Source organism: Myodes glareolus, chromosome 2 (genome assembly GCF_982192425.1).
Source record: "Myodes glareolus chromosome 2, mMyoGla1.1, whole genome shotgun sequence".
Taxonomy (NCBI): Eukaryota; Metazoa; Chordata; class Mammalia; order Rodentia; family Cricetidae; genus Myodes; species Myodes glareolus.
The window spans coordinates 107601489-107663729 of NC_142027.1; the positions used below are offsets into that span (position 1 = coordinate 107601489).

General features: G+C 40.0%; 1 protein-coding gene and 1 long non-coding RNA gene across 2 annotated transcripts; one reads left to right on the plus strand and one right to left on the minus strand.

The window, feature by feature from the left end:
• Positions 1-14706: 14706 nt before the first annotated feature.
• On the minus strand, positions 14707-43020 carry LOC125398812 (cytochrome P450 3A9-like). Its single transcript, XM_087903412.1, has 13 exons — positions 42824-43020; positions 40608-40701; positions 38595-38647; positions 37927-38026; positions 32981-33094; positions 32667-32755; positions 30095-30243; positions 27089-27216; positions 25013-25079; positions 21329-21489; positions 18255-18481; positions 15409-15571; positions 14707-14995 (listed from the first exon to the last, which is right to left on the minus strand). Exons 1-13 carry the CDS (start codon positions 42892-42894, stop codon positions 14900-14902), a joined length of 1512 nt encoding a protein of 503 aa, XP_087759538.1. The 5' UTR covers positions 42895-43020; the 3' UTR covers positions 14707-14899.
• A 2864-nt stretch (positions 43021-45884) lies between these two features.
• Positions 45885-51594, plus strand: LOC148123120 (uncharacterized). The gene is made up of 3 exons (XR_015737276.1): positions 45885-46012; positions 47390-47479; positions 51409-51594. It is a non-coding gene; the product is annotated as an uncharacterized LOC148123120 (long non-coding RNA).
• Positions 51595-62241: the final 10647 nt, after the last annotated feature.

Sequence of the window (62241 nt, forward strand, 5' to 3'; positions counted from 1 at the left end):
TTACTTCTTTTTGACAATAACCATGGTTGCCACTAGATGATTCTGATATACAGTTCTAGACTCAAATGAAAGTTCCAACAAGAAAAGGAATTTACAGTCAGCCCCATCCTTAGTTGCTGAACCAGAGTTTTTGTTGCTTCAGGACTTGTTGTCTGATGCTATTCCTGGGAATGTGAAGAATGTCTACTGACCCCAAATAAAGAATATATGGCAGACCATATGTGGCATGGATACCACCAAAGCACAAATTAATGAACCAGTTTTATTGGGGTTCCTTATAGGATAAGCATGAGGGGTTACTTATAGGAGCAGAAATGAGTCATGAACAGCTTCATGATCAAAAATGCACACAAGCACAGGTGATGACATCTGGGAACCTGGAGTGTCCTGGGTAGGAAATATCATTTCCAGGAAGTTCAGATCTGAGCCTCTTCCCAGTACTTGTCTGATCTCAGCATCTTCCAGGCAGTTTATCTCATTTGAGAGCATATATCAGTGGTCTATACTGCTTATATATATTCTTGGGAAAAGAGGAGTCTCATGAATCTGATCAGTTTCAGGGACTTCCTGAAGCTTTACTTTCTGAATGTCCTGCGTTAATGTGTCAGATTTTGTTGACTCCCCAGGGGATTCCCTTACCCATGGGGAGGAGCAAGAGAACTGATGTATTCTCTTTCTCTCTGTCTCTGTCTCTCTCTCTCTTTCACACACACACACACACACACACACACACACACACACACACACACACACACACGTGTTACCTCTCTGGAGTGAAAGTATCCTAGCTGTCAGAAGCTTCTGGCTGTCAGAAACCAAACTGCCTGTAAGTGTTATAGCTCTGAAGTGAAAGGTAGCCTGGCTGTCAGATGCCAGGCAATACCTACAGTTCTGAAGAGAACTGGCTGTAGGAATTCAGGATATACCTACAGCTCTGTTCTGGTGGGGGATGTTTTCCCTGCAGGAATGTATCAATTCTAATCCTTTTCAAGAGAGCAGTTATAGTTCAGCTCTGCTCCACTCTCCTAAGGGTTTTCCCCACAGAGAGGTAGCAGTTCTGCTACAGAGAAATTGTTACATCTCTTCTTCTCTCCACTATGGTGAAATAAGGTCTTCGTCCAAAACTCATTCAAGATGTTTATTAAAAGGGAGAAATCCTGTCTACCTCTCTCTTATGTCGTATGGTCACTTTTATCAAGATGGGAGTGAGGTCACATGACGAAGTCCATCCTTTCTAACCCTAGCAAAGGTCAGCCACTTGGCTACCTTCATCCCTGTGGGGGGGGGCAGCAGTTAAGGTGGCAGCCAGTCACGTGTTCCCTTTAAGATTACCTATGTATAGATTTTTAACTATCAATATGTATTTCAAATTAATCTTTTTGTTAGAGATTTTATAGGGTTTTATTCATACCCAATATACTAACAAATCTTGAGGTATGGGAAGTTTATACAAGAGTTTTATAATACTCTTGAGATAAGGTTACACCTTAGCAACATTTTTAGAGAGTTAAACCAAAACCCAAAAAACTTGAGATGAGTACCAATTGTAACTATTGGGAACAATCTATTCCTTTATTTTGTTTTGCTCTCCTTTCTCTGTCACATAGCAGATGACTGGCCTGATAGGGGACAGATATTTTGGAAGGAACCTTTAAACAAGCATTCTTGGGTCTGGAAGAGGGAGAGCCATACCCTAACTCTAGAGTCAGATTTTAATCCAAGTGGTACATCATAAAACAACAGTCTAATGCCTCTCATACCTAAAAGACACCTTAATCCTTATAGAACATAATTTAGTAAACTGAGAACAAAGAAAGTATACAGATAGGAAATATTTGAGTGGTGATATTTTATTTGTATTTTAATGAATAAAGTTTGACTGAAGATCAGGATGCAAAGCTAAGCCACTAAAGGCCAGGGAGTAGTGGCACACACCTTTAACGCCAGGACTTTGGAGACAGGCAGACCTAACTCTGTGAGTTCAAGGCTACCTTGGGCAACACAAGATTGATCCAGAAACAGATCCAGGTGGTGGTGGTTCACACCTTTAAGCCTAGTGTTTGGGAGTCACACACATTTAATCCCAGCACTAGAGTGGTAGAGACAGAAGTGATATGTCTGGGAGGAGAGAGGAATATAAAGAAAAGGGGAAAGAAAGGGGAGTCCTAGCCATACACAGAGGATGCTGCAGGAGGGAGCTGAGAAATGCACCAGGCCGTGAAGGGTGTGTGTGTGTTGTGACTGGACTACCCCTTAATTTTCTCCTCTTCTCCTAGGTCTCCCTCCTAGCTCCCAAGTTGCAACAAACTTACAGATCCATCTATAGCAACTTAAAAGACTGGATATTGACACAGTGCATTAGTGTGTGTGTGTGTGTGTGTGTGTGTGTGTGTGTGTGAGAGAGAGAGAGAGAGAGAGAGAGAGAGAGAGAGAGAGAGAGAGAGAGAGAGAGAGACTAGACAAAAACAAGCAGAACTTAAAGCAGAGAAGTAGGGAATGGGGAATCTCTGTTTTCCTGATTGCACACAGTATTTGTAAAGGTACCAAATAGGCTTAGGTTATAAAGGGCCATTATGTGATCCTTTGAATAGATTATCTAAGGGGTACTGAAGCTAAATTTGATTGCAAAAGCAAATAAATTTAGGGCTCTTCATATAGGGTGTCTGGTGGCAAAGTTGGAGGTTTTTTATGTTTTTTCCCCTCTGTTTTATTTATTTATTTATTAAAAATTTCCACCTCCTCCCTGCCTCCCTTTTCCTTCCCTCTCCACACCTCCCCCTCCCTCCCTAGTCCTAAGAGCAGTCAAGGTTCCCTGCCCCGAGGGAAGTCCAAGGTCCTCCCCCCCACCATCCAAGTCTATAAAGGTGAGCATCCAAACAAACCAGGCTCCCACAAAGTCAGTCTATGCAGCAGAATAAAAACCCATTGCCATTGTCCTTGGCTTCTCAGTCAGCCTTCACTGCCAGCCACATTCAGAGTGTCCAATTTGATCACATGCTCCACCACTCCCAGTCCAGCTGGCCTTGGTGAGCTCCCATTAGATCAGTCCCACCGTCTCAGTGGGTGGATGCACCCCTTGTGGTCCTGACTTCCTTGCTCATGTTCTCCCTCCTTCTGTTCCTCATTTGGACCTTGGGAGCTAAGTCCAGTGCTCCAGTATGGGTCTCTGTCTCTATCTCCATCCATCGCCTGATGAAGGTTCTATGATGATATGCAAGATATTCATCAGTGTGGCTATGGGACAAGGCCAGTTCAGGCACCCTCTCCTCTGTTGCCCAAGGAACAATCTGGGGACCTCCCCTTGGACCTGGGAACCCCTCTAGAGTCAAGTCTCTTGCAAATCCTAAAATGACTCCCTTAATTAAGATATTTACTTCCCTGTTCCCATATCCACCCTTCCTCCATTCCACCCATCCCATTACCCAAGCTCTCCCAAATCTTCCCCTTCTCCCTTCTCTCTACCCATCTCCCCTTACATCCACCCCTACACCCCGTCCACCCATGTTTTGCCTGGAAACAATCTAGGTGCCCCTCAATAGAAGAATGGTTAAAGAAGGTATGGAACATATACACATTGAAGTTTTACTCTGTGGTAAAAAACAATGACATCTTGAATTTTGCATGCAAATGTATGGAAATAGAAAACGCTTTACTGAGTGAGGTAACCCAGACCCAAAAAGAGGAATATGGTATGTACTCACTCATAAGTGGATTCTAGCTATAATTAAAGGACATTGAGCCTAAAATTCGTGATCCTAGAGAAGCTAAATAAGTTGGAGATTTTCTAAGAGGCATCACATGGGGGAATGAAAGAGTGTGGAAGACATGTTCTCATGGATGAGAGAAAAGGAAAAAGTCACTGCAACCTGTACTCATGGGTGCCCCCAGGATTCAGGGAGGACTGAATGAGGACCAAGCCACTCAGTGGATTGTCACCACATTCAATGAAGGTCAGGAGCTTAGGCTGGCTAAGTCAGCTGAAAGACTTGGTAACAAGAACCTTAAAAGTTTTAGCCTCTGGGACTCCTTTTCACAGTTCAATTAAAGGTGCCAGGATGAGCTAAAGAGTGTTAGAAATCTGAGGGTTAAAATTTTAAGGGTAAAGAAGTCTACTCATGGGAATTGTTTGTCCACGTCTCTTATTCTTCTCTCTTCAGTCCATCATTCCTCATTGTTCCGCATGTTACTTGTTCTCCTTGTTCTACATTGTGCTCAGTTCTACTTAGTATTTTTTGTTCTACCCATTAAAAACGTTCCCAGTCACACACACACACACACACACACACACACACACACACACATATATATATATATATATATATATATATATACATACACACACAATATTTACCCACTTGGTTCTGTAAGCAGAAAGGGAATTTTAAATGTCAGAAGATGCTAGCTATGAAGTCAGAAGAAATCCAGAATGTCATGTTTGGCTCACTTTTCAGATTAAGACTGCATGAAGCCTAGCAACACATACATGTACACAAAGCCATCCACATGCCAATTATGGAAGTTTCCAGGAGGGAAACTGAGCTCTCATTCCAACAGCTTCTGGTATTTGTTATTTCTGATAACAGCTTCTGAACTCACACTCTGGCTGAGATAGCTGCTTGGTCTTTCAGATAACCATCTGATCCTTCAGGTGACATGAAGGAGCTTACTCAAGGAGCTGCTCTCAATTCTTTCTTCATGCTGTCTTAATATTCTCTTTGTCTGTCTCTGTCTTCTCCCTTTGGTGTGTGTGCCCAATCATGTAGGGAGGCCAGAGTGTCACGTACCATTGTCTCTGTTTCATTCCCTTGAGACAGGGTGCAGTGAAGCTGATGACTATCAAGCCTCAGCCATCCTCCTTTTCTTCTCCTTACAGTGCCAAGGTTTCAGTCACACACCACAATATCCAGGTCTTTACCTAGGTTCAGGGATTCAAACTCAAGTACTCATGTTTGTGCCACTGAGCCCTCCCTGTAGCCCCCTCTTATCTTACTTCTTGTTCAGGGGGCACACATTATCTCTTCACATTTCTAGATCATTGCTAGTTTTGTTTGCACATCTTGAAATACTGTGCCATCAAAGGACATTACCCAGTCTTCAGTGGTACCTGAATATCCAAACCTGCCTCCCTGACCTGCATCCACCCTTTGTTGGACACAAGGCAGCATGAAGGCAAACTGAGTTGTGCAGTTTGTAGACTTGATGCTCACCCACACAACACTACACTCTTCAGGCCAGATTTAATGGACACTACCCTTGTGGAATGTGCCAAATAAAAGGTAAGAGCAATGGCGAAACAATCCCACACCAGTTAGGTTTTAAAGGGGTATTTGTTTTGTGGGGGGGTAAAACTTACGTAACACAAACCATCAGGAAAGGAGCCTAGTCACAGGAGCAGTCACTTGGCCGGAACCAAGCGCCGGAACCAAGAGAGAGAGCCCAGGCTTGCCGCTCTTTTTTAAAGAGAAATATACCATGCCCCAGTGGGCTGGTATTTCAGCGACTATTGGCTGAAGGAGCAGAAGGTACTCCCGCAGCATAAAAGGGTTAGAATTGTTTGAGTAGGGTCTTATTATGTATCCCAGACAAATCTTGAACTCATATCATGGATCCTGCCTCAGCCTCTCAAATACAGGGATTGCAGGCATGTTCCACCATAGATGAACTAGGAAGCTTGGAATTGGAAAGATTCTTTGTTCATCTAAAACCTGGGGAAAATGGTGGTATCAGTAAAATATTTTTTCCACATGTACAAATCAAAGTAATTTGATTGTGTTTGTCTTTCCAACACCATCTTTCCTCTTTTGTCTCTCTCACTGGTCCTCTTATTTTCTCTCAGCGGTCCTCTTTTGTTTTCATGTCTTTCATGTGTACATATGTATGTATATACAGATAGATGATAGATACATAAACAATCCACAGGAGTGAAAGCATGCAGTATGTATGTATGTGTATCTATATATCTATATCTATCTTTCTTCTCCTTTCTCTTCCCTTGTTCCCCCACACCCCTACATCTTAGACCCTTACCATTTCTCATGGTCTCCTTCTACTTTCATATCCCTTATATAAATGTAGATTCTTTTGCCTGAGAGTAGGGAAGATTTATCTTTTTGAGTTAGACTGTTTCACTTAATGTGTTAATTTCTAGTTACTTCTATTTTCTTATATATTTTTATTTTGAAATATTGAAAGAAAGTAGTATTTTTTATCTCAGTAATAAGTATATATGTGTATATATTGAGTTGGGGTTTCACTGGGCAGTCTGAATACCATTCATCTTCAAAAATAAACAAATCTATGCTCTCTACATATTACAGAAGAAATCATTATTGCTTCACTATTTAAATAAATCCATGGAGGTAACACTATGCCCTGAATATGTATTTAAAAACTTTAATTTTTATGGACCTTGTAGTTTTGTTACTTTGATCATGAGGCAAATAAAAAAGTGAACAATCTTTTAAAAAAATAAACGTGAAAATTAAATGTTCATACCTCATCACAATTATCAAAATCAGAACAGCCTCATAGACACCTCATCATTATATTTTTTCTGCATCTCTGAAGTGACTTTCCTTAATGTTGTTTACCATGTCCTCTAAAAATCTGCAACCTCTTCTGACAACTTAGGAGTATTCAATGCCTCTGAAATTGAAGTAAGGAGCACAAAGTACACTACAATAGAGAAGGGAAAGTATGGCAAATAAGGCAAAATCCCACAAGTAGTTCACACTTTTCCTTCACCCAGGAAGAGTAGGAAGTGAATGTGATCAGAAAGCATTATGTAGAACACCCAAATAATAATAATAATAAAAACATTATGTTGGAAAATATCAACAATTAAAACAAAAGTCTGAAGAAAGTCCCTAAGACCTCCACCAGGATTGGTCCTGAATCTTTGCTCAAGTTCCAGACCACCACACAGCTAAATATGTGGATGCTTCTGCATCTTTAAAGCAATGAAAGGAACAGAATTTAATCCCTGACTTCTCACCCTATTGTGTTGTCTGATGGTCTTTCTTTGCATAAAGACCTTAGTCTGGTGTTGTAATTAACCATGCTTTTCAAGGAACAGTGATCAAGACAGAAACAGCACAGACTTACTTCCTCAACTCTTGTGGGTGAAATCAGGAATAATTAAAGAGAGAGCATTAAGAAATTCATAAGTGTTTGGAAATTAATATAATCAAAATGTAATTTTCAGTTGGTCAAAAAGCCATCAATTAACCATCTAAGTGAATTCTATAGTTTATGCTTTATAACTCATTAAAGCCATAGCTTAAAAAGAAATATCCTGACCAACAGGAAAAATGGATGTAAGATTTGACATTAAGATCTTTGTGATTCACAAACTCATGATAAGGCACCAATTGCCTTATATATCTCATTGAACATGGAGAAGCCAAGCTCGTGCCTGACTGGAGCCTTTACTCCTACTAACCAGTGTTCAAGGTACTGGAAGATACCCTGCATGCTACCAGAGAAGAAAGGTAAACATCAGCCCAGCTACAAACCCTTTGAACTACAGTATTGGCTTGTCTGCAGCATATGATGTTGTAATAGTGACACAAACATTGTGGGAGTAACCAAGCACTGTCTGATTGGCTTTGAAGCCCATTCCATGAGACGGAACCCATGACACTGCTTGTCTGGCCAAGAATGAGACGAGACAGACGATAGACCTAGGGGCAAACCAAATACTATTGTTCTATTGAAGGATCATAGAAGTAAAACATCTCCTGACCACATTCTGTTATACTCATAGATCAATGTCTCACTCAGCCATCATCAGAGAAGCTTTCTCCTGCAGCAGATGGGAGCCAATAGAGAGTTCTACAACTGGACAATGCACAGAATGTGAGAGATCTTGGAGTACTCAGATTTAAATGAAATGTCTTTATCAAATCCTACTCCTCAGGACGCAGAGAATTATGTGGAACAGGAGGCTAAACTTGTGAGAGCCAGTGAGGATGAATGACAAAAAGGAAACACTGTCTTCCATATATAACAGGACTGATGTATAAATTAATTCACAGAGACCGTGTCAGTATGCACAGGGACTGAATGGGTATAAGCCAAATGGAGTACCAAGGCTAAGATAGGGAAGTATGCACAAACTTATATCCTTAACTAAAAATCTTAGCTCTCGTTGTCAACCACTCACAAAGTAAGAAATCGGTTCCTTCAAGGAGCCTCATTGGGTATGCAAATTACTCTTCAGGGCAGTTTCCACGCCCTGCAGTAAGCAGTCAATCCAAAATGACCTCAAAGATAGTTTTAGAGCTTTTTTTCCATATATCTTTATCTTGGCATTTTTTAACATTACTGGTCTTTTGCTTGTATATTATAGCTTCTGATATTGAGTATTTATGGACTTTTTGTGTGTGTATATGTTTGTATAGTCTGAGATCATATAAGAATGTAAAACCCACAAATACTCCATACTCCTGGAAACAAGCATGAGGAATCTCTCCAAAGTGGACTTGGGAGAAGTCCCACAGCTAAAGTGATTGCTTGTTCCGAGAGTGCCCAGTACTTGTTCCCTTTACACATGTGGTGCCTCCATAATTAAAAATTGTTATCATTTATGCCACAAATGGTATTGATTCTCTGTTTCTATGAATTTAATCATTTAGAACACTTTGATACTTTGTCAGAGAAGGTCCCCCACCCCCAATGAGTAGAAAGATGAAGAACTGGTCAAAGTGCTGAGAAATAGAGAACACGTGTTCATCCCTAAATGAGACATCTATGTTATCATCATTCCTTGGTTCTGTGAAAAGGGAGTCTGAAATAGTGTCAGAGCCAGGGATAGGGAGGCGTGCTGAGAAACACTGTTTTCTGGACATGACAGGGCAGTCACAGTAATGAGTTCTCAGCTATGTTTGCCAAAGATCAAGTCACTCAAAATTTTGACATAGATGCGGTAGTTAACCTCCAGACCTCCTTTCATACCAAAGAGTGCTGGTAGTTGATGTTTTCAATGGTACTTCTTTTGAAGATGTGGTCACTGTTAGGATTCACTAAATGGCTCCACACATATTCAATTATAGGTAGCACTAAATGGAGTTAGTGGGCATTAAAAAAATAAGACATGAAGTTGGCTGGAAGACATTTGGGAAGGTATAGAGGATTTGGAAGGGAGAAAGGGGTTATATACATTTGAATTTCACTATATGTATGTTTTAATTTCCCCAGACCTAAAAATATGTGACAAAAATTTTGTCTGTGATGATTTATTTCATTTCTGTGGGTATATGGCAAGTCTGAATGTAACATCATTGCAAGGAATACATGGAAGGGAAGAACCATTTAGGAAGGAGATGAGAGAAGCCTCCTGGGGAAAACTGAGGAATTTAGAGTTTTCTGATAAGAGAAAACACATTCTTTAAAGTCAGGACCCCAACTGTAAAATCTAGCAAAATTTTCTAAATCTGCTCCCCGAGACTGCTCTGTGCTCATGGTGTAATCACACATCCATTACAAAGCATGAGGATCATTTTTTTGACAATCCTTTCCCCAAGACTAGAGCTGGAATAATTTATATTGCATTTTATTTTGGATGTCCTTTTTGTTGTCTGTTCTAACATGTCATAGAATATTGGTCAAAGTGTCTGTGGTCCACCTGTCCTTTCAGAATACGGTTCTCTTCAGTCATTTCATGTGCATTGATCTTGGACATGAAGTCTTTTTATAGACAAGGATATCCTTTACTTAGGAATTTGGCTAATTTGGGAACTAGGAAGATGGCTCAGTATATAGTGTTTGCAGAGCAAGCATGAGGGCTGGCATTCGGATCCACTGAACACATAGCAAGCCTATATACTTGCCATTTTTTCAATTAAAGTTATAATTTCAATTTGTCTACCTTTTTCTTCCCGGGGACTCTCACATTGGATGCATCCTAAGGAACATAAATGGATATTGGTTGGTGTAGTCATCAGCTCACTGCAGATCAGCTTGAATGTGTTAAGAAGGTGATTGAGGTCTAATTAAACCTTCTTGTACTAATAACTCAGGGTCATAAAGTGATCACCAAAGGTTCACAGGAAAAGAACAAGCAGATGACCAATCCCAACCAAAGTTTTAGATCACCAACTCTTCCAAAGAACCTCACAGAGTAACATAGATATAGCTGTAAATAATATCCAAACTTATAATCTCACCATGAAAACAAGCATGAAAATTAATAATGCTCTTTGAAAGCATAAAATGGGTAATATTTAAGAATGTAGAGAGAAAAATAGAATTTTGCACTGGGCATAATAAAAGTTGTTCAGGGACTAAAGCGGTTCTATTTGATAAGATTGCTGAGGAAGGACTCTTCCAGATAGTTTTGGCTGAGGTGTGGTTTGTTATTTCTGTTTTATCTTTTTTCAACTCTCTTTTTATCTCTTACTCCTCCTCCCTCCAAATTCAAGGCCCCACCTTCTTTAGTCATTGTTGCTACAAATGTGTATACATGTAATGATTTAACATGTAACTACAATCACTGACTCCCTTCAGTGTTGCCTGCATTGTTATGTTTCTATGAACTGCTGGTGAGTGAGATTATGGGCTGTCTGTTGTTCTAGGTCTGGGTTACCTCACTCAACTTAATATTTTCTGGTTCCATGCATTTACTTGCAAATTTCATTTTCTTTATACCTAAATAGTATTCCATGGTATATATGTACCACATTTCTATTATCCACATATATGGAATTCTCAAAGTATAATCAAAAGATATATTTTAAAATTAGAATTGTTGTGGTAGATTAACACTCAGAATATCACATTTCCTCACTAGCATTAATGTAGGAAACTGAGTATCAAGATCACAACGGCAAATTTGGTTGAGATTCAGATTCTATGATTCCTTCCCCAGCAGTTTCCTCATTGTTACTTCTAGAATTAATACTTGGTCTCATCTCATCAGGGACAAACTAGCAATCAAGTCATGCCAATGTAAAGAGTTCTGTGTGGAAATCCCAACTAAAGTACACAAAATACTTGAAAACAAGGAGAGGTCACTGTGTTCTAACTGTTGATGACTAATGAGTTTCCCCAAGTTCAAAGATCTGTTATACTTTTCTTCTGCTTCATCTGTCTGTGCCTCAGGGATCTTTGATGTTACAGGGATTGGCTGGTAGGGGAGTGGGTGGTGGGGTGTTGGTGGTGGTGAAGGGGTCAGTCCACAGGATCCTTTATACTTTTAAAGAATAAAATCAAGACAAAGGAAAAGTTTTGTTCACATAACTCTTTGGACCTGGGTTGGAACTTCCAGAATTCAAGTCAGAAAGTCATATATGTGACCCCAGTGATGAGAAGACAGAGACAGGAGGATCCCTGGGGCTTGCTGGCAGGGCTTGCTTACTAGTTAGTGTAGAAAAATCATCAAGCTCCAGATTTAGTGGAGCGGTTCTGTGTCAGAAAGTGAGGTGGGGAGTGATTGAGTGAGACAACTGATGCACACACACACACACACACACACACACACACGCACACGCACACACACCCCACATGCACACACACACATGCACACCAGGCGTACAAACATACACATAAAATATAAAACTCTTCTCCTCCAAAAAATGAACTATGAATATTTTCCTTTGTTAAAAAAAAAGGGGGGAAATGGTGCAGGAGAATTGTCTGTATTCTTTAATCGTATTTTAAATAAATGCTGATTGGCCAGGCAGGAAGTATAGATGGGAAAACCAGGCAGGAAGTAGAGGTGGAGCAAAGAGAACGGGAGTATTCTGGGAAGCAGGAAGCTTCCTCTGCCATTCCTGCCCAGACCACAGAGAAGCAAGATGTAACCTACCCCGCTGGAAAAGGTACTGAGCCACATGGCTAACACAGGCAAGAATTATGGGTTACCGTTCAGATGTAAGAATTAGTTAATAAGAAGACTGAGCTAGTGGGCCAATCAGTTTATAACCTAATGTAGACTCTGTGTAACTTTCTTTGGGACTTGTCAGCTGTGGGATACTGGGTGGGACAGAAACCCCAGCCGGCCCTTCATGTTACAGGTCTAGGTTCTTTGTTTGTCTGTTTGATGTTTATTCTTTCAGTATCTTTTCTGTTTATGACCAGCTTTCTTCCTCCTCTATGTGTAGGGTTCGTCTAAGTACTATCTGAATTCTGAATTAGTGTTTGTTAATAATTACTTTAGTTAGTGCATATCTTTGGAAGTTTTCATTTCTCCTTTTTAAAATTTTTAATACTATTTAAATAAAAAAATACCAATCTAAAAAAAATATAAAACTCTTTTGGGACTAACACAGTTCCCTCTGAAAACTTAATTTGCTTAGGAGGATTTTGCAATAGGGCAATATGATCTTTGTCTGGGTCCTACCCACCTACAGTCTAACTGGGTAGGATAGCTTAGTCGTTTCTTGAGACTAAAACCCAGCCAGCACTATGGACAATTCAGTGAAAAGTCTTGACCTTCAAAGGGCCGTAAAGGGAAGCACACTTTTTTTTCTGAACTATGTTCTATTTTAAATGATAGCTTTAAACATGAAGGGATGTGTATAGTGAGAAAGGAGCTGCAGATATGAAGGCTGACGTTATGCCTGGAACTATGTCCTGATAACCTCAGCACTGTCATCCGCATACACATTTATTGAATCATTTACTGCATGTCAACAGCTTTCTTTGAATACACAGACTACATAGATGACTCACAGTCAGATAGGGATAGAAGTGAGTTACAGCTGCTAGTTCTTCTGGTTTCAGTCTAAGACGAGGTGATGTTTACATCACATTTAAGTAAAATTAATCATACAGGGGTCTGAAACACTATGATTCATCATTCATTATTGATGGACTTAACCATTTTCTGTGTCCCAAGTTAGTCAAAGTTCAATTGTAGATAACAGTGATGACAGCATTAGACTTAGAAATAAATATAGTCTTGCTATTGATCTGGTAAAAGTGTTAGTGCAGAAGTCTAGGCTCCGAGAATCCCAACAGCATAGGTTGAACCACCCAGTTGTATGTGCTAATTAAAGAGATGAATAGAGGCAAAGGACAAAGAGAGGAGATTTGATCAATGAAGCTGTGATGAGAAGAACAAAGTTGTTCATGGACAAGTCTGCTAACACTACCTTTGGTATTGTGTGGGTGTTTTGTCTACATGTTTGTGTGGGTGCTCATACCTTTCCTAATGCATGTAGGTTACAGTCAACATGAAATGTCTCTGACTATTGCTCTCCACCTTAGTTTTTGAGGAAGGGTCTTTCACCAAATGGCTATGTTGGCTAAATAGCAAACCCAAGGATCTTTCTGTCTCTTTTTACATGGGTACTGGGGAAAATGTTCATGTCTTTATCCTTGTACAGCAAGCACTTACTCAGGGACTCATCTCCTCAACTTCTGGACTTTGAGATTTTATGAAAAGAAAATCAAAGGATTGCTGTGGGAACTCCTTCAGTCGATAGCTTTTAAGACACTAGCCCACTTGGGTGTGATCTCTTATACAATAAATGCAGCCATAACGCTTGCATGCACTCTCTCTCCTCTTTCACCTTGCTTATGGATTCAGTTTCTATTTTCTGCTCTTGCAGAGGACTGTGCTCTGTGAATCCCCTCTAAATAATGACCCATTCATTATATCCAATTTTGAGCCAGTGTTCGTCTATTTTATTTGTATTATCTTACATCTGGCACCACCATGAGTCTCATAGTAAAATATGATATAATGGAAATGGGTTAATTTAAGATGTAAGAGATAGCTAGAAATATGCTTAAGCTATTAGCCAAATGGTATTGCAATTAATATAGTTTCTGTGTGCTTATTTCTGGTCTTGGCAGTTTTAAAAATGAATGAACAACTTCTGTCTACCTGTCTACAAATGATAATGGATTTGGATTCTTGTGCTGGCTAGTTTTTCATGTCAACTTGACACAAGCTAGGGTCATCTGGGAAGAAGGAAAGAATCTTAATTTAGAAAACTGCTATGAAGAATTGGCCTTTAGGCAAGTCTGTAGTGCATTTTCTTAATGAGCAGTGTGGGAGGGCCCAGCCCACAGTGAGTTTTGCTACCTCGGGGAAGGTGGTCTTGCATTATTTAAGAAAGCAGTCTGAGCAAGCAATGAGGAGCAAGAAAGTAAGCAGTGTTCCTCCATGGCCTCTGCTTGATTTCCTGCCTCCAGATTCCTTCCTTGTATTCCTATTCTGACATCTCTGGATGATGGACTGAAAGCTGTGAGATAAATAAATTACTTCCTCCCCCAAGTTGCAGTTGGTCATGGTGCTTTGTTACAGCAATAGAAACCCTAAGTAAGACAGATAAGCCAAACTAGTGATGTTAATAATTCTATTTCAGTTCAACTTTTGCAGGGGGCTCTAGAAATAGTGTTGCTGATGTTATTGCTTGAACATTTGAGGGCTTTGTCCACACAGCCATGTCCTCACTCCATATACCTCGACTGTGTGAAAATTTCAAAATAAATCAGTATTGGTATCTAATGAATAGAACTGTCCATTCTTCTGTGAGGTGACAGTTTAGCTGGGCATGGTAGTGTAGGACAATAACTCAGTACTTGGCAGGTGATTCTCAGATATCCATTGCTATATAGGGAGTTTGATTCCAGCCTGGGGTACATATGACACTGTTTTTTTTTTTTTATATGACACTGTTTTAAAGACAACGAACTGGCAAATCCAATCCAAAAATGAAACAAACAAAAATAACCACACTCTCACACACATACAAATGTTCTTGCTTTTCTCTATTTTGAGAAGCAAGTGATTTTTGAACTTGAGTGGCTAGAGGAGATGAGCAATTTGATGAATGCCTCTAGTCCCCCATACATGAAGACAACCAGTGTCATCTTGATTTCTGCATTTTCCTCACAGAATCAGCTGGCATCTGTAGTTATGAGATGCAGTCTCATAATGGACTTTCTGTCAAGCTCCACTTAGAGTTTCATCTCTTGATATAGCTCTTAGAATAATGGGTTTTTCTGGTTGAAAAAATCCTCCTTTTCTTAGTTTTAAAGGGATCTGCAAGAATTAAAGAAACACAGTAAGAGCCAAGCAATGAAGGTTCATCAAGCACAGAAACAAGGAAGAGATTCATCAAGCAGAAATATTCTTTACGTGCACATGAAAGCTATTTTTCCTTTCATTAGTTATCATTTCTTAGAAGCCAATTTTTTTAAATATATGGGTTCTGCAGATAAATATCAAGCTTTCATGCTTATAATTCAGACATTCTCCTGAATGAACCGCTCCTCAGCCTCTGCATAAGATACAGTCCCCCAGCCCCTGCATCCAGAAGCCCCAAACCTCAACAGATATCACAAAAGAAGTTACTTGGCTCATAGAGCAAAAAACGAGCATACTCTTCTCTGCATATAGATGGTCCAAATTAAGAAAACCAAACTGTATGTAATTTATTTGGAAAGCACACTGACCTGAGTTTCCTCACAAGGCTGGAAGGAGAAGTTCTGCAGGACTCTGACAAGAGCGACTTTGATGCTCATGAGAGCAAACCTCATGCCAATGCAGTTCCTGGGTCCACTCCCAAAGGGCTGGTATGTGTAAGGATCGATGCTGTCCTGGTTCTTCTTGCTGAACCTGGTCCCGCAGGAGTAAATGAAGACAAGTAAACAAAGCATAAAATTCATAGCAGTTCCTTGCTTGATATCTCTTACATATACACAGCAGTAGTAGGCAGGATGCTACTTGCCTAGACTGCTTGTGAAAATTCTGCTGGGCCTTTTAAAAGTTATTTTTTGACAGTTTCTTAGCTGTATACAATACATTGTGATCCCATTTCTTTCATTCCATTCTTCCCTACTAGTCACCGCCTTCTTTCATGCCTCTTTGTGTGTCTCTGTGTGTGCGCATGTGAGTGTGTGTCTCTGCGTGTGAGTGTGTGTGTGCCTGTGTGTGTGTGTGTGTGTGGTGTGTAGTATTCAAATACACACACCTCTTATTTTTTTTACAGGAAGTCACAGATGCTGTGTGCATACAATGGCAATGACCATGTCTTGTCCAAGAGACAGTCTATTGCATACCTCCCCACCTTCCAGCCCCTACAGTCTGTCCTCCCTGTCTTTCATGATGTTTCCTAGGTGTTGGAGTATGTGATATACTGCAGAAATTTTAGGCTACAGGCTTCTCCCTCTCTCTTTACCATGGAGAAGTTTATAGCCATTCTGAGATGACATCAAAGATGTTCAAAAGAACATTTATTATTTATTTTTGAGATAAGGTCTCATTATGTAGTCTTGGCTGGTTTGAAACTCTCTATATAGACCAGGCTGGCCTCACACCCAGAGATCTATCTGCTTCTGCCTCACATGTGCCAGGATTGAAGGTATGTGCCACCACACCCAGTTTAAGAAGATTTATCCTTAAACAAGTAAAGTGCATTTAGCTCACTGACATGTTCATATTCTGACACACAAAAATGAGGCCAATAGAAGGAAAGCATGTTCTTGCCTCAAGTCACACTTCTGCTGGTCACACACTCATCAGGCTCAGAGGATATCACACTGGAAGTATGTTATTGGAGGTTTGTTTTCCTTTTGCCTTGTATAAATCTCTCCTTTCTTCTCAATTCTTTCTTTGACTATTTTCCAGTCTTTTTTCTTCTTGCTAGCTCCCTTCTTTCTTTCTTGACTCTCCCTCCCTTCATTCATTTCCTTCTGTGTTTCTTCCATCCTTTCCCCTACTTCCTCGTTTATCTTTTCCTTCCTTTCTTCCTTCCTTCCTTCCTTCCTTCCTTTCTTTCTTTCTTTCTTTCTTTCTTTCTTTCTTTCTTTCTTTTCTATCCCTCTCTTCCTCCCATCCCTTCTTTTTTTCTTCTTTTTCTGTTCTTCCCCATTATTTTGCTTCTTCCTACGTCCCTTCCTTCTTTATTGAGTATTTATGTGAGATATCTTAGAAAATATACAAAGCCACTCCAGTGCAATACCATCAATGTTTTTCTTTATATGTGTCCTTGGGCATTATATTGTCCTTGAGAAAATACATTTTATTTAAATTTGTTATTTTTTAAATATTTAAGAGAAGAATAATGATTTTAGAAGGGTGATAGTTGTTATGTGCTTATGTATTTCAAACTGTAACATATATTTCAAAGGAGATTCTCAAGTATTTATGGATTGTATGTTATACATCCTTACATACACACACATTTTATGTGACAGCTGAGAGAGAGTTGTGGATGATGTGTATGGAACAGCTTACATGGGTGAATGGTTGCTGGACACATAGAGATCCCTTTAGAATGTGGTACATATATTTTCTACCTATTACTCTTGGGCACTTGTCAACTATTCTCTCTAGCAGACTTACATTAATATTTCGATTTTTATCAGTGTTTGGAGTATTCCATATACGAAGTAGGCATGTGTTATTTGTTTCACTGTTAAAAATTCATCATAAATATAATTAATGATTCTTGTTTTTATAGTCCCATTACTACAGGTGGTAGAATTGCTGAGACTGAGGGAACATATAAGTCATCTGGAATGCATCAATCCCTCTTGAAACCCTCAGTAAATATTATGGTGGCAGCAAGCATGCCACAATCACTATGACATGTATTCTGACAGTAGAAAATCCTTATCAGAACATATCTGGATCATAACTCCTTTGATTTTTAGCCTCAGTGCTAAAACTTCTATTCTCTGCTATGGTTACCAAGCAAGAGATCAAGAAAATAGTAATTTTAGATTTAAAATGTGACTGAAGGCTGACTTTGACTCCAAAATTTTCAGAAGAATTTACTTGAAACATCTCCCATGAAGAAGGTTTCTAGATGAGCAGGTGACTTTGCCTTAGAAGAGTCACTAAGTATAAGGACGTTGGCTAGGATGACAGCTAGAGACAGGAGTGTGAGAGCCCATGGGCTCCACTGTCTTCTGAAGGGCTGCTGTAAGCATAATGGAGGAGGGACTCCAGATCCACAGAGACACCATTGCAGCCATAATAGAAGATCCAGGAGGCAATGTCTGGTCAAGTGGAAGATGCAGATGTTCTCTAAAGGTGATGGGAGAGCTAATGGGAATGGCAAGAAAAGCCCGACTTGAATGAAAAGTACATTATAAAACATAAGATGGTGCTGAGAAAATAATGGCAGATGATATACTTGAAAGTTTACATAGACAGAAAAACAGGCAAGTAGAGATACAGAGATACAGACAGACAGATTGTTGTTTCTAAAAGCATATCTTTAACACCAAGAGACAACAAATCATGCTTCAGTTAGTCCAGTCTTGGATAGTTTCTCTTTCCAGGGTCTCTGTACCTTTCAGGGCGGAACTCCTCAGGCTCAGGCCAGCACTTTGGGTCTTTGTGAAGAGCAAAGGTTGGTACTATCACCACAGTCCCTTTGGGAATGAGCACCCCATTGATTTCAACATCTGTCTTACAGATCCTCTCAAGTCTCCCACCAACTGGATACAATCTGAGTGTTTCATTCACGACCATGTCCAAATACTCCATCTGGATCAGGGCATCATATGTAGCAGGTGCCTGGATGAAAGGAAAGGGAGAGTGAGGGGAAGAGGAGGAGGGAGGGAGAGAGATTAATGAATTAATATTTTGAATTAATTTTCATTTATGGAGTATTGCAGAAGTGTTTGGAGTTCCACAGAATAACTGCTATTGATAAAAACTTTACCATTAACAAAGAATTTCGTTTTCGAGATAGGATTTCTCTGTGTAACTGTCATGGAACTATCTCTGTAGACTAGGCTGGGCTCAGACTCATAGAAATCCCTCTTCCTTTGCCTCCTGAGTGCCAGGATTACAGGTGTGCACCATCACCACCTGGCATTTTATTAACTCACATTCTTCAACCTGTTCAATAATCCATTGAGAAGCAATCCTTTAGGATAATCCCAAACACAGGGTCTTCAATCCTCCACATTACCATTACTAGTAGATTATGACAATTACACTCAACAACAACATGGCACAGTTAGTGTTATCTTTCTGCAGAGAGGTCACATATATATGTGAAATTCTATAAAATACAGATGAGAGTCAATCAATGACCTGGATATTAATCCACACAACTTCGAACACCTATTCTTTGACAAAGAAACAAAGAAACATCAAATTGCAAAAAGAAAGCATACTTAACAAATGGTGCTGGCATAACTGGATATCAACATATAGAAGAATGAAAATAGACCCATATCTATCACCATGCACAAAAGTCAAGTCCAAATGGATCAAAAGCCTCAACATAAAGCTAGCCACATTGAACCTTATAGAAGAGAGAGTGGGAAGTACACTTGAATGCATTGGCACAGGAGACCACTTTCTAAATATAACCCTAGTAGCACAGACACTGAGAGCAATAATAAATAAATGGGACTTCCTGAAACTGAAAAGCTTCTGTAAAGCAAAGAAAATGGTCAACAAGACAAAATGTTAGCCTACAGAATGGGAAAAGATCTTCATTAACTCCACATCAGACAGATGTCTGATCTCCAAAATATACAAAGAAGTCAAGAAATTGGTCATCGAAAGAACAAATAATCCAATAAAAAAATGGAGTACAGACCTAAACAGAGAATTCTCAACAGAGAAATCTAAAATGGCTGAAAGATAAACTTTCATAGCTACTACAGCTCATCAAAGAAACTCCTCTTTACATCAAATGGAGATCATTGTAGGAAACTGGACACAATACAGGGATCAATGGATCATAGATACATCTACACTACAGCTCCTGCACTTACAGCTCAGAGAACATGGAGAAGATGAGGTTGGTAGAAAGATGATAAGAGGAAGTTTGCTATGAAACAGTCTTTCTTAGAAATGGATGCATAAACAAGACCAGAACAGTGGCACTGAAAATGGACTTGTGAACTGATGGAGATAATTTCACATGGTTCCACTCCTAGGCTAATAACTTCAGGAACTAATGACTTTTGGAGGAGGGAGAATTGGCCTTTCTCAAGGATGAACTCTCTTATTGGTTGTCAAATGCAGAGTATTTACATATATAACATATATACACAAGCAACAAAAATGAGTTCAGCAGATTGTGTGTATGTGTACATACATAAAAACATGTGTATATATTTATGCAACAATAGTAATACAAACGGGTTATCAACTTGAAAATTGGCACATGGGAGAGGCATGGGAGAGGCTTGAGGAAGAAAAGGGCAGGAAGAAAAGTGATGCAATTCTTTTCAATTAAACCGGATTCTCTGAATGTGGTTGACATGGGGGCTGACTGAGCCCCCAAGGTCCAAATGAAGACTGAGAAGCCATTGTCAGTGGCACTGGGTCTTGTTTCGTCTTCATGGACTGGCTTTTTGGGATCCTGGCCTGTTTGAATGCTCACCTTTCTGGACCTGGAGGGAGGGGGAAGGAACTTGGATTTCCCACAGGGCAGGAAACCCTGACTGCTCTTGGGAATGATGAGGGAGGAGGAGAGGGAGTGGGGGGAGTGGGGGGAGCGGGAGGGTATTGGGAGGAGGGGAGGAAGTGGAAAGAGTGTTTTCCGATACTTGAATAAACAAGTCTAATGGAAAAAAATAGTCTAAAATTAAATAAAAACATGCAACATGGTTGTACAGCAAAAAGCAAAAACAAAACCAGGTGATCTAAGGAGGTATAACAGTCTCTTCTATACTAAAGACAACAAAAGACAGAAAAAGTCATTGCTATCAAAATGCTCAATTCTGACCATGGTAAAAATCACAATGAGAACAGGATCTATCACTCAGCCCTATTCTCTGTTGCTGGTCCAGCCTTCTGGCTGTTCCTTCAGAGCTTCCTGTGAGCTCTGAAGAGAGTGACAAACCAGACAGCCTATTCCTCAGACTACATAACCTCACACCCCACAGCCTCTCAATTTAGGTAGAGTTGTAAAGACCAATGTGGGTAACATGTGACTATTACTTTATGGGACTTTTGAAAAGATTATAATATAGGGTCAAGAGTTTGACTCATGTCAGCTACGAGTGGAGAGAGATGTGTGGGGCAGAGCTAAATCGGTCTGCCCAGCTCAGCCCAACCAAGGCCAGTCACACTCAGACAACAGTGTGAGCAGGCAACAGCACATTGCACACATCAGCAGAGCTGACAACCCTGACACTTGAGTAACCAATGCTCACACTTCCATGCCACTGTGATTTTGTGATGGTCTCCTGGTAGCTTTTAATGACAGATAATGAATGCAGATATACCAACATTCATCTATAAAGCAATAGCTGATGCTTGCTTCTCACTCATTTATCTCTTCAGATCTTTCTTAAATAGAACTGGAAAAAGAATCAATGCTTATTGCCCTGTGCAAAGTTTCTCACCTAATGGGAAAAAGAGCCAGATTTCCCATTCCAGGTCCCATATCCTCACCTTATTGGGTAGAGCAACGTCAATTTTGTCCTGCAGTTTCTTCTGGACATCAGGGTGAGTGGCAAGCAAATACATAGCAAAGGAAAGAGCACCGCTAGTGGTGTCGTAGCCAGCAAAAATAAAGAAAACAGACTGGGCCACAATCTCCAGATCAGATAAACCTGGAGGGAAAGGGAACACATTTTATTTTTACATTGTTTGATTGATGTATATGCAGAGTTCAGCAGGTCAAAATATGTGTTTAGAAGTTAGAGGAGAACTTGCAAGAATGAATTCTCTTTTTGTACCGTTTGTGTCTTGAGGTTTGAACTCAGGTCTTTGGGCTTGACAGAAAGTGCCTTTACCTGATGAGTCATCTCATTTGTCCAGGACATATATTTTAGGCGAAGAAGGTGAGTATAAATCATGGTTTAGATGAGGAGCAACCCAAAGAAAGATTACAAATCTCTACAGAGAACATGAAAAACAATTCAGGGTCATATCAGGTTTTTTCTTTTTTCATTCTCTGACAAGGGGATAAAATGAAAAAGTAATTTTAACACAGTTTCCCTAAGGTTTATGTTCCTCTTGTCCATCTGCTGCTCATCTCAACACCCTTAACGGCACCATACTTTTGCAATCTATAGAGAAAGCATGTCTACCTAGTCTGGCAGTGTCTTTAGCACACCTCTGGATGACTGGGCATGATTATAGAAAACATCTACATCTACATGTTTTCTTCAATTTTTAGTTCCTCTCTTTGCAAGAATAAAAAATTTCTTGTACTCCTTTCCAGACAGATAAGTATGGTACCTTTACACTTTAGTTCTGCTTAATTAAAAATTATTGTGTGTGCATAAATGAATGATACATGAGGTATGCTTGTGTTGTGAGTGTGCATCTGAGAGTACATTAGTAGTATGTATATGACTGTATGTGAGTGTGTATGAGTCGTGTGTATGTGTGTGTAAGTATATATGAGTGTGGTATGTGTGCATGTATATGAGTGTGGTTTGTGTATGTGTTGTATTTGTATAAGTACTTGATGGTGTTGGGGGCAAGAGCAGGACGTCTCACAGACGTCAGCAGAACTGACTATCTAGACACTTGACTAGTCATTGTTCACATTTTTATGCCACTGTGATTTTATGGATGTCTTCTTCTGTTATTTTCTTTGTTATTTCCTTGTAATAGGGTCTTTTACTGACATGGAAGCTTTCACTGGCAATTGTACTGGCTAGTCAGAGAACTTTAATATTCCCTCTGTCTCTTCCTTCAGATGCATGGGGACACATGTCCAATCATGCCTGACTTTTTATGGTGTTGCTGGGGATTAAAATTCAAGGTCTTGTGCCTGTGTAGCAAGTGTTTTTAACTATTGATCCATCTAAGTCAGCACCAAGAAATCTATTTTTATAAATAAAATAGGGAATAGCATTCTTCCTTAGGAAAAATGAAATTATTCTTGGTAAAATATAGCTTGAAACACTTTGAATGAACACCAATACAAAGGCTTGAGTGTATGGAACATTAATAGATCTGTGAACTAAATACACTTTAGGTAATCCAAGTCAATGGTATTAAAAATACTCAAAGTGGACTCACAGCAGTCAGTGAAAATGAAATACAAAGTCTCAAAGCAAGCTTACATTTCTCACACCAAAATAACAACTTTGATGTTAGTGATGTTTTCGTGAACAATCTTACTTGATAAGCTAGAATTTCTAGTCTTCCCAAAAGGTTGATAACAGAAGTTATGCAAATTAAAAAAGCTACAGGGGTGGTGACTGACCTGATTCTAAACAATGAACTAGTGTAACTGGAGAAAAAAATGCCAGAAGAAGGAGCATTGATCATGGACCACACAAAACACGTGTCCATAGAATAAAGTTAGCAATGTTTATTCAGTCGTGGCTGAATATCATCTGCTTTGTATCCCTCTTCCCCGCTCTGCTCTATGCTTCAGTTCAGGACCACACAGCTCCTGAAAACAGTTTCTCTCCCTCTTGGGTTTTAGTCTGCACAATAGCTCAGCTCAGTTAAGCACTAAACAGTTAGGCACTGAGCTAGAGGTGGAGTGGGTCCTTTAGAAACAAACAACCTGTTCTGACATTGCAAATTCAAAACTGAAAAATAAACAGTGGAAAATGAATGTTTGCAGAGTTTATAGAGCTCTTGTTTGCTAACTATGATGTCTGTGGTATTCTCAGTGGGAAGATGGCCAGTCAGATTCTTTGTCCTAGTGAACATGAAACTAATGTTATTGTTTTGGTTTGAATGTCAAGTGCCCTCTCAATCTCATTTGTCTGCTCAATCTCATTTGTCTGAATACTTGGTCTTCAGATGGTGATGATGCTTGTGAAGAAGACGGCAGCTTCCTCACAGGAACTGGGTTGCTGGGATGGGACCTTGAGGTTTGATAGCCTGACTACACTTTCTGGTCACTCTATGCTCTTCCTGTGACCATGCCTAGTCCCATGTGTTGTAAGTCTCCAAAAATGAATGAACTATCAGCTTGAACAACAAGTCAAACTATACTCTCTCTCCTTTAGATTTATGATTCTCACAGCAACAAGAAAATAACTAGTGCATAAAGGTAGAGATACAAAAACTCGTAACTCTGCTCTCTCCTTTAGTAGCCAAGCAGAAATACAAAGCTGTTTAATTTTAATGGATAAATATTTAATTAGTTTAAAAAGGAATTAGGAGTTCATAAGCATGGGCGTATACACTGGAAAAATGTCTTTTATTTTATGTTTCAATGTAAATTATGATGTGAAGGGAACAGGATTGATGTATGGTTATGGTAATGTTGGAGAGAGAGGGGGAGAGAGAGAGAGAGAAGAAGGAGGAGGAGAAGGAGAAGGAGGAGAAGGAGAAGGAGGAGAAGGAGAAGGAGAAGGAGAAGGAGAAGAAGAAGAAGAAGAAGAAGAAGAAGAAGAAGAAGAAGAAGAAGAAGAAGAAGAAGTTGAAGAAGAAGAAGAAGTTGAAGAAGAAGTTAAGAAAAAGTTGGAAGATAAGAGAAGGAAGAGTGGGAAAAGAAAAAACAAAAGAAGGAAAGTGGGAAGAAAGAGAGAAAAGAGAAAACAATGAAACAAAATGACAGTTAGTTGTCTCTCCTTTACAACGGGACTCCTAGCTGCATAAGATAGGATGGAATTAGAAAGCCATCATTTTCCAACTATCACTGCAGTGGTTTCCTTAACAGCCATCCATGATGAGAAAATGAGTAGGTGAAAAACTAGTAAGAGTAGCAGCATATGTGCCTAGTCCCAAGGCTTTCTCAACCTGTTCCTTATCAACTACACAGGAAAGCAAAGCTTGGCTATAAATCAAGGTTTCTAATGACCATCACCACTGTGGGGCTGTTCCTCTTGCTGAATATCTGGATACAAGTCTCCAGGCAGAACATTTGACTCAGTGGGTCTAGACAAGGTCCAGATGGTATTTTTTTCTGTGGTGTGAGATGCAGTGACCACTGATGATCTCTAGTTCTAAATTGCATGTGCATGGCTGCCCTTCAGACTTTGAACACAGTATAACCCTGTACTTTAAGAAAATTCCTCTGGTTGAGTATATAATATCTACAAACATATTATTCTGTAATTTGCAGACATATTCATCTGCCTAGGTAACCCCTTGCCTATTTCCAAAACAAATCTCTGTCTTTGTGGTTCCATATCAGTAGATACCATCTTTGCTTACCGTGATGAGACTCTTTGTCTTTGGAATTCTGGGAGTTGATCATCAGCTGAAGAAAATCCAATCTTTGCTGAAAGAAAATAATTTTGGAAGTTGCAAAGTCAGTTGTGTGGTCAGAGAGGGTCACAAGTGCAGAACTAGCCATACTTCTGATAATAATATTTATTTAAGACCAGAAATCTCATTAGAGTACAAGATCCAGTGGTAAGCACATATGTCCACATATCAGCTTTAGAGAGCAGAATGCTTTTTTTTTTTTTTTGTCTGAACTCTGGCTATGTGTTCAGCAGCTCTGGTCTTTGATATCCTTGACCATTTAGGTCCTCAACATTCCTGATAGTCACCTTCCACTCACATGTGTGCTCACATAGAAAGAAGTTCTGGACTTCAGTCCACACCATTCTATCAGAGTACTGAATCATTTCTGTATAGAGAAAACTTGTGCCACTTCCAAATTTCATCAGTAGTTTTTGGGTTGAGCATCTTGAAATGTTCCAACAAGTAGTATCTGGGGGTTTATTCAGTCTCACCCTTATGATGGATGGATGCCTTTATTCTGGAACCCAGGCTGTATGTAACAAAGCCTGGGTCACGGGATAAGCCTGGTGCCCACTTCAAACCAGAAGAAGCTCAAGTTTAGTTGAGACTAGCCAGGCAGGTTGACACATACTTGTATTCCTAGCTTTTGGGTCAGGATGACTGAGAAGAGGCAAAACTGCACAGTCATACCGTGTCTCCAGAAATTAAAAGCTAAAAATAAAGCAGACCGAATGGCACCAGATAACTTAAAACGGACTTTCTGGGGGAGCATTTATAAAATAATAGGTTTGGAACTGAAGTTTTACCAACTGGTAAATTAAAGTTCCTGGAAGTAGTGTTTAAATAGAAAAGTTTTTCCTTTTAGAAAGGATATGGTAACTTTTGTCCCACATTTTAAAAAAGATTCATTCTTATTTCTGTTTTTATGCATGTCTCTGTGTGCGTGTGTGCATCTGTGAGTGCAGATGCCCATAAATGCCAGAACTGGGGACTGGAGTCCATGAAGCTAATGTACAGGATGAGCTGAACCCCAAACCTCACCAAAATGTGGGCACTGGAAACTAAATTCTGGTCCTTTGCAAGAGCGGGCCAACTGCTAACTGCTGAGTCATTTCTTTCCCTGTCTCATCCCATTAATTTAAAAAATTATGTTAAGGCATACTTAAAAAATAAAAAGTATACATATCAATGGGCACAGTGGGGTTTAATACATGCATACATATATATTTACACACTAACATTTAATATATGCTGTTCAAATTAGGTTAAACATATTTTCAGACTTTTACTCTTTATTCTATGATAGAACACTCAAGTCCATTCCTCTAATAGCCTTTGGAATTTCTAAGATAGCTCCAATAAACATGGGAGTACATCTGTCTCCTACACAAGCTTATGCCATTATACGACCAGCAGGAAGGTGGCTGGAACATATGTGAGTTCTAATTTTTAGATGTTTGCTCATCTTTCCCTCCTGGTGTAAACTAAGATCACAGAAGACCTTAAATTTTGGAGAAATGAGTCACTAGTAATGGCTGATACACTGGGATCTCCTGATTCAACACCAAAGTGACAAACTCTGTTCCAAACATGTAGCTCTACTGTAGGGTTTAATTGGATACCCAGGACAGCTTGGGCCATTGCTCAAGGACGATGTGTTTGCCAACTCTGCATATGGTCCTGAGTTTTATCCTCAGCACCAAGGAAATTACAAACTTTAATTTTTTCAAGTTATATCCATAAAGTTTTCCATAATCCTCTTAACTAATTTACAACCTTATAAATGCAAGAAGTTTTTTCTGGCATGTGAATTTTTCATCTCAAAAATATTAATTTGATGGCAGATCAGTTATTTGATTCTAAATGCTTTCTTCTTGACTTATTTTAAATCTCTATTCCCAATGCTTTGTTTTTTTAAATGTAAAAATTCCTCTGTTCTTAACCTAGTCTAACTTTTAAAATTATGTGGAACATATGTGTACAAACAAATGCCTTAACATTTTATCAATAAATGAACAGCCTCATGTTACCAGTTATTACCTTTTCTTTATCTCGCATGCGATTCTCTTTCATTTGTTCTACAGAAGTTTTAAAAAAGCTCATGACATCATTTGGAAACACGGTCATTTTGAGTGCATTGTATACTGGGATAAGGAATGGAAAGAGTACTAGAGGGGAGAGAAAGGAGAAACCATGGTGAAATACAAAGTCTACCAGGAAAGATTATGTTTATTCTGACACTCAGTACATCAAAAGTTAGTAGGACCTCAATCAAGCCTTCCCCTTTTCTTGGGTTCCAGACCACCGGCTGGGAAAGGGCACTGACATAGGGGTGATAGCAATGGTGCCTGCTGGAAGGTTTCAGGGTTAAATTCCTTGACCTCTCACCCTTGACCTGTTGGGTCAATGTCTTTTTGGATAGATCGGGCTTCAGTCCAGTTCTCCAGAAAGAACTTTCAAGACCTGAGAGATGGCTCAGTGGATAAAGTGCTTGCTTTGCAAATGTGAGGATCTGTGTTCACTTCCCAGAACCTATATTAAAAGCCAAGTGCAGTGGCTCAACAATGGCAGCATGAGAGGTGGAGACAATGAATTCCTGGAAGCTCAATAGCCAGTTAGCCCAGCCTATTTGGTGAAGTTCCAAGTCAGTGAGTACCTGTTTTCAACAAGGTGGAAAGAATAAGAAATGACATACAAGTGTTTTCTTTTTTATGACTTACCTTTATGTAAGTGTGTGGGTGTGGTGTGTACATGTAGACACAGAGAGACAGGCAGGTAGGCAGATAAAGGCAGGCAGACATAGGCACACACAGAGAGAATGTGTTTTCAAGTTAGAAATATCATAGCCTGCATTCTTCACTTTTCAGGGAATACAATCAGGAATCGACAGCAGAAGAAAAGTCGGGAACGTACTATATAAATTGATCATCACCACACTCTTCCAGAACCAAGAGGTCAGAACTATGGGGCAATCTCAAATTGTGTTGAAATGAAGTGAGAAAAAAGGCATGGTATAAACAACTATAGGGCTTGTAAGATGACTCAGCAGGATAATCCTTTACTGTAGAACCTAAGTTGTTTCCTAGAACCCATGGTAAATGGAGATATCTGAGTCCCACATCTTGCCCACAAATGTTCACAATGCACCTCCACTTATAAAGGTACACAAATAATAACAACATGAACACTAATAATATTACTACCAATAAAGAAAACCCTTATGAAGATGGAGACAAAAGAGCATCCATAAGAAAATTTGAGTGTTGAAAAAACCTGATCTTAAATGGCAACACTTAATGAAGAGTACCATTAAGAGAGAACAAACACACTTTGGACAGAGTAGGAGTGGATGTTAAGACCAAAGTGGGAACTAATAAATTTTAAAAAAGACATAGAGGAAATCAGCAAAAGCAAAAGTTGCTACTTCAAAAGTATCCTTAGAAATAGTTAAATGCTAGCTGGCATTGTCTTAGAAATAGAGTGATCACTCAGATTACTAGTGTGCATAGTGGAAGTTTTAGGGAAATTAAAAACACAAGAGCATATTAAGTCATTCTATTAGTAATTGGAAGATTATAAGAATTGCTTCAACTACAAAGTTAAGCTAGGATGTACAAATTCCTAGAAATACACAAACTATAGATATTGACTAAAAATAGATGCATAACATATGTAATAGACCTGTGACATATGAGAACGAATTAATAATAGAAGGCCCTTGACATGGAAAACCTAATACCAAAAAATTTCAGTGGTGAATTCTTCCAATTTACAGAAGATCCAATGCCAATTTCCCCCAAACACTTCCAAAACACAGAGAAGTAAAAGATCTTCAAAATTCTCTATAGGGTCACAGTGCTCTTAAACCCATGACCAAATTGACATCAAACAAACACAGCAGACGGTCTTCTGTAAAATAGAGCCATGTCAATACAAATGAAAATGAGTGAAACAGGTTCATAGATGCAAAACATTTTTTAGAAAAACCAATATTTAAAGGTGTTTAAAGGATTTTCCAGAATTATATAATACATTATATTTTTCAATATCTATCTTTATCTGTCTGTCTGTCTGTCTGTCTACATATCTATCTCTTTATTTATTTAGAGACAGCATTTCTCTGTGTGGCCTTGGCAGCACTGGAACACACTTTGTAGACCAGGCTGGCTTCGAACTAACAGTGATCCATCTGTGTCTGCCTCTCAAGTGCTAGTATTAAAGGTTTGCACCACCCCTGCCCATAACACTTGGCATAATTTATCATTATTGTTATTGTTATTATTTTATTATCTTTAATTACATGTAAGTGTGTGCATCTGTGTACGGGTTTGTGCATCTGAGTGAAGGTGCTCTTGCATAAATTAGAGATGATTGTGATTCCCCTGACATGAATACCGGGGACTATTTTGGGTGCTCTGGAAGAGCAACAAGTGCTCTTAACCTCTGAACCATCTCTCCAGTGTAAGTACATATATTACATTAAACATTAATATAAAATTCATCACTTCCATTTGAGCATATGTCCAAAAGAAATGAAAATTATTGTTTAAACTTGAATAAGACTATTCAGAACAACACCATTAATAACAGCCATAAATTTGAAAAAATTCCAAATGTCCATCAATAATAAATTCAACCATGAAAGGAAAGGACATACTGAAACATCCTTCAAGATATAGGTGCTTTTGAAAACATATAGAAAACCAGAAACAAAAAATGGTAAATTACACAATTCCATTTCCAAGAAATGTCACTTATACCAGAGGAAGGCAGGGAGCCAATGGCTAAACATGCAGTGTTTCTGAGTTGTCAAAAATATTCCATAGCTGACCATAGTGATGACTGTGAATATCTTCATGAATCAGCCTACTTAAGTGGGCTATGTACAATGCATGTGAGATAAAGTTCACAAAACCAGTAGTAGAGAGAGAGGAGGGGAGAGAGGAACAGGGGAATGAAAATGACTGATAACCATTATAAAATGTATGAAACCATCAAACAATGAACATGGGAAAAACAGAAATAATGAAATGGTAGTTCACGTACTCACTGAGAGGAAGAATGGATCCAAGAAATTAAATTTTATGAGCTTTTTCACTTTCTGTACAAAAGGATTTTGTGGGTTGTTGAGGGAATCAACATTTACGCCAAATGATGTGCCAGTAATCACATCCATGCTGTAGGCCCCGAAGATGCTGAATCAAGAGAAACATGGAAATTAACATCTATGCCTCCTCTTATTGTATAACATGGGAGTAAATTCAGAAGCCAAGGCATGGCAGACACTGCCAGGACCCCTTCTGCGATGAATCTTGGCCTCCATCATGCTCTCTGGTGAGAAGTTGATCAGAAGACGGTGTTAACATTATTTTTGCGATGTGAATGTGGTGAGGGTTAGCTTTAGTTGCCAACATGACAACATCTAGATTTATCTGGGAAGAGATTCACAGTATGAAGTTGTCTGCCTCAAGTTGGCATTTGGATGTCTGTGAGGAATTGCTTTGACTACACTAATGAATGTGGAAAGAGACAGTCTCTTTGGGCAGAACCTTTCCCAGGGCTTGAGTCCCTGACTGCACAAGGATAGAAAAGGTAAACTGAGCACAGATGTGGATGTATTTCTCCATGTTCTTCACAGGGGATGTAACTAGGGACTTTAAGTTCCTGCCTTGACTTCTCTGAAATGACATTGACTGGAACACGGAACTGTGAGATTTTGTGAACTATTTTCCTTATAACTTGCATTCTTTATAAACTCGGGAATTTTACCATAGAAGTAGATATGATTAGAAAAGACATCGGGAAACATGGAGTCATAGGAAAAGAGGGATCTAGAATCAGACAAACTGCACCAGTGTTGGTGAAGTGTGGGTGATAATGAATGTGGAAGTATGAAGTCCCACCAGGACAATGCCCAGGGGACTAAAAAAGTGAACACTGTATCAGGAATCTGTGCATCACTGGTATCTGTGCCCAGAACCAAATCATCTTCATTAAAGCACATAACAACTGTTATTAATTCCATAGAGCATGGCCCATGCTCCAGGTACTGACAGATTAGCCTTTTCCAGTACTGGGGAGCTGACAGTGCCCTGAGGGCAGAAGTGCTGCTGTATGTTGTGAAAATCAGCAATATTCCAATAGACACCAGGGAAAACCTCCACTTACGTGCCCACATGTTTCTCATTCACCAGGAGGGCTGTAAGTTTTTATCAGTTTTTTTGTTTTTGTTTTTGTTTTTTTTTTTTTTTTTGAGACAGGTTTTATTCTGTAGCTTTTGGAGCCTGTCCTGTAACTAGCTCTTGTAGACCAGGCTGTCCTCAAACTCACAGAGATCCACCTTCTTCTGCCTCCTGAGTGCTGGGATTAAAGGTGTGCTCCACTACAGTCTGGCTTTTATCAGTGTTTCTCGAATAACTCAAAAGGCCTTGGTTTATTCAAGAAAATGATCCAATGGCAATGCTTACTTCCTTACTGGGACTTCACTCTTTGGAAATGGGTTAAAAAAGAAATAGTGGGTTGGTTATATTTTCATTTATTGACTCTGGGTGAAACCAGCATGTGCACCTGCTCCTGTGTGGTGTCTGCATATGTGTGTGTGTGCATTTATGTGAGCACACTTGTACCATGGCATACATTCAGAGGACAACTTGTGGGAGTCAATTCTCTCTTTCCTCTGTGTGGGTCCTGGAGATCAAATTCAGGTCCTCCGTCTTGGTGGCAAGCTCCTTTGTCCTCTGAGTCATCTCGCTGATCCGAGGAAGCATTTACTGCTTCACTGATATTCTTCTTAAGCCCAGATGAGATATAAATTGATCTAAATTCTATGTTTAACTTTCCCGGTGCACATACAGTGTTCTTATAGGAGTTAAAAGCTCTCTCTGCTGTCTATTTTCCTTGGAGTATACACTAACAGAAGTGTTTTAAGTCATAGTCCTTTCTAAACTATCTATTTTGCTTTCTACAATTTTCAAATTAACACTTGATAGAGAGATTAATCAAGGCTTCCTTAAAAGGAAGTGGCATCCTTTCATCTATGGCTACCCTATCTTCTCCTGGGAGATACCCCTTTTCTCAGATGGCATAAGGCTGTTACAAGGAGGTCTCCATTTTCCACTGGTCTCAACCTCAGCAGAAGACTGAGTTGTTGTAATCAGTTGTATCACCAACATCTCACTCCTGTCTATCTTAACTACATCCTGAGGCATCTTAACAGCAGGAGCTTCAGCACCCCAGAAGGCAGTTATAGCGTCTACAAACAACTACTGTGATTTGAATGTGAAATGTCCCCCATAGGTTCATATGCTTGAACACTTGGATCTGAGCCTATAGTACTGTTTGGGAAAGCTCCCAATTTTAGGAGGTGGAGATTCATTGGAGTAAGTAGGTTGCTACAGCCAGATCTTGAGTCTACATAGGTTGGGCTTCCTGTTTCTTGAATCGTAAATGCAGTGTGGCCTGTTGGACTACAGCTCCTGATACCACATCTTCCTGCCACAATAGACCCATGGAACTGTAAGCTGAAATGAAGCCTCTCTCTTTCTGGTCACTTTTGTTGCAGTAACAGAAAAGCTTCTAACACAACAACCCAGCCCCCAACGACTCTACTAGTACTTACTCTTTCATGTTAATGGAATCCCCATTCTCCACTCCATGCCTCAAGTTTCTCACCAACAAATCTGCATACTGGTTAATGAGGGGGAACATCTACACACAAAACAAAATTCCATCCATAGTGAGATGAGGGAGCTCAGTTCCCAGTGGACACAACTTTCCCAAAGACAAAGCAAGAGGTCCCATTAACACAAAATGACATTCTTAGGAAGTTTTATCCCAGAGGACACTGATTGGAAAAGAGCTATGATCTTTCACTCCACCTACCCCCAGGATCTGCTCTTCATGTTTCCAGTGAAGAACTTACTACTTCTTTACCTCCTTGAGCTTTCCACTGGTGAAGGTTGGAGACAGCAATGTTCTTAATCTCTTCCAGTCTTCATTCTCAGATAAGGTGATTGCTTTTTTCAAAAACCCCACTGGACCGAAAACCTAAAAACCAAAACAAAAATAGTGTTGCCATATATAAGCTTGAAAAATTCTACAGTTGTAAAAAAATAAAGCAGGTATCATTTATTTGAAAATATTTATGATTGTACAGTTGGTTAATGTAACATGTTCAGTGAATATTTGTCTTAAACGATCCCACCCCCTGGGAGGGTTGAGGAGTCATTCAGCCAAAACATGTGGCTCTACAACTTTATAATTTAGATCCTTACTTCCATAGAAGTTTCACATAGCTGTTTCAGAGGAATTAGATAGCAACAAGACCTGGCCCATTTTTCCAGTGTATGCCAAGTAGAAAGGAACTGATGACAACTGGTGGCCTTGTAAAGACAGACCTGTGATAAACTGCAAATATTCATAGTAGAAACTTCGTGGTAAAAGGGTGATTAACGTGATTTGAGAAAGCAATAACAGTGCATGAAAGAATTTAGGTATTATTTGGAAGAAATAATGTAATTCTATGTGAAATATTTTTTTCTTGCTGATTTTCTTAGGTGTAGATGATTGTACCTCTCTTCCCACCTTCTGCTAGACTTGGCACTATCTCCTTGAATCTTATGCTCATGAAAACATGCATTCAGTACAAAGTGGATATTTTTGTCATTCTGTATTTTAAAATGAGCCCATTTGGTATTTGATGTCTATACATGAAAGAATTTACCTTTTTTTACTTGCTGTATTAAAATTGAATTCAACATATAATAAACTTAGAGAAAAACCAATGTTTTTAGAGTTTTTCATTGAGTGCATGCACATGTATGTTCATGTGTGCATGTGCAGAGGCAAGAGGAGGACATCAAGTGTGCTGCTCTGTCATGCTGCCTTCCTCCCTTGAGACTGGCTCTCTCACAGAACCTGAAGCTCACTGTTTCGTGTAGGCTGGCTGTGAGTTCCTGGAATCCACATGTCTGTCTCCTGTGCTGAAGTCATTATACCTGTGGCCATGATTAACTTTTTTTGTGAGTCCAAACACCTTTGTACAATACAAGATAAATAAACATTCTGATGAATTTCTAAGGTGAGCGTAGTTAAGACCACATGAAACACACAATCATTTTCACAATAATTCCAAAGAAATGAAATACCAGGGGCTAGAGAGATGGCTCAATAGCTAAGAGTACTAACTGCTCTTTCAGAGGACCAGGATTGAATTTCTAGAAACCTTATGGCAACTAATAATCATCTGTAACTAGTTTTAGGGGTTTTGTTGATCTCATCTAGCTCCATAGGCACTCAACATAAACATGCTGCGTAGACATACATGAAGGCAAAACACCCATATTTACATCACAATAAAATAAATTAAAAAGAAGATGAAATATTTTAGGTTTGAATTTAACAAAAATTTATAGTACTCTAGAAGATGTAAAAATGATGTTGAAAGGAATCAAGCAAAATTGGAAAGAATGGAGAAACATATAATATTTTGAGACCAGACAGCTCTTCCAAAGAAGATGGCTTATCAATAAGAGAACTTTTTCTCAAACATGAAGACCCAAGTTTGAATCCCCAGCACCCACATTAGAGAAAGTTTGACATGGCTACATGTGCCATAACTACAGTGTTGAGAACAAAGACTGTTGGATCACAAAAGCTCATTGGTAATCCGGCCAAGATGAAGCAATGAGCTTTGGGTTCAGTGGGAGACTCTATCTCAAGAGAATAAGACAGAATAATAGAACTGGACACCTAATGTTTCTACACATGTACACATGGACACATGTGTATGTATGTAGACAGTACACATACAACTCAAAGTTCTAAGAATATTGATTTTATCCAAATTTATGAAAAGGTTTAGTTCATTTCTGATAGCATATGTAAATGGCTTTTTCATGTCTAGGCATCAGTAAGCTTATTATAAATTTGCATAAAAAGACAATGAAAGAAGAAGAGATAGAAGGGATTCTGAAAATGAAGAGAAACTGATTATTCTGCCTCATGTGGAGTCACGGTAAGACCCCAACTCAAAAAGCCTGCTTGCAACTGCTTTAAGCATATGCCCTAGGTGAATGACAATCAGCAGTGGAAAAGTACAAAACTTGCAAAATTTGCAAAACTTGCAAAACAGCCCTGACTGATGCTTGCACCCTGATCACAGTACCCTGCACCACCAGTCTGCCAGGAAACACCTAGCACCCATGATACGGCTTGGGGACTTTCCACGACAGGGTTTTGGGTTTTTATGGCATTTCTGGGAAATAGAAGGAACAAACAGCTATGGCCTAAAATTGACCCAAAATGCAAAATGTTGTATCCAATCATTCTGCACCTTATACCCATTATTTTAACATTGTAGTTTTTACCTATAAAATGTTTCTGGAATTGCTGTTCGGGGTGTGTTCAGCCTCCTTGGAGACTAGAGACACCCGGTTGCATGATCTTTAATAAACCCTGTTGCTTCTTGCATCTGCTCGACTGGTTAATCCCTCTTGGGCCTCCACCCAGTGGGTGAGGGTCTTTCGGTCACAATGCAGTTACAACAATCAAGAGTATGTGCTGTTATAGGAGGGACAGACCCAGGGCTATGGTACTTAACTGGGAATGAATAGTTCATCTGCAGATACAGCCCCAAATGATTTTCATTCTTTCTTGGTCCTCAATATAATCATTTAATCATTGGTTTAATGAATTGACTCTTTGTAGTCTAATCTGATATGATTCCACACCAGAATGTGGTTGTCCCCACTGATCTCTCTCTCTCTCTCTCTCTCTCTCTCTCTCTCTCTCTCTCTCTCTCTCTCTCTGTCTCTCTCTCTGTACCATCTTTCATATGAGTGCAGGCATATGCATGTCATAAAGTGTGTAGAGATCAGAAGACAACCTTTGAATGTTGGTATTTAATTTTCCACCTTGTTTGAGACAAGTTCTGCTTTTTCCCAGTGCATAGACCAGGACAGCTGACCTGCAAGGTTTTGGAAATTCTGTCTCTACTTCCATTCCTTGTATGTGTACTGGGAATACAAATTTCCTTGTATGTGTACTGGGAGTACAAATGTGTGTGTTACCATGTCCAGTTTTTGTATGGGTTATGAGGAACTGAACACAGGTGTGTTCTTTGAGCTTTTATACATTGATACATCTTTTTAGACCCCAAATATTTTTCCCCAGGTGCAAAAGTGACTTGTTTATGTCAGAAAAACTAGAAAGGTGGAAGAAAAAGGGAAAAAGAATTTTGCCTCAAGTATGATGCTTCATATGAAGTATAACACAAAATAAATCTCAGACTTAGATTAAAATTTAAAACTGTAAAGTTTAGTAAAGAAAAACAACCAACCAACAAGGAGACTTATGGGATCAATTGTTAGACATGCTACCACAACATAACCCACAAGAGAAACAATAGATATATTTGCATCCTTCAAACAAGATTCTCCCACTCCCTTACAGAATGACTCCTGTTAAACAAACAGTAATGAAGATACACTGGAAATGAACTATTGTGTACTACTGCTTGGAGTGTTAATTTGTGCAGCCACCATAGAAACCAATATAGAGGAACATCATCAGCCTAAACATTTAACTACCACACAATTCACTACACTACTGCTGGGTATAAGAGTAAAGAAACTTAAGACAGTATACCACAGAGATAGCTGTGCATTCATGGTTTTTGGTGGTTCTATTCAGAATAGCTATGGCATAGAATCAGTTTAGATACTATTCTAGTTTGCTTTCTTTTGCTGTGATAAATGAATTTCATGACCAGAAGCAACTTGTAGAGGAAAGGGTTTATTTTAGCTTACAGGTTGTAATCCATCACTGAGGGAAGCCAAGTAAAGAACTCAAATCAAGAGGTTAAAGCAGGAACCAACAGAGGCATGCTGCTCACTGGATTGCTGCAAGGCTCATGTTCAGCTACCTTTCTTACAGAGTCAAGGTCATTCTGCCTAGGGATGGTACCACTCATAGTGCACTGCACCCTCCTACATCAGTTAACAATCAGAAAAATGCCTCATAGACATGCTCATGGGCCTATCAGACAGAGAAAATTCTTCAACTGAAGTTCCATTTTCTAGCATATGTCAAGTTGACAATCAAGGTTAGTTGTCACAGGTGCCCATCAATAGGTGAATGGATAAGGAAATGGACACACACAAATGGAGTTTGGTTCAGTCATAAGGAAGAACAAAACTATATTATTTCAATGAAATTAGATGTAACTGGACACCTTCATGTTAAGAGAAATAAGCCAGATTCAGAAACACATATAACATGCTTCTTCTTATATGCCATACCTATATTAGATTTTTTAAAATGCCGTGGAAATAGAAGAAGGCATATTTTGGAAGAAGACCAGAGGGAGAGAGAAGGGAGAAGAAAATGGAGATGTAAGAAGGTCATGGAAAGATGTTTATAAAGTACAGTATATATGGTAAGAAATGTCATAAGAAAATTCATTATTTTTCAATATAAATATATGCTAATAAGAAAGAAAATAAACATAGATTCTCATTAAGAAGAAAAGGCATAGCCACATAAGCCTGCAATCCCAGCTGTGTGAGGGGCAGAGACAGAAAAATGTCAGGGGCTTCTTGCTGCCAGCTTAACTGCAAGTTCGGTGAGAGACTCCATAAGGAAATGAGAAAGTGAAAGAGCAGGGAACCTGCCACCCATCTCTGGTTTCCTGTATGTATTGGGCAGGGACATCTACATACGTGTGCATATACTAAACATCTACTACACACATGCTATACTTCCCACACCCACTCACACATACACATATACATACACAAAGTCACATATAGACCAAAATACCCAACTAATGCATAAATACATGAATAGATGTTGGAATAATTTAAGAAATGGATGCCTACCCGGCGGTTTGTGAAGGTAGAATAACATTCCTTTATCAGTACTGATTTGATCATGTCTGGATCCATGATAGCCAAAACAGGTTGTCGGCCTTCATAAAACCTGTATTGGCAAAGCAGACAGGATTCAAACAACCAGCTAGATTCTGCTTCTGGTGTGCTCAGAATCCAGATGCTGTCCCAGATGTTATATGATCCATAATCCAAATTGTGCAATGCACGATTGTATGAGTTCCTAGTTCAAGTCAGGAATTTGGACCACATATCACAGGAGTCTCATGAAATGAAGTATAATGTAGCTCACGCAGGGAGGGAAAAACACAAAATAGCTCTACAAAAATCACAGCTAGAAATAAAGGGGAACATTTTTAAAGTCTGGGTGATGTACACATGAATATTGAGCTGAATAGCCAGATACTAGACAGAAAAATCAGGTGAGCCATCCCTGAGCCATCAAGTCTGAGAGAAAAGTAAAAATATGTAATTTTTATCAGAAGAAATCAGTCTGTGAATGTGGTACCTGGAGACACATGAGACCTCTGGTAAGAAAAGTCTCTGAGATCCTTATAATCATACCTTCAACTCAAGAGGCTGTGGGCTACGGTTGTTTTCTAGGCACTGAGATACATGATCATTTCAAGTTAACCAATGGAGGCTTCCAGAACACTTACCCCCATATTTTCCCATATTTTTCATGGCATTGTCTGTCAAACTCCCAAAATCCCTGGCAACAGAAAGAAAATTAAAACATACCATTATTATTATTATTATTATTACATTTATTTACTTGGCGTGTGTGTGTGTGTGTGTGTGTGTGTGTGTGTGTGTGTGTGTGTGTAGAACAGAGGACCACTTCTGGTAGTCAGTTCTTCTCTCTCACTATGTGGGTTCCAAGGGTCAAACTCAAGTAGTTAGGACTGGTGGAAGACATATCTTTCAACTGAGTCATCCTGTTGCTCCTGACTATTATTTAAGAAGACTGCACTTGTCTCTAATTCGGATTGTCTATATCTAAATAATTTGAATCTCATTAAATCCTGCTAACTATCCACACTGACAATAAGAGGATTGCCCTTATCCCAAGGAGTATAAGTGTGAGGGAGACAGAATATAGGAGATATTTGAAATGGGGGCCTTGTACTCTTTGAGAGTTTCCAGTTTCCACCAACATGGTGCATACATGGCCACTTACTCTTGTCGGTGAATAATAGTGAATACCATGTCTCTCTAAATTGTGTTTGCTTCCCCACATCATCCCTAAATGTTCAAGCTCTCTGAGATATTCTTTTTTTAGGTGGAAGAGGAAACAGAAACTAAGTGAAAGTGAGGGAGTGTCCCAGGAACAGGTGTCATTGTGTATTTCCATATTTAGAGTCCTTTTCTTTACCTCATAATCTTACTCTAGAACACCAGAGGAATTAGAAACTGGAACTAACTTGGGACCTCTTTTAATTTAGATAGTGGTTGAGTCCCAGACTTGTTGCTGAGTGAGAAAACAAACAGGGAAAAATGAGAATACAGGTTCCTACTGAATGCAGAAAGATGGAGAAACACCACAACTATGAAACACTGCAAACTATGCATTTCTTTGACTTATTTCCTGTGCTAGTTTGTTTTAATTATCAACTGCACAGAGTCAACAATTTGGGAAGGGTTCTCCAAGATGAGATTGGGCTGTGAAGCCATTGTCTGTGGGGGCTTATCTCAATGGTTAATTGATATACGAGACCCAGCTCAGTATCCCCTTGGCAGGTAGTTCTGGGCTGTATAAGAAGGATATTTAACAGGAGCCTAAGAGAGTCAGGAAACAGTGCTTCTTATGGGTTCTGACTCAGGTTCCTGACCTGACATCTGTCAATGATGAATCACAACCAGTAAGATGAAAGGAAACCTCTCCCTAATTTGCAGTGTTCACAGTTTTGTTTTAAAGATTTATTTGCATTTTATGCATTTGAGTGTTTTACCTGCATGTCCGCATGTGTACTGTGTGCATGCCTTGTGTCTAAGGAGGCCAGAAGAGGATGTCAGATCCCCTGGAATTGGAGTTATAGATGCTGTGAGGTGCCATGTGAGTTCTAGGAACCAAACTCATCTCACCACCTCCTTTGTTCTGAGTGGTTAATCTCAGCAACAGAAAGGAAACTAGAACACTCTTGAAACTGAAAAACAAAATGAAGCAAAACTTTGCCAAGTTTCACTTGTGATGTTTTAAGCTATGGAAACAAAAGTGGCCAGTGAGATGGCTCAGTAGGTAAAGGTACCCGCCACTCAAGCTTATTGACTTCAGTTTGACAGCAGGACCATGAGGTAGAAGAGGATCAAGTCTCACAATGATTCTCTGACTTTCATGTGTACATCACACACCACACACACACACACAGAGAGAACAAAGAAACAAATGTAAATTTTAGAAAAGATTCCAGAGGCATTACTGGCTCTTGCAAGAATGTGTACTGGGAAAAAAAAAAGCAAATTTTCTTTTGAGGCTCACCAATCTGAACAAGTCCTCAACGTGAGAATAGGTGTGACAGAGGTCTGAGCTCATCAGCTGCATGAACCAGAGACTCCAAAGAAAATAATAATAAAATCTGAGAATTTTAACCCATGAGTTGGTCTTCCTAATGGAAGGAACTAAGCCAGTTTTCACAACCATGAGTGGAGCAGGGTGCTCAAGCAACACTTACATTTCGGAATGCAAGAATGTTTCCCACAAAAGGCAATGGTTTGGGTCCAGAAATCCCCAAGTTCTTAAAAGTTCCATGTGTATAGGTTCCGTACCTGTAAAATGGGAGGTCAAGTTCTTAGGGGTTACTACTGTGTGTTATGCAGGCTTACCAGTTACAGAAACAGAAACTAACATTCAGGTTGGAGTGCGGGATAATATACTGCTAACAAAAAACGACAAAAACGTCAATTGCAACAATTACTTTTGATCTTCATTTTTACCCCTACATTTTCTGAGAGACTCCCCAAACACACAAATACAAAACACAAAAAGTAGATCAATTGTTTTGGATTTAAGTCCTAAAGTGAATTATTTACAAATGTCCCTACATGTCACTGTTAATGTGAGATTCCGGTTAGAATACTTCTACATAATTTTATTTGCTTGTGTTATTTAGGGAGACTGAGTGGACAACAGTGGATCTGCCCTTTTAGTGCTCTTCAATGGGGTGCTGAAATCCACAAGCATGTCTGAGAATTCTTTCTTGAGAGGAGAGTAATGTTTTCTGCTTCCTCCTAACTCAGTGGGTTTTAATCTTGCTAATGCTGCGACCCTTTATTCCAGTTCTTTATGCTGTGGTGACTCCCAACCATAAAGTTATTTCATTGCTACTTTGTATCTGTAATTTTGCTACTATTATTACTCTTAATGTAAATATATGATAAGCAGGATATCTGATATGTGACCCCTGTGAAAGGGTCATTTGACCCCAAAGGGGTTGCGACTCACAGGTTGAGAATGACTGTCCTATCCCATACCTGGGTAGAATTTATGTCATCACTGGCCCATTCTCTTCCTTATCCACCTACATCGAAAATTTACATGACTGATGGACAGGCACAGCAGAAACTGCAGAACTGAAGAAAACCAGCTAAGTAAGTTTATTTCAAAGCATACACACAATCTATCCCATGCATTTGCTTGTGTATTATGCTTGCATTTCTGTCACTTAGAAACAGATGAAATCACTTTATACAATCAGTTATCACAAATACTGAGAGCAACAGCCCCACTTTAACTTCTGAAAGAAGACTGCTGGCCATATCTCATAGAAGTTCTAGGATCAAATAGAATGAAATGAAAGCTTTTCAATTAATTGAAAAACATAATAAGATGGGAAAGATATTGCCGCAATATCTTAAATACTTTTCTTCAAAGCATAAAACCATATTTGAGATTCTATTTCTGTTCTATTGTGGAAATTTCTATTTCCTCATTGCTATGATCATTTACCCTTTATTAAAGTTATTCTTTTATTGATTTTTATTGAGCTTCCCTTCCTGCCTCTGTTTCCCTTCCTGCCTCTCCCCTACCCTTCAACACTCTCCCAAGGCTCCCATGCTCCTAATTTACTCAGGAGATCTTGTCTTTTTCTACTTCCCATGTATATTAGATCTATGCATGTCTCTCTTAGTGTCCTCATTGTAGTCTAAATTCTTGGAGATTGTGATTTGTGGGCTGATTTTCTTTGCTTTATGTTTAAAAACCACTTATGAGTGAGTACATGTGATAATTGTCTTTCTGGGTCTGGATTACCTCACTCAAAATAATATTTTCTAGCTCCATCCATTTTCCTGCAAATGTTTTTTTTTCTGCTGTGTAGTAATCCATTGTGTAAATACGCCACATTTTCCTTATCCAATCTTTGGTCGAAGGGCATTTAGGTTTGTTCCAGGTTCTGGCTATGACAAACAATGCTGCTATGAACATAGTTGAGCATATGTCCTTGTGGCACGATTGAGCACAGGGGACAACACTACAGCTCCTGCAGCAGAGGACTCAGGTGAAGATGACACAAAACTCCTCCCATCCCCACAATCCTGAGACATTGAAGAAGAGGCCTCCCATCATGCACTGTCATTTGTGATCTGCCTTTGTTAAACTCTGGTTGGTTAATTTTGGGGAAAAACTGAGACTCAACCAGAGGATACTCTAAGTCTAACTAGGTCATTCTATCATCCTATCCACAGAAAGTAGAGTTCAGTAGAAGAGGAATGCCCATTTATCCCCTTAGAGGACCAACAGCAACATGTTAAGCCTTTGTAGCATCCCACACTTAAGCAGCATCTTCTTCATTTTCTCTTTGGATTTTCCAAACAGGGAGAGGAAAGAATTATCCATTTCACATTCCCAAGTCCTAATCACTGAGGAGAGGAGCCTGTGGAGTTTACTTACAGGTAGAGGAGCACCAGGCTGGTAGCCAGGAGTATCCAGGTTTCCATGGAGAAGTTTGGAATCAGGTCCATTCCTGCTTCTTTAATCAAGTCTCTCTTTTGTGTTTTATTCTCAGATGTCTGTCCTCCACGTTGCAGCACTGAGCCTGATGAACTTCCTTTCCTGCGTAGTTGTGATTCAAAAGGCGAGCCTGCAGTGGTTAAGTTAACAGAAAGGGGTGGGATTGGCCTTGCAGTTAATGAACACACTGCTGTTGTGCCCCACCCACTGTCCTAAAGTCAAGTACACTCTCCACCTCAGTAACTGGCAAAGAATCAAACATGTGTCCACTTGGATGTAAGAATTTGTCTTGTAGAAATATCAGTTTAAATAGAACCTGTGTTATCACTGGATACAAAGGTTATTTCTTCTTATCAGAAACTCAGGTGAAGTTATTGACCTTAATTTCCTGTAGTCTGTCCTCTTGTCCAGGGCTGCTTTTATTTCACAGTACTTGAAATTCAGCCAAATGGACTACACCTACAGGTATTTTTCATTCATTTCCCTCTGCCTACAATATCCTCTGTCTCACAGAAGACGCTTATTCCTTCTTCAAAATCCATTCTTATGAGGGTCACATGGATTGCCCTGGGAAGGGGCAATAGAAGACATCTTTTGGATAAATTTGGGGCTGGGGAAGTAAAAGGAAGCAGATGGGAGGTGACGGCATGAGTGAACAGGATGGTCCAGTTGGGGGAGGGATGAAAGAGATGTTTCCATAGAGGGGGTCATTACAAAGCTAGGGAGAAACCTGATGCTAGGAAAAGTTCCAGGAATGCAGAAGGATGACCCCAGCAAAGACCCCTAGCTATAGTGGAGAGGGTGCCTGAACTGCCCATCCCCTGTAATCAGATGGTTGACTTCTCTAAATGTCATCATAGAACCTCCATCCAGCAACTGATGGAAGTAGATTCAGAGATCTGCATTCAAGCACCAGGTTGAGCTTTGGGAGTCAGTTGAAGAGAGGGAGGAGGGTTTATATAAACAAGGGGTTTAAGATCATGACGGGGAAACCCACAGAGACAGGTGACCTGTGCTAGAGCTCACAGGCTCTAGACTAGAGCTGGGCAGCCCACAGGGCATCAAACTAGGCACTCTGCATGTGAGTGACAGTTTTGTAGCCTTTTCTGTTCATAGGACCCCTGGTAATGGGACCAGGATTTATCCCTGGCACATGAGTTGAATGTTTGAATCCCAATGGCGGGATGTCATGTTCAGCCTTGATACAGGAGGGAAGGAGCTTAATCCTCTCTCAACTGAATGTACCAGGTCTTGTTGACTCACCATGCTAGGTCTTATACTTTCTGAGGTGTGGATGAGGAGTGGGAAGGGCAAGAGGAAGAGAGGGAAGGGGAGCTGTGGTTGGTATGTAAAATGAATAAAAACCACATCTGATAGGATTCTTCCTCACCAACCTAATCAAATTTAGAAATACTCTACTGGATAACCTTTATCATGTCCAGGAAAACATTTATTTTTCTCTCTCCAAGAACATTATTGGTTTCCATATATGTTTCATTATCAAATCATAAGATTCTGTAAGACATAGTTTGATTCTGATTGTCTTTTTTAATTAACCAATTTATTTTTTTAAAAAAACTATTTTTTCTCATTTTATATACCAATCCCAGTCTCCCCTCCTATCTATTCCTCAGAGAGCTAAGGCTTTCAATGATGAGTCAACAAAGTCTAGAACATTGATTTGAGACAGGACCATAGCCCACCCCATTATATTTAGACTGAGAAAGGTATCCCTCCAAAGACAAAGGCTTCCAAAAGGTCAGTACAAACAGTAGGGATAAATCCTGTTCTCACTGCCAGTGGCCCCACAATACCCAGGCATACAACTGTCACCCACGGTCAGAGGCCAATTTTGTTCCATGCTGGTTCCTTCACTGACAGACCAGAGTTGTTGGAATTCCATTAGCTCAGATAATATGTTTCAGTGGGTATTCCTATCATGGTCCTGACCTCTTTGCTTGTATTCTCACTCCTTCTACTCTTCAGCTGGATTTTTGGAGCTCAGCCCGGTACTTTGCTGTGGGTCTCTGCCTAATCTTCCATCAGTCACAGGATGAAGGTTCTATAGTGACATTTAAGATTGTATGACTCTCTTTTATGTCTCTTGTCCCTAGCAGATTGTTAAAAAATGTTGACCTTTAGAAAGTGCAGGTGATGTTGTCTTCCCTGTGTCCATTTACCATGAGTATTTGGTGACCACTTCATGGCTCTGTGTCATAAAACAATAGTGTTTAGTTAGACTCAGTCTTTTTCTTGACATATGCAGGCTGATCTGCCTTGGAGCTGACTGATAGATGCATCAGATAGAGCTAGAGAGATGTCTCAACAGCTTAGAGCACTGTCTGCTCTACCAAAGGACCATGGCTCAATTACCAGCACCCACATGGTGGCTTACAAGCATTTGTAGCTCAAATTTCAGTGGATCCCACTCTCTCTTTTAGTTTTCCTGGTCACTGTACACATGGGATGCAAAGACATAAATGCAGGCAAAACACCCAAACACATAAAGTATAATAATTTTAAAAACCTGTGAGTGTGTGTATAGATGTGGTGTGTGTGTGTGTGTGTGTGTGTGTGCGCGCGCGCATGCATGCGTGCATGTGTGCATTCACAACTGTAGGAGTAAGTTGAGGATTAAACAGATCCCAGGTAGGTAAACAGATAGAGAAGTATATCACAGAAATATGATAAAGATGCAAATAGCAGGCTTCTCTCTCAACCCTTGATTTGAAATAAAGGCTTGGAAGGCTTTACAAAAATTGTACGGTGGGACTCAGATGAATTTACCCAAACCTGTGAGCCTTTTCACTTCCCTTTCTTTGTTTATGCAATCCTAAATTAGAGGAAGAATTTATTTCCAGCCCAACCACAGCCCTTAAAGTCCCCAACTCTCCAGGGGATGCTGGGCTTTAGCTTCCCCTTCTGTTTCCAGGGTTCTTCCTCTATGTATGCCTTGGTATGTGCTTCTTCACCTCCAATAGAAGTAGTTTTCAGCTGTTAACTCCACCCACTGTGCGTGAGATTTCCCCACTGCTACCTGTTATGCTCCCACCTTCATTACCTTTTAATACTTTGTCTGCCAGACAAAACAAACCTGACCCGGAACACTCGATGATGTTAGGAGTGCTTGTGAGTATGGGTATTTGCACAGCACACATGTGTGCCTATGCATGTGATAGATAGCAGACATACTTTGACCAACAGCCCATCTTTTATTAAATTGATTTTTATTGAGCTCTACATTTTTCTCTGCTCCACCCATGCCTCCCCCTTTCAACCCTCTGCCCAGGTCCCCATGCTCCCAATTTACTCAGGAGATCTTGTCTTTTTCTCCTCCCCATGTAGATTAGATCTATGTAAGTCTCTCGTAGTGTCCTCATTGTTGTCTAAGTTCTCTGGTTGTGGTTTGTAGGCTGGTTTTCTTTGCTTTATGCTTAAAAACCACCTATGAGTGAGTGCATGGGATAATTGTCTTTCTGTGTCTGGGTTACCTAACTAAATATTATGTTTTCTAGTTCCACCCATTTTCCTTCAGCATTCAAGATGTCATTATTTTTTTCAGTCCATCTTACATATTGGATCAGTTTCTCTCACTTGAAACCTGAGTTTGCCAATTTGGCTTATATAATTGGCTAACTTGCCCTGCTGATCTCTGGCTCCATCTCCCACACTCTGAAATTACAGGGCCCACTATACCTGCCAGTCTCTGTGTGCAGACAATTGAACTTTGGTCCTTATGCAATCTTGGCAGGCACTTTATCCACTGAATCATATACCCAGTCCCCAAGTTAGCCACATTCTTAACCAATAAATGCAAAGTCTCTGAGTGAATGCACGTGAAAGGACTGAGAAGTGGACCATAAGCACTTTGGCCACCAATCTATGGCAGATGTCACTACATACAGTATGCAAGGATGCCCCAGACACCAAAACAAAATAATACTTGATTTTTTTTAGACATTTCCATTTCATCATCTGGAAAGCGTTCATTTAGCTCCTTGCTGTCTAGTTTTGTGTTAACTCGATACAAAGTCATTTTGGAAGAGGAAACTTCTATTGAGAAAATGTCACCACCAGGTTGGCTTTTGGACAAACCTGAAGTGCATTGTCTTAATCAGTAATTTATATGGGAGGACCTAGACCTTTTTGGGTCAAAATACATCTGGGATGGTAGTTCTTAGTGTTATTAGAAAGCAGGTTGAGCAAGTAAAGAGGAATTGACCAGAAAGCAGTGTTCCTTCATAATCCACACAGTCCGTGCCTCCAAGATACTGCCATGGTTGAGCTCTTGACTTCTTTCAGTGATGGACTATGATATGTGAATTAGAATGGCCTCCATAGGCTCATATGTTTGAATACTTGGCCAGCAGTTGGTGAAACTGTTTGTGAAGGAGTAGGAGACGTCGTCTTATTGAAGGATGTGTGTAACTGAAGGTAGACTTTGAGGTTTCAAAAGCCTATGCCATTCCAGTTGGCTCTCTCTGTCTGTGGTTGTTTTCTCTCCAGGTAAACTCTCAGTTATTGCTCCAGCACCATGCCTGCCTTCCTGCTGCCATGTTTCCTGCCATGATTGTCATGAACTAACCATCTGAAACTGTAAGCAAGCCCCAAATATACTCTCTTTTTTTTACAGGTCAACTTGATCATGGTGTCCTTCATAGCAATAGCAAAGTAACTATGACAATGTATAAAATATTGTCTATAAAGGGAATATGAAATTTAGAATTGTTTTAGCTGGAGTTAGGAATGTGGCTCAGTTTGTAGAATTCATGCTTAACATGCATGAGGCACGGGGTCTGATCCAAGTGTTCCATGATGATGGCTGTATCTCATGTCTAAAATCTCAACAATTGGGGGGTAGGAACAGAAGTAATCGGAGTCTAAGTTCATCTTAGGCTACATAGTAAGTTGACAAACAGCTCAATGGGAGTTATGGAGAATAAGGCTAGGCTCATAGCTCAGTTGGTAAAATGTCTGCCATGCAAGAAAGAGGATGTGAAGCCAGGCTTGGTATTGTGTGACTGTGGCAGCCTCAGGACTAGGGGTGAAAACTGGTAGCTCCCTGAAGTTCACTGGCCTGCCATTCAAGTCTAATCAATGAGTTTCAGGTTGAGTGGGAGATCCTATATCAAAAAATAAAAGTGGAAGGGCTAGAGAGATCACTAAGTAGTTAAGAATGCTTGTTCCCCATGTATAGGACCTGAATTAATTCACAGCACAGCATTGGGTAGCTTACAACTACCTGTAACTCAAGTTGCAAGAAATCTTACGCCTTACTCTAGCCATTACAGGCACATGCAAATGCTTGCACACACATAAATATAAAAGACTTATAAGCAAAATAAATACTAAGAGAATAAAGGTGGAGAATGAGCAAAGAAAGATGCTTAATTTTAACTAAGTTTTTTACACAAGTCTCATATATTTGCATTCACACCTACAGACAGATACTCTCTCTGTCTCTCTGTCTATCTCTCTCTCTAACTCACAAACAAATACAACAGACAAGCTAACATACACATAACAAAATTTCAAAAACTTTCTAGAACTAATACATTTTACTCTGAAAAACTTAATTTAGTTAAATGGATCTTGTAGTGAGGTGCAATAAGACCTTGACCTGTAGGCCTATAGTCTATCTGGGTAGGATAGTCTAGTCATTTTTTGAGACCAAAATCCAGCCAGCACCAGGATCAACCCAGAGCAAAAGATTTTAGTCTACAAAGGGTCATAAAAGTGGCATGCCTTTTGTGAAATATGCTCTATAAGGTAATATCTTTAAACATAAAAAGACATAAATACCAATGAAGAAATTGTAGGAATAGATGAAGACTCTCTGTACTGGAGATACACATTGATGACCTCTGTGCTTTGGTCTGCACATATTGTCTGCCTTCAATAGCCTGCTATGTCTATACGGAGGAAAACAGATGACTCACAGGTAGACAAAGGACATAGTCCACTAACAGCCAGATTCTATTTTGGTTGCAAATAGAGGGAAGGTGATAATTATAGTATCTTGAGCTAAAATTAACCATATGACAACATAAAACCTTTACCAGTTTCGGTGAACTTATCTTTTTCAGTTTCTCTAAGAAGTTAATGTTCAACTTTAGATAACAGTAAAGGAAGTAATTAAGCTCATAAATGGTTATAGTCACGCTATCATGTTATAAGGTTGTGAGCCCCCATGTGGATGATGGGAACCAAATCCAGGTACTTTGTAGGAATACCCAGTGTCCTAACCACCAACTCATCTCTCCAGCCCAGATCTTTATTAAAAATAAGCTTTACTCGTCTCTTGAATTTCTTTTTAACCACAGGGCAAGAGTACTGTTTATCACCAAAGGAGGCTGACATATAATTACCCTTTAGGGATGGGGATTTTTAGGAGAAAGGGCCTAGAGACCATGATCAGATTTCAAGGTGGGAGAGCATTAGAAAGAAAATACACTATATTAGCAACACCATTCCAGGACCTTATAGGAAAGGGAAAGTTTCCATTTACAGTGTACGGAGAGGAGTTGCATTAAGATAAAAGTATCATGGACCTTCAGCAGCAAGGGTCTGAGCTCATGTCCATGGCTACTAATGCCTTTGAAGGTCATGCAAATGCCAGGGGTCTGGGCAGCCACCTGGGGTCACATTGGTGTCTGAGGGCTATGCTACTGTGGAGGCACTGCCACCTGGGGCTATAGTGGCATATGAGTCCTGCAAGTTGCCTAGGATCATGTCTGGGCCCATGGTCCTGCTACCGTAAGTGTCTGTGTTGAACTGTGGTCCATGTTGCTGCCAAAGCCACGCTGATCTGAGTGTCCTGTGTCCTGTGTTCGTCCTCTGAGTCAGGGCTGCTACCCATGGCCATGTCTGTGTGTATGACTCTACAGCAGTCAGGGTCTGAGTTGATGTCTTTGGTCTCCATTGCCCTTGAGACCCTTTGGATGTCTGGGGTCTGGTCAGACACCTGAGACCATGTTGGTGTCTGAGGGCCATGTTGCTACCAGGGCCACACTGATCTGGATGGCTTGTGCTGCCACCAGGCCCATGGTGACACCTGGAACCCAGGTGCTCCCTAGGACTGTGTCTGGGTCGGTGATCCTGCTGTGGTTGGGGTCTGTGTTGATGTCCACAGCTCATGTTTTCTTAGGGGTCATAGGAACCAAGCATGTTGAAATTCGAGGTCTGTGCTGAGCTGGGAGAGCTGACTCTACCCCTTACTAGATTACAGCCGTAGGAGAGCTGCCACCCCGTGCTTCCCCAAGTAGGAAAGATGGTCTCACTCCTGACCATGGGTATGTACCTCACCTGGGCAACCCACTACAGCCAACCCTGTTGTTGAGGATGTAAGTAAGCTGTCCCTGAGGGCATGAGAACAGCAGAGCTGACTCCCTCAAGTCTCCATGTGGTAGCATGGGTAAGAAAAAGATGCCCTCTTGCTCCCACCCTTGCTACCTGTGGCAGGTGAGAAAGCTGGCCCTGGGGTCCCGAGAGTGAGAGAACTGCTAGCCCCTCAACAGCTGCAGCTCGCAGGAGAGCAGACAGATCCTGCACCCTGTCAGTGCAGTACACTAAGATATTGGAGATGAAGCTGAGCCAGCTCTGAGAAGGAGAGTAGGAGAGCTGGCTATACCCTCTTATATACCCCCTACAGCAAAGAGGGAGGACGCTGAACATTCCCAGGGCAAGACAGTGGACCTGGCCTTGGTGGTGTGAGTGACCTGGACCAAGGGCCTGGGAACAAAAGAACTGTTCTCTGTCCTTGCTGCAGCCTGCATTGGGTGGTCTGGCTGAGGCAGAACTGGAGAACTTACCTAGGTGGTGATAATTTGGGAAATTCAATAGGTTGACCAGCCCAGCTACCACCTAATCCCTGAATGTAGGGTATGAGTTGGCCTAACCCAACATTCACCTCATCTATGAACTATTGGAGCATGTGAAGGGGATGGACCTACAGATTCAAAACTGCTGGACATAGAACTCAGGACATAGAACAAAACAGGATATCCAATAGTAGCTCAGTGAGAGCCTGTTATCGACTGTGTAGCAGAAGGCAGAGGGCCTGAGCCAAATGAGTCATTACTATGGAAGTGAACATTTACAAGTGAAGATGACAGGACTAAAGGGTAAACTAAAGTGAGGTGTGACTCAACAGTCTATACCACAACTTCCACGAAATTCTTCTGTTTTTTTTTTCTTCTTGTTGCTTGTTTTGGTTTGGTTGTTTGTTTCTTTCTGTTTCGTTTTGTTTCTTGTTTTTTTTTCATTTGTTTGTTTGCTTTGTTTGGTTTTTGGTTTTTCTTTTAAATGTCATTTTGTTTTGGTGGGGAGGTTGCAAGAGTAGAGGGTAGATAGTGTGTGTCTGTGTATGTCTGTCTGTGTATGTCTGTCTGTGTGTAGATGGGCAGGATCTAGATGTACAATATAAAATCTGTAAATAATCAATAAAAGTTAAAAAGAAAGATAAAAATACATTGCATGCACAGATGGAATTCTCAGAGTTAATACTGGCACTATATTTTTTATAGGGTGAAAATAATTCTTCTTTATGGCATTTTATGTCCGAAGTGTTTGGGGCATGTGACAAGAACTTAGAAGAAATATTCTGAAAACTCTTTTTCATGAAGCTCTACTTCAAATGAAAAAAGCAGAAATGAACTAAACACACACAAAGAAATGCAAATTTGGATGAATATTACAAAATAAAAACTTCTATAAAAGCTTTCCATGGTTCTATTATGACACAAATTCGTTAACACAAAAACTTAATGTTTTTCACTGTTTGTTTGGGGTCATTTAACAACCTCCAGTCAAATTCTAAAAAGTTTTGTTGTGAAATAGGAAATGATATTCAATGTCCATTAGCAGTCACTGCTCTTCTCCAGCAATGACATTTTGACTGTTGTCATTGCTCATTCTTTTAAATTACATGTGAACCAGCCTCACTTTCTGTAGGCATTTTCTGCACACTCCTTAAGTGACAAGAGTCACTGGGACAATTATACTGCATCCTTTTAAAATTCCCTACTCAGAAATGATTTCAAACACTGCAAGAATATTACAAGGGCCAACTGTATGGACTTGACACAGATCCTTTCATTGTTAACAGTTTACTAGTACATTTGTTTCCTGTGCATATTTGTGTGCATTGTTTTTCCGAATGTTTTGGCATGGATTTAAAGACATAATGCCCTATCATCTTCCAATCCTTTAATATGCAGACCCTAAATAGAAGCACATTCTTTCATGTAATTGGTGCGGGAGAATTCTCTGTATTCTGTCAGTCATATTTTGAATAAATACTGATTGGCCAGGCAGGAAGTATAGGCGGGAAAACCAGACAGGAAGTAGAGGTGGGGCAAAGAGAATGGGAGTATTCTGGAAAGCAGGAAGCTCCCTCCACCATTCCTGCCCAGACCACCATAGAAGCAACATGTGAGCTGACAGCTTAAAAAGGTACCAAGCCAGAGGGCTAACATAGATAATAAGAATTGATTAATATAAGTTACAAGGGCTAATAAGAAGCCTGACCGAATGGGCCAATCAGTTTCTAATCTTATGGCGTCCTGTCTGTGATTTCTTTGGGACTTGCCAGCTGTGGGGTACCAGGCAGGACAGAAACCCCAACAAGCAGGCCCCTCATGTTACATGTAATTACATTAAAAATACTTTTATCATGCTACCATCTAATTTACAAACAACATTTTACTCTTACTGTCTATTAAAATAATATTTTTAATGGATTCAAGAAACAATCTAGTAACAAGCAAAGCATTTAGCTGTAACGTCTTATTCATTTTCTTTAATTTGGAAGTGTTTCAACCTTCCCATGTCCTGTCAGTGATATTTTGGTAATTATTGAAAATAGAGTTTTGAATACAGTATTTTCTGGTTATATTTCCTGTTCTCAACTCCTCCCAGATGGTCTCCATTTCTCCTTCTATCCAAATCTACACCCTTCCTTTCTCTTTCTCATTACAAAACAAACTGATATCTGAAAATATAAACAATAAGATAAAAAATAAACAGAATAAAAAGAGCTAAAGATAAAGCACAGAAAATATAAAGACTGAGACATACATTCATATACACAGAAAAACATAAAAAAAAAAACCCAGAGGCCCTTTGTTTTAATAGCCTGCCTGCAGCAAGGTAGGCCTTTAGTCAGATTTCTGGTCAGTAAGGGGAACTGATCCTGTAGCAGAAGATCCAGCAGAGGGGTAAGTGTGCTCCTGACCCATGGCAGAAGCCCTGCAAGGGAACACAGACTTTCCCCGACACCCTTATCTCCCTGGTCATTCTGCAGGGGCTGTTTCACCCTGCTAAGCCCTCTCTCTACCTATCCCATCCCAGCTTTCACCCAGGAACCCTTTCCCTTCCTCCCTCCCTTCCTCAGGGCCATAAAATCCCCCAGCTCAACCCGTTTCAATGGGGTGGTGAATGCTACTGGGCAGGAGTGAGTTCCTTTGTTTTAATAGCCTGCCTGCAGCAAGGTAGGCCTTTAGTCAGCGAGAATCCTGAGCAGCAAGGGGCAGTGATCCTGTAGCAGAAGATCCATCAGAGGGCAAGGTCCCTGGCCAACAAGGAAACCTGACCCTGAACCAGAAGATTCATTGGAGAGCATTTGAAGGAAGAGATGGGCAGGTGCCAAGGCAAGAATTCCTCCAACAATCTGAAAAACAACATGAAAACACCAGATCCCAGTGATCTTACAACAGAAAGCCTTGAAAACCTTATTCCGGAAGAAATGGGAAAAAGTGCCATTATGAAAGCAATAGAGTCCCTTAAACAGGATATGAATAACTCCCTTAAAGAAATGAAAGAGAACTATAACAAAAAGTTTGAAGAAATGAGTAAATCCGTAAATGACACCCTGGGAAACTAAGAAAAAACAATCAAACAGGTAATGGAAACAGTTCAAGAATTGAAAACTGAAATGAAGGCAATGAAGAAAACACAAACCGAGGGCCAGATGGATATGGAAAATGTAGGTAAATGAACAGAGACTTCAGAAACAAGCATAACCAATAGAATGCAAGAGATAGAAGAATGAATCTCAGATTCTGAAGACACCATAGAGAAAATAAATGCTCTGGTCAAAGAAAACGGTAAATCCAACAAATTCTCATTACAAAACATCCAGGAAATCTGGGACACAATAAAAAGACCAAATCTAAGAATAATAGGGGTAGAAGAAGGAGAAGAATTGCAGATCAAAGGCCCAGAAAATATATTCAACAAAATTATAGAAGAAAACTTTCCCAACCTAAAGAACGATATTCCTATGAAGGTTCAGAACACCGAAAAGACTGGATCAAAAAAAAAATAACATCCCCTTGCCATATAATAATCAAAACCCAAAACATTCAGATTAAAGAAAGAATGTTAAAAGCTGCAAAGGAAAATGGTCAAGTCACTTATAAAGGTGAACTTATCAGACTTATACCGGACTTCTCTATGGAAACCATGAAAGCCAGAAGGTCCTGGATAGATGTACTGCAGAAACTAAGAGACCTTGGATGTAAGCCCAGACTACTATACCCAGCCAAACTATCACTCACTATCAATGGAGAAAACAAATATTTTAGGATAACAACAAATTTAAACAATACGTTGCCACAAAGACAGCCTTACAGAAAGTAATAGAAGGAAAATCACAACCCAAGGAATCCAACATTGCAAACGCTGCCTACAATAACTCAGACATCTAGCGACCCTTCACAAGCACAACTCAAAGAAGGAAAACACACAAACTCTACTACACACACAAAAAAATAAAAATAAAAAATAATAACCGGAGTCAACAACCACTGGTCATTCATATCACTTAATATTAATGGACTCAACTCACCTATAAAAAGGCACAGACTTAGAGATTGGATACGAAAACAGGATCCAACATTCTGCTGTTTACAAGAAATACACCTCAACCACAAAGACAGACACCTACTCAGAGTAAAGGGTTGGGAAAAGTTTTTCCAAGCAAATGAACCTAAGAAACAAGCGGATGTGGCCATTCTAATTTTCAACAAAATTGACTTCAAACTAAAATCAATCAGAAGAGATGGAGATGGATATTTTTTACTCATATCAGGAACAATTCATCAGGAGGAAGTCTCAATCCTGAATATCTATGCCCCTAATATAAAAGCACCAGCTTATGTAAAAGAAAAACTTCTAGAACTCAAGACAGTAATCAAACCACACACACTAATAATAGGAGACTTCAACACACCTCTTTCACCAATGGACAAGTCAATCAGATAGAAACCCAACAGAGAAATAAGAGAATTATTGGAGGTATTGAATCAAATTGACTTAACAGACATCTATAGAACATTCCACCCAAATAGAAAAGAATATACCTTCTTCTCTGCAGCTCATGGAACCTTCTCGAAAATTGACCACATACTCGGTAACAAAGCAAACTTCCACAGTTACAAAAAAATATTAGTAACCACTTGTGTCGGATCACCATGGATTAAAGCTAGAATTCAACAACAATGCTACTCCCAGGAAGCCAACAAACTCATGGAAGCTGAACAGTCAACTATTGAATCATCCTGGGTCAAGGAAGAAATAAAGAAAGAAATTAAAGTCTTCCTTGAATTTAATAAAAATAAAGACACAACATACTCAAACCTATGGGACACTATGAAAGCAGTGCTAAGAGGAAAGTTCGTAGCACTACGTTCCCAATTAAAGAAAATGGAGAAAACACACATTGGAGACTAAGCAGCACACCTGAAAGCTCTAGGAATAAAAAGAAGCAGATTCACCCAGGAGGAGTAGAAAACTGGAAATAATCAAACTGAGGTATGAAATCAACAAAATAGAAACACAGAAAACAATCCAAAGAATCAATGAAACAAAAAGTTGGTTCTTGGAGAAAATCAACAAGATTGACAAACCCCTATCCAAACTAATCAAACGGCAGAGAGAGAACATGTAAATTAATAAGATCAGAAATGAAAAGGGGGACATAATCACAGACATAGAGGAAATTCAGAGAATTATTATATCTTAGTACAAAAGCCTGTATGCCACAAAATTGGAAAATGTAAAAGAAATGGACATTTTTTTACATAAGTACCATATACCAAAGTTGAACCAAGACCAGGTGAACAATCTAAATAGGCCTGTTAGTTGTGAAGAATTAGAAGCTGTTATCAAAAACCTCCCTACCAAAAATAAGCCCAGGACCAGATGTTTTCAATGCAGAATTCTACCAAAACTTCCAATAAGATCTAATACCTATAGTCCTTAATGTATTTCACAATATAGAAACAGAAGAGTCATTGCCAAATTTTTTTTATGAAGCTATAGTTACCCTGATGCCAAAACCACACAAAGACACAACCAAGAAAGAGAATTACAGGCCAATCTCACTCATGAACATTGACGCAAAAATTCTCAACAAAATCCTGGCAAACCGAATCTAAGAACACATTAGAAAAATTATTCATTATTGTTGGTATCTGGGCCTTTTCCCCTTTCCTCGAGGTGCTATTCAGGGCTGTTTTTCTCCTAGCTTCCTGGCCTTCTCTGCTCACTGCTTGGGGGATTAGCTTAGAGAGAGCTTTGTCCTCTTTTGATATGGTAATTCCACCTGCAAGCAAAGCAGCTACTGGCACCCCCTCCCCTCAGTTCTCAAGCCACTGGCGCCAAGCATCTGGCACCCTCATTCCCTGTCCCAGATGGGAGGAGGTTCTTGTCCTTCTGCCCCCAAGTATATATACCCGGCAAGTGCTTAATAAAGTTGACATTTACCCTTTGGGCAAACAATCCTGGTCTCTCTGTGTGTGTCTGTTTAACTCCAAGGATATTGATGCAGGCTCGCGTTTCAATATGGGAAGAGCGCCCCTTATCAGAACGTGGGGTTTCTGTAGATTGGGCGGAAAAATTATGATCAAGTAGGCTTCATCCCAGAGATGCAGGGCTGGTTCAACATATGCAAATCTATCAATGTATAGATATTATATTATATAAATAAACTGAAAGAAAAGAAAACCATATGATCATTTCATTAGATGCTGAAAAAGCATTTGACAAAATTCAATACCCCTTTATGATAAAGGTGTTGAAGAGATTGGGGATACAAGGATCATACCTAAATATAATAAAAGCTATTTACAGCAAGCCGACAGCTAACATCAAATTGAATGGAGAGAAACTCAAAGTCATTCCACTAAAATCAGAAACACGACAAGGCTGTCCACTCTCTCCATACCTCTTTCATATAGTGCTTGAAGTTCTAGCAATAGCAATAAGACAACATAAGGGGATCAAGGAGATTTGAATTGGAAAGGAAGAAGTTAAACTCTCGTTATTTGCAGATGATATGATAGTGTACATAAGTGACCCCAAAAACTCTACCAAAGAACTCCTACAGCTGATAAACACCTTTAGTAATGTGGCAGGGAACAAGATCAACTCCAAAAAATCAGTTGCCCTACTATACACAAAGGATAAAGAAGCAGGGAGGGAAATCAGAGAAACTTCACCTTTTACAATAGCCACAAATAGCATAAAATATCTTGGGATAACTCTAACCAAGGAAGTGAAAGATCTATTTGACAAGAACTTTAACTCTATGAAGAAGGAAATTGAGGAGGATACCAAAAAATGGAAAGATCTCCCCTGCTCTTGGATTGGGAGGATCAACATAGTTAAAAAGGCAATTCTACCAAAAGCAATCTATAGATTCAATGCAATCCCCATCAAAATTCCATCAAAATTCTTCACAGACTTTGAGAGAACAATAATCAAGTTTATATGGCAAAACAAAAAACCCAGGATAGCCAAAACAATCTTATACAATAAAGGAACTTCTCGAGGCATTACTATCCCAGACTTCAAACTCATTACAGAGCTACAGTATTAAAAACAGCTCGGTATTGGCATAAGAACAGAGAAGTCGACCTATGGAATCAAATGGAAGACCCGTATATTAACCCACAAACCTATGAACACCTGATTTTCGAAAAGGGAGCTAAAGGTATACAATGGAAGAAGGATAGCATCTTTAACAAATGGTGCTGGCGTAACTGGATGTCAACCTGTAGAAGAATGAAAGTAGATCCATATCTATCACCATGCACAAAACTCAAGTCCAAATGGATTAAAGACCTCAACATTAATCTGACCAATTTGAACCTGATAGAAGAGAAAGTGGGAAGTAGTCTACAAGACATAGGCAGAGGAGACCACTTCGTAGGTAGAACCCCAGTAGCACAGACAATGAGAGAATCAATGAATAAATGGGACCTCCTGAAACTGAGAAGCTTCTGTAAAGCAAAGGATACTGCCAGTAAGACAAAAAGGCTACCTTCCAATGGGAGATCTTCACCAATCCATCATGAGACAAAGGCCTGATCTCCAAAATATACAAAGAACTCAAGAAACTAGACACTAAAACTCTAATTAGCCCAATTAAAAAATAGGGTACTGAACTGAACAGAGAATTCTCAACAGAAGAACCTCGAATGACCAAAAGACACTTAAAGTCATGCTTAACCTCCTTAGCAATGAGGGAAATTCAAATCCAAACAACTTTGAGATACCATCTTACACCTGTCAGAATGGCTAAAATAAAAAACACCAATGATAGCCTATGCTGGAGAGGATGTGGAGTGAGGGGAACACTCATTCATTGTTGGTGGGAATGCAAACTTGTGCAGCCACTGTGGAAATCAGTGGGGCGGTTTCTCAGGAAACTGGGAGTCAGCCTCCCTCAGGATCCAGTAATTCCACTCTTGGGAATATACCCAAGAGATGCCCTATCATACTACAAAAGCATTTGTTCAACTATGTTCATAGCTGCACTATTTGTAATAGCCAGAACATGGAAACAACCTAGTTGCCCCTCAATAGAAGAATGGTTAAATAAGGTGTGGAACATATACACATTAGAGTTTTACTCAGCGGTAAAAAACAATGACGTCTTGAATTTTGCAAGCAAAAGGATGGAAATAGAAAACGCTTTACTGAGTGAGGTAAGCCAGACCCAAAAAGAGGAATATGGTATGTACTCACTCATAAGTGGATTCTAGCCATAATTAAAGGTCTTTGAAACTATTATTCGTGATCCTAGAAAAGCCAAATAAGAAAGTGAACCTAAAGAAAATCATATCGCTATCCTCCTGGATATTGGAAGTAGACAAGATTGCCAGGCAAACTTGGGTGCACGGGGGGATGCGGGGTGGAAGGAAGGGGAGATGGTTAGAGAGAAGAGAGTAGGGGAGGACTGGTTATAGCTTGGGTGAGTAGGATGGGGGGCTTGAGGAAGGATGAATATGGGAGCAGGGAAGTATATATCTCAACTAAGGGAGCCATTTTAGGATTTGCAAGAGACTTGATTCTAGAGGGGTTCTCAGGTCCAAGGAGAGGTCCCCAGATTTTTCCCTGGACAGTAGAGGAGAGGAGGCCTGTATTGGCCTTGGCCCATAACAATACTGATGAATATTTTGCATATCACCATAGAACCTTCATCTGGTGATGGATGGAGATAGAGACAGAGATCCACATTGGAACACTGGACTTAACCCCCTAGGTCCAAATGAGAAGCAGAAGGAGGGAGAACATGAGCAAGGAAGTCAGGATCAGAGGGAACCTTCATCTGACGATGGATGGAGATTGAGACAGTGATCCACATTGGAGCACTGAACTGAGTCCCCAAGGTCCAAATGAGGAGCAGAAGGAGGGAGAACATGAAGAAGGAAGTCAGGACTGTGAGGGGTGCTTTCACCCACTGATACAAGAAGACTGATCTAATGAAAGTTCACCAAGGCCAGCTGAACTGGGACTGAATGAGCATGTGATCAACCCGTGTTCCCTGAGTGTGGCTTACATGGGGGGCTGACTGAGAAGCCATTGATAATGGCACTGGGACTTGTTTCGTCTGCTTGTACTGGCTTTTTGGGATCCTAGTCTGTTTGGATGCTCACCTTCCTAGATTCCTAGACCGGGAGGGAGGGGGGAGGACCTTGACCTTCCCACAGAGCAGGAAGCCCTGACTGCTCTTAGAACTGGAGAGGGAGGAGGAGAGGGAGTGGTGGGGGAGTGGGAGGGTGTTGGGAGGAGGGGCGGAAGTGGAAATTTTTATAAATTAATAAAAAAAAATTGCAAATGGAAAAAAAATCAATTTCCTCCTTTGGAGTGTCACTAGCTGTATTAAGCATATACCAGGGCAGATTTCAGGCTCTGGAGTAGCTGAACACCAGAAATGGACTTCATGTTTCTTTTGTGTGTGATTTTTGTTTTGGTATTTTTTATCTTTGTCTTATTGATTTTTATTTCAAGAAGTTATGTTTTGGATTTTTCCCTTTTCCATTTTTTCTATTGTGAAAGGAATGTTTTAATTTAACATTTTGTTTTGACTGTAGTATCCGTTTTTTTCTTTTTCTTTTTTTATTTTCTCAAAGTTTATTAAAATACAAAAGTCTCCATTTTTGCCCCTCCTCCCAACCCCCTCCCACTCCCCCCACACCCTCCCCTCCTCCCTCTACATCCCCAAGAGCAGTCTGTGTCTCCCGCCCTGTGGGAAGTTCAAGCTCCTCCTCCCTCCCTCCAGGTCCAGGAAGGTGAGCATCCAAACAGACCGGATTGTAGTATCCATTTTTATCACATTTTTTTCCATTCAAAAATTTATACTTCCTCCCCTCATCCCATTCCTTTCCCACTCCACCATTCTCCCTCCTACCCTCCCTCTCCCTCCTTAAGAGAGGGCAGGGACCCCTGCCCTGTGGGAAGTCCAAGGCCCTCCCCTCTTCATCCAGGCCTAGGAAGCTTTGCATCCTAATAGACTAGAATCCCAAAAAGCCAGTATATGCAGTAGAAACAAATCCAAGTGCCTTTATCAGTGGCTTCTCAGTCAGACCCCCATTGTCAACCAATGCAGAGAGTCTGGTTTGATCACATGCTCATTCAGTCCTGGTCCAGCTGGATTTGGTGAGCTCCCATTAGAACAGGCATACTGTCTGAGTGGGTGGACCAACCCCTCACTGTCCAGACTTCCTTGATCATCTTCTCTCTCTTTCTGCTCTTCAACGGAACCTTGGGAGCACAGTCCAGTGCTTTGATGTGGGTCTCTATCTCCATCGGTTACTGGGCGAAGATTCTATGGTGCTATTCGAGATAATCAGCAGTGTGATAGTGGGACAAGGCCAGTCTAGGCACCCTCTGCTCTGCTGCCCAAAGATCTAGCTGGGGACATCCCCGTGAACATGTGGGATCCCCTCTAGATCCAAGTCTCTTGCCAACACTAAAATAGTTCCCTCAATGTAGATATCTTCTTCCCTGCTCCTATATCGGCCCTTCCTCCATCTCCACCCTCCCACTCCCTCAAGCTCTCTACAGTCTTTCCTTTCTCCCTTTTCTCTCCCCCTCAACCCTTCCCCGAACCTCACCCCCACCCCTATCCACACCCCAATGATCCCAACTTTTGCCCAACAATCTTGTTTGCTTCCAGTTTCCAAGAAGATCTATATGTGTTTTTCTTTGGTTTCATCTTGTTATTTGGCTTCTCTAGGCTGTTGAACTATAGGCTTAGCCTCCTTTGTTTATGGATAGAGTCTGCTAATGAGTGAGTACATACCATATTCATCTCTTTGGGTCTGGGTTATCTCACTCAGAAAAGTGTTTTCTATTTCCATCCATTTGCATGCAAAATTCAAAATGTCATTACTTTTTTTTACCATGGAGTAGTACTCTAATGTGTATATATTCCACACTTTCTTTTTCTATTCTTCCATTGAGGGGCATCTAGGTTGTTTCCAGGTAACTCACAAACCTATGAACACCTGATTTTCGACAAGGGAGCTAAAAGTATACAATGGAAGAAAGAAAGCATCTTCAACAAATGATGCTGGCATAACTGAATGTCAACCTGTAGTAGAATGAAAGTAGATCCATATCTATCATCATGCACAAAACTCAAGTCTAAATGGATTAAAGACCTCAATATAAATCTGATCACATTGAACCTGCTAGAAGAGAAAGAGGGAAGAAGACTGCAACACATGAACACAGGAGACCATCTCCTACGTATAACCCCAGTAGCACAGACAACAAGAGCAAAAGTGAATAAATGGGACCTTCTGAAACTGAGAAGCTTCTGTAAAGCAAAGGACACTGTCATTAAGACAAAAAGGCATACTACTGAATGGTAGAAGATCTTCATCATCCCCGCATAAGACAAAGGTCTGATCTCTAAAATATATATAGAGCTCAGGAAACTGGACATGAAAATTCTAATTAACCCAATTAAAAAATGGGGTACTGAACTGAAAAGAGAATTCTCAGCAGACGAAGTTCAAGTGACCAAAAGCCATGTTCAACCTCCTTAGCAATCAGGGAAATGC

Bases quoted from the DNA above. Each gene is read 5' to 3' on its own strand.
- LOC125398812 (XM_087903412.1), bottom strand. From the start codon at position 42,894: ATGGACCTGATTCCAAACTTCTCCATGGAAACCTGGATACTCCTGGCT. The intron at 32,756-32,980 runs GTAAAGAAGTAG...TTTTGTGTGTAG, and splicing joins CCAGTGGAAAGCTCAAGGAG to ATGTTCCCCCTCATTAACCA. The intron at 27,217-30,094 runs GTACGTGAACTA...TCTCCCCTCTAG, and splicing joins TCCATTCTTCCTCTCAGTGA to TACTCTTTCCATTCCTTATC.